The following is a 60948-nucleotide window of genomic DNA, read 5'->3' as shown; positions in this document are numbered from 1 at the left end:
GTTGGTGCCATGAATCTCTCTTGTTTTAAAAATGAATTTATGGCAGAATTTTCCCACCCTGCTCAGGATGGTTGAACTGGAAGATGCCTATTAGGAAGGGTGGGAAGGGGTCTGATGCAGGAGGAGAGTCTCCCTTCTCCTCATGCTGGTCTTCTGGCAGCACATGTTTGTTTTTTGAGGGTGAGCCCTCTGACTGGTCCGTGTGTCCCCTGAATGATGGAAGAGACCTCGACTGTGCACTCAGCCTGGATGGATTTGCTTCTCCCCTTTCTCTTCTTCATCTCCTCAACCATGGTAGGCATTGGTTTGATGTCCTGGGTTTGGTTGGGATGACATTAATTTTATTAAATTAGTCAACCAAATCCAAGCCATTTAATAGAATAAAATTCCTGGAATGGTATTTCTAAATTTTTTTTTTCTTGCTAGAAGAACTTCATGAAGACATTGCTCCAGTAAAAACATGTTTTCTTTGATTATTTTTAATTGAAATTCCAGTTCCCCGAGTTATAACGAGTGTTTGAACTTGTTGCTATTGAAAAGGAAGGGAAAAGCAGTCAAAACACTCCTTAAGACTAAAAAGGAAATAAAAATAATAAAGTGAAAACAATCCCCAAGATTAAAACACAAAATAAATATTGGAAAGACAGGTAGCAATGCCTTGCCAGGAGAGAATTTTGAGCTTGTTTTACAGCTTTAATGAATGGTTTGAAAATCATTTGAGATAAACCTTTTCCCTTTGCTCCCGATATAAAACTTTTAAGAGCTATAGCCAGAGAGAGAAAAATAAATGCAGCCTTCATTTCCCTCTTTGGTTTGCTAATATAGCTCAGAATATTTGGGTGTTGGCTCCAGGAGGAGGAGGAGGAAAGGAGCTGCCCTTGTTTTGGATGAGGCAGGATCACCTCCCTTTCTTCTCTCTGTTATTCAGGCTAGTAAAAGTTAATTATTCCTCTGAAATTAGGCAGTCATCTCCCGCTTCCTCAGTCAGGAATGAGAAGAGTCACCCTTGGTAATGCTCCAAATATTTCAGGCTTCTGTCTGAGCTCAGCCCAAGGCCCCACAGGGACAGCCCAGGCTCGAGTCCTCTCTCACCTGGGGCTGCCTCGGTGTCTGACTTTAATGGTCGGGGGGGAAGCTCTGGAAATCCTGGGGCGTGCCAGGCCCCCACCCCTCTGAGCTGGGAATGCCTTGCAAAGCTGGTTCCTGTTTGTCCAGGCCATGAAGGCAGAGAAGGCAGGGGAAGAGCAATGGGTCAGGTCAACCAGGTGAGGACCAAAGCCCAGCTCCAAAGCAGGGCTTCCTCCCGCTCCTCTTCCTCAAGGACCCATCTTTTTAGCAAACCCAACAGAAAGGGACCTTGGCACAAAGCCAAGATGAATCATGCTGGGTATGGATTGTGAAGGAATGGCCAGGCCTCCTCACTGACACAAGACCCAGATTTGCAGCTGCAGAGTTTCCTGAACACTTGGCCGCGGCTGAGTGACATCTGGACACCACACCATGAATCCATGATGTTCACACAATTAATGGAAGCTGCCTGATGGGAGGGACTCCTATTTCCAAATTCCATTTGCAAGTGGTGAATGAAGCAAGCTCAAGTGCAGAATTCCCCACTGAGGTGGGCTCCATCCCATCTACTTGGAGCCAATTAAAATTGAAACTGCTGAACTGGGATTCCTCGTTGGAGAGAGGGCACAGGTGGAGGACAAGCGTCCACCTCACCATACCAGGGTCTGACACGCAGCTGGTCAGAGCTGGATGAAGCCTTTTCCACTCTCAGCACAGAAATTACATCCCCTGCCACTCGTCAAAGGTGCTGATCTTATTCCCCACCTCGCCCTTTAATTGTCCCCTTTCTTCAGGTTGCAATTAGAATGTTGTCCTGTGAGAGTGGAGAGATTACTGGGGCTGTGTGGCCTGTAATTCTTCCTGGGCTGGAGACAGGAAGAAATTCCCTGTGATAATAACGTCTGCAAGTCCGGCGGGAGAGGCAGGGAGGATTCCTGGGAATTTGCAGGCGCCTGGCATGGGACACCCATATTTGTGTTAATCCCCCTGCCCGGGGCTGCCTCCAGAGCCAGGACAGATCCCATTGGTGCAGACAGCCTCAAGCTCCATGCATTTCATGCTAAATTATGCACCTGTGTTTGGCTCGATGAATCACCCTGTGGAAATGTCATTTTTTCCAAGAAATTAATCCCCAGCAACCCTGCTGAGCTCAACATGGGAGACTCCAAAACCAAGGCAAAGTCAATCCCACCTCACTATGGCAAAGAGAACTCAGTGCTTTTTATGTCACACAGTTCAAATAACACTTTGGCATCACCAAAGCCACTAAAGCCAAGTTTTTGTGTCTGAAACACATCTCTGGTCTCACAGCCAGACCTATAAGCCCAGAAGGGCACTGCTGAATTCATCTTCATTCAACTGCTCGGACTTGAAAGGATCAAAGAAATACATTGTTTGGAGGTTGCAATAGGTTGGAAAATATTACCGTGTAGTGCTCAGGATTATTTTGGAGGTTTCTAAAAATCTTTGACATCAATTGTTAATTGGTCTATAAAATATCTTATGTGATATGAGGACATAAATAAACCACAGTTACCCCCAGTGACACCTGAGCCCCACAGTGTCCCAAACTGCCCACAGAGAATCCAAAGTCTCTTTGGTTCTTATTCTCCTCAGAGTATTTTTTCACCTATTTTGTAGTTTCTTTTAATACCATCTATGGAGAAATTGAGAGACAAAAGATGTCCTTTCAAAGCAGTTTATTGAGGACTCAGTGAGAAGCTGGGAAGTTTGAGCAGTCAGTGGGAACAGCTCCATTTGTCAACATGTCAACATGGACAATTTATGCACCAGTAACTTCCCTTGGCATTCTGGGGGAATGGAAAAGGAAAGGGGGTGATCTCTTCTAAAAATTAGCACTCCTTGAGCCAGCCACCCCAACATGCAGAAGCAAACAAAAGTACTATGTGTTCATCCACAAGCAAATTTCACACACAAAAAAAAAAAAAAAGCTGATGGCTGTGAAGTAACCAGCAGGTGCTTTGAAAATTGCTTTGTTTCAGATTTAAGCATAAATTTGCAGTGCAGGGTTTTCTTGGACCAAAAAAAGACAGGATAAAAATAGAGGGAGTCTGCTCTTTGCAGCATCTCCTGGGAAAGTTTAAGCAGTTAAATCCTCACTCACTTTTCTGAAATGCTTTGGGAGGAGCTGGAAGACAAAAGAGGGCTCTTGGAGGGGGGAATATTGTTAATTAATCTACTTGTTATGGGAAAAGACAGAGGGGGAAGCAGCGCAACAAACAAACCCTTAAAACTGTGATAACCTAAAGTGAGTATTCCGAAATCACACTGTGCTGAGCACCTGCAGAAGTTTCTAGAGGGATCTTTGGGCTTGGGCATTCTGAAAACACAGCTCGGGGGGATAAATCTGGGGCTAATAAATGTGGGAATGGGTTTGGTGACAAATGTTGCTGCTAAGGGGCAGAGGAATCACCCTGCATCGCACGGGGCTGGCGCATCTGAGCGCCGCTGTCCTATGGGACCACACAGGGGTCTCTGACAACCCCAAAATTCCCCACCACGCCGTTGTTGCACCCCACGACCTCAGGGCCGCTGGACACAACAACGGGGGGCCCCGCCAGCTGCCGGATGACGCAGCCCTGGTTCCCAAAGCTGAGCACTTGTCCAGCCTGGCAGGGCGTCATCCTGGCATTCATGCCCGGGTTCCCAGCGCTGACCATGGTGCGGGCTGGGTACCCCCCGCTGCGGGAGCTGAACCCCCCGGCTTTGCAGCTGACCCCTCCAGCCTGGCAAAACACCTCTGGGATGCACTGCTTGGCCACGGAGCTGAGGACTCTCTTGGGGTGGATGCCGGCACTGCGGGAGCTGAATCCGCCGGTCTGGGAGCTGTGGCGCCCGGCCCGCCTGCCCAGGGAGCCGTAGCCACACACGGCCCCGTTGGCCATCATCCCGCAGTCATCAGGGACGTTGTAGCCACTGCTGACCACAGCTGCAACAGAGCCCATGGGAGGCAGTTAGGGAGGAAAACTGGACGACTTCCACAAGGCACGTTGTTTCTTGACTGACAGAACCAACCAAACCCGATTTCCTCCGGATTTGTCCAATGTGTCTGAGCCCCTGCTCCTTCCTACTCCTCCCCCATGTCCCAACACATCCCCTCATGTATCCTCCCCCTTCCCATGTTGCTGGTGCTTCCCAGGTTCAGTACATATCCCGTGGTCCCCAGGACATCTCCCTGTTGCCTCCAAGGGTATAAAAGGGTCTTGAGTTTGACCTTCTCCCCTCACTCCAAAAGCTGGGTTTTTTTAATTCAAAGGTATTTGAGATTTCTGGGGCTAAACTTTCCAGAACTGGAAAAGGGAGGCAGAGGGACCTGGGGCAGACAGATAATGTTGCCCCCAAAGGTCTTAAAACAAGAAATCTTCATGGCCGAAAATGCAGTTACTTACACACGCTCACAGGGTTCCCCACACATATCCTGTGGGGAGAAAAGAGAAACACACATTACTCACAGCTTCCAGCCACAATCCAGACCACTTAGTCCCTTGTTGCAACACGCCTCACTATCCCTAGGACAGGAACTGTTTTTGCTGGCACCCATGTGGCCTTCATGGCCTCCAGGCACCTCTCCAGGTCCAGTTTCTGTGAGCCTGGGGAGACCTTGGAGGTAGAATTCACTTGGGAGCAGGAACTGCCATAGCCTCAGATACACAGGAGGGAAAAGTGTCACCAACCTGCTCTCTTCACCCTCCAGCAGAGTCTTGTAGGTGGCAATCTCAATGTCCAGGGCCAGCTTGACATTGAGCAGCTCCTGATAGTCCCGCAGCATGCAGGCCAGCTCGTCCTTGGCCTTCTGTAGAGCATTCTGCAGCTCAACGTGCTTTTCTCGAGCATCTTTGAGGGCACAATCCCCACGCTGCTCAACGTCACAAATGGAGGTTTGCAGGCAGGAGACCTGTCCGGGGAAGACAGCAGTGTAGGAGTCTGCAAAGCTTCTTATCCTGGTTTTTGGACGCTCTGCGTTTGGATAAATCTGCTCATCTAATTGCAAACAGGGAAAACCCACCAGCATCCCATCCCTCTCCACCCACTTTGCACTTTCCAGACAGGGCCTAGAGCAGATGTCAAGTCTTCTAAAGATCAATGAATCACCTTGCCCTGTGTCTGAGCTGTCCTACTTCTCTGAAAATATCTCCTACCTGCTTCTTGACGCTCTCCAGCTCACACTGCAGCTTCTGGATCATCCGTGTCAGCTCTGAAATCTCACACTTGTTGCTCTGCAGGTCATGGCAGAATTTCCCTCTCTTATCCTGCAGCTCCTGAAACTGGAACCAAGAAATAGGACAATTGTCACTCTTGGCCTGTGACACTGCCAGGCACAGACCCAGCTGGCCTCTTACTCACCCTGTTCTGATAGAAAGCATCGACTTCTTCTTTGCTCTTCTGGGCAATCTCCTGATACCAGCACTCGACGTTCTTGATGATGCTTTCCATGTCCAGGTCTCGGTTGTTGTCCATCTTGACGATGACCGAGGTGTCACAGAGCTGGCGATCGACCTGGGCCCTTTCCTGCGGGGTAGGAAGGGCTTTGTCAGCTCTTCTCACCTCTCAAGCTTTGCAGGGAGGGAAGGGCTGGGACATGGAGTGGCTGAGGGATAGAACAAGTCAAGAAATGTCCCTCGGGAGGGCTCAGCAGAAAATCCTGCGGCAGGATGAGTTGCCGCCTGTGACTGCTGACCTACGTGCTGACCTGCAGCAATTCTGTCCACATCAAGGGCAAGAAATTGGAGTGACTTAACCCTTGGTATCCTCTCATCTCCTGCTGCCTGAGTGATTTAATGACAGGACTGAGCTGGGAGTTGCTTCAGCTCTAATCAGGCAGCTGCAATCCGGAGGAACGAGACGGACTCATCTTTTCTCCAGGGTAGAGTTAGGACACAGTCAGTTCCTACCTGGAGCTGCATGAAGGAAGGGGGAACCACCCTATCTCCGGCATAATCATGTTAATTTTATATCAACCTTGTACTTCCATGCTTTTAGTTATTCAGGGCTTTGTATGAGACACATCCCAGAGGAGTTTCAAGCAGTAGAAATTTGGAGCACCTGAAGGATAAGACAGGACCACCGAAGTCCCAGGATGTACCAGAGGTACTCACCTCCTCAAACACACATTTCAGCAGCTCCAGCTGCCTCCTTAACAGATCCACCTTCACCTCCAGCTCCTCCTTGTTTAAGAAGATGCAGTCTGCATCCTGCAAGAGGAGAGACACACACATTCCAGCCCAAACCTAGCTGTAAATGTTGGAGAAACACACAGAGGCAACACCAACAAGACAGAAACGTGCCTCAACAAGATTTCAAGAGAAAAAAGGTATGAGAGGGTGAGTCAGGATATCCTGGTGCCTCCTGAAGGAAAACGAAACCATTCCAACATGACTTACAGGAATTAGTTGATTTATCACTTAGGACGCAGCTACAAACCCACAACTGTCTAATGAGTATTTAAACACAATTTTTAATATTCTTCAAATGATTCCTGCTTTTCTGATGTCCAAGAATAAAGGATGTGGAGAGACAGACAGAAATAACCTGGTGTTCTGGTGTGACCTGTCCTTCTCTGTCCCCCTCCCACACTTCAGGAATGTTTTTGAGGCAACAAAACTGGTGCTGTAGTGCTGATGATGTAAACTTTGGGGAGACATTATTTTTACTTTCTACTTGCCTCTTTTCCCAACCCTGTGCCTCTTTCTAAGTCTTCCTCCAACTCATCATAACACTTTTGTGGTTTTTTTGTTAGTAATTAACTATTTCAGCCAAGTTTTGCCCCAAAAAAACTACTACAGGTAAAACTATTCATGTCATTTGAGCTTCTCACCTTTTTGAGTGCCACAAATTCATTCTCCACAGTTGTGCGCCTGTTGATTTCCTCTTCATACCTGTTGGAAAAGGAGGAAAAAAGGGCTGAGGAACAAAAAATGCTCAGACACTCAGACATCAACCATCAGGTATAAATTATAATGACTTCAGGTATAAATGACAAATAACCACCAGGTAAAAATGACAACTCTCTCTTGCTGGGACTGCCACCAGGCACTGCCAGATCAGTGTCTGGAGACCAACATTAAACCATCTCAAGATCAGAAGCTTCTTCATGAGCAACAACAACATTACCAATGCAAAGAGCTTCCCAGTGAGACAGAAGAATGTAGCACTCCCAGAGGGGACATGCCACAAGTCTAGGAGAAGTTGCCCAAGATGAACCAGAAAAGCAAAACGCCACCAGCTAGAGGAGCTCAGAAGGTCCTTACTTGCACTTGAACTCCTCCACCAGCTGGCTTGTGGCACATTCTTCACTGCCCAGTTTCTGCTTTTCACACAGCAAACAGTCCAGGCGCTTTCGCAGGTCACAGATGTAATTCTCGAAGTACAGTTCCAGATTTTTCCCTTTTTTTGGCAGCACGTATTGCTGCAGGAGGCCCCACTTGGTCTCCAGCACTTTGTTCTGCTGTTCCAGGAATCGAACCTGAAGGCAAAAGATAGCAATTCTTCAAGTAAAGAGGTGAAGGCAGGGACTCAACACCTGTTTAACTCTCTGGTCTTAATCACAGGTGCAGGAATGGGGTCTTCAGGAAGTGAGAGATGATACGGCACCATGATCTGAAAGTTATCTGCCCTTATTAAGAGATCTTTATGTCACAAGTGTGAATTATTTCAAAATCTAGAATTCAGACATGTAAATTATTTAGAAATCTAAATGTCATGTCTACATTATTTAGAAATCCAGGAGCCTGGTGTCTAAATCTGCATTTCTTAACAAGTATTAGGAACAAAACTCCAGGCAGTGCCTCTGATGTATTTTAGGATAAAATCAAGTCCCCATCTGATGTATTTTAGGATAAAATCAAGTCCCCAGATAGTGAAACTGCTTTGTCTCTGTTTTTTCTACAAAGAGATCCTTGGGTGACAGATCAGATTTCATCTCTAACCTTCACATGTCTGGATCAAGACTAACCACCTTTGCCTTTGGGAAAGTTTTTGGAACTGTCACTATATTTAAAGTCAAAGAGAGAAGGGAATTATTTGAATTATTTAACACAGGACAGAAAGATGAACCAGTCAGGGCTGTAACTTCCACCTAAGCTGCAGCAAGAAATCCAATTTGAACCGAGACTGTCCAAGAGGAAACACGGGCGAGAAAGTCCAGTGGCTATGGTTCAAAGGCCATGGAATGCCAGAGCAGGGACAGGGCTGAAATGAACCCCATTAAAAAGATCTCAATCTGGATCAACATGCTCTTAAAATTATTATTAGTTATTAAAAATTGTTAGAATTATCTTAAAATTTTCTGTGGAAAGCTGGACCCCTGCGTGGATCCAGCTCAGGGATTCATGGCAGAGCTGGACTGAGGCTTAGGAGGAGGTCAATGGACTCGTGGCACAAGGTGGGTTTGGGAGGGGTTCGGTCAGGTTTTGTTTTCCTCGAAGGAGGGCAATTCTGGAGCAGGACTGCACTCACCTTGTCGATGAAACAGGCAAACTGCGTATTGAGGGTCTTGATCTGCTCCTTCTCCTGGCAGCGTATCTCATGTTCCAGCGGGTCCACCCCGACGCAGAGGGGCTTCAGCAGCCGCTCATCGATGCAGATCCCTTGGATGCCATCGGCCTTGCGCTCGGGGTACCCCCGCACGATGCTGTATCCACGGGGGCCACACAGGCCAATCCTGCCTCCTGCAGCGTTCCCGTAGGCCATGCCTCCGAAGCCCATCTCCCCAAAGCAGGCGGTGCCGCAGCCCCCGTTGACATAGGAGATCCTCCTGCTGCCGCCCAGGTTGCAAACGCTCCTGCTGCTGTAGGCGCCGCAGCGCACCGGCTGGCTGGCCGACGCCGCGTAGCTGCGGCCGCAGATCTCCGAGGCTGAACTGAAGCCTCTTCGTCCCAGGACAGATCTCACCGTTGGTGCCTGCCTGCTCATTGTGGCTTATTTGAAGGTAGAATAGCAAAGTTATGGGGCTGCTCTGGTGCAGGATAGGAACAGGGATCCCACTGGAGAGATGCGGGGATGCTGTCCCTTATATATATTTTGGGAAGCTGGCCTTGATAGGATCAGGACGGTAATTAAAGTACTTAAGGGTTTGGTTTGCCTGGCAGCAATAAATGCTCCTCAAAATGCAAACCAGCCCAGCAAATAGTAACTACTGAGGAAATAAAAAGGAATCTAAAAGTGCTCTGTTTGCAAGTTGCCTTCGAATACATTATGGTTTGAAGTGCTCCCCTAACTTAGTGCTAATTATAGTTTAGGAACATTTTTGAAGAACTCTTTGTGATTTGTTTGCAGTGTGTCGTTTGGGGTTTTGTGTCTCATAGGGCTGTGTGTGATGGGATGTTTTGTGGACTTGCACTTTGTGGGGGTAATTTCACAATTTTGGGTGCGGAAAAGTAACTCAAAGGAAAAATAAAAGAAGAAAGTCAACTGTAGAAGAACAAACACTGTGGAAGTTGTGTCATAATGGATCATTTCTGTATCTGAAACACCAGTAAATTCACTGAGCTTAAGGTCTGGATTTGTATCCAAGGACTCAAAATATCTCCCAGTTACATGCACAGAATCACAGAATTCTGGGAATTCTGAGAATGTGCAGAAGCCTGCGAATGTGCAGCATTTCACGATGACCTTCCCTGAAACACCAGTGAAGCAGATCAGGTTTAATCCAGGATCTGTGACTTATTTCTGTTTGCTCACAGATGTATGTTCTGTGCCATCAGTGACCATTTTTTCTAGAATTGTGCTGGAAGTTCTTACTTGTGACAGTTAATTCTTTGTCTTTCACTATTCTGGAGCTTCTTCCAAGGCTGGGTGTCAGAGTCCTTTCAGACTCGCCTCCTGGAACTCTCTATGGGGAACAAAAAAGGAACAATAGTCTGTTCCAGCTTGGCAAGATCCGCCCCATTCACCAAGTGACGGCTGATTTTGGGTGACTTTGCCAGACGTGTCCTTGAGACTTGGGGAGACAGCTCCAAGGCAAGGAGTCCCTGGGGCTGTGCTCAGGGGAATGGGGGCAATTTGCTCTCCACAGGGGCTGGGCTTTCTGCACCAACAGAGGAAGTCTTAATGAGTAGATTAGGCTGGACAACAAGGAAGGCTCTGACTCACGCTGGGGAGATGAATCCCTCTCTCTCCTAATCACTAGCCCAAGGAGGTGAGGCAGGAAACCTCTCCAGGCCTTCTCCAAACTGGCAGTTGGAAAGTCAAAACAAAAGGGCTCTTTCAGCTCTTTGCAGAAGAAGTGTTTGGGAGAAAAAAAGGACACTATAGTTCAAACAACTGAACACCCTCAGTCCTTCCTCTCGAAGGGAGCAATGCTTGGAGGAATCTCCATATTATATAATGGGGTGGCAGCTGGAGACCCAGGTTCCATGTTCCTTCATCCTCATTTACCTTCTCCAAAAACATTTTCCAAGAGTCAAGATGACAAAAATTATGCCAAACCTCCTCCAAACACGCAACTTTCTAATATCAAGTGGTTGAAAAGAAGATGCACAATGAAACTGTGGGATGTGACAGCAGCTCCAGGATCCCCAAAGCCATTAATTGAACCTGTAATTGCAACTTCTGTGAGTTTGAGGGGCTGGTGGTATAAATTAGTTGTGTAAACTGCTACTTTTGCTGTATCCAAAAGGGATAATTCCAGATATTTACAACATTCAGATGACACCTTTGTTTGTAGTAGTTCAGGCTTACAGTGTAAACTCGGCTGCCAGCACAGTTGGAGATATCAGATTAAACAAATATGAGAGGCTTCAAATGCTGCAGTTTGGAACTTCCACAGTCCTTGAAGTTCTAAACAGATTTATCAGAAGCAAAATACAGATTTGACTCCAAAGAAGAGCACACGTTCGGAACCCTGTGGAGGAAACCAGCCTCATCGTCAGACTGAAGATGTGCCCCGTTCCCACTCTGCACCCCATTATCCCAGTCGGATTTGTGGGAGACACTTGGAATGCAGCATAGGCTGCAATTAAACATCCTGTGAAACAGCTGTGCTGGAGCAGCCCCAGTGCCCAAACTCATGAGAGCCACTGGGTTCCTGAGAGGGAAAAGATTTTGGGTAAAGTTGCTCAACATTGGGTTAAATGTGAGTGTTGGCCAAATTCCTGTTGTTTCTTCTGGATCCCAGTGGGGAGGCAGCTTCATTTAATGTCTTTTAGGTCCTTCCAAGGAATAATAAGTGGTGCATAAGACCTCAAGAATAACCAATTTGTTTTTGTGAATATGGATGTGGGAAAGGGGAGAGCACTCCGAAGAAAAACCTGCAGCTTTTTGACTCAAAAGAAAAAAAGAAAAAAGAAAAAAAAAAAAAAAAAGAAAAAAAAAGGAACAGATGGGAATAAGTGAGGAAATCAAAAAGGAAAATATTTTGATGAGGGATTGGATGAGTCATTTTGACAACTTGCAATCGCTTCCTTTGTCAGCGTTTCACTCCCTTGAATGCGCTGCCAAAAAGGGAATTCATTAGAGGAACAGTGGCGTTCACTAATTTGTTTGTTGCCTCTGGAAATGAATCCGGATGAGCTCTCAGAAGGTGTTTTATGCGATAGTCTCAAAGGGCTCTGTTATTATCCTTAGCCATTGAGAGCTCCTCACAGTCAGGCTGGACAATGGCAGGAATCTGCCTGTGTCACAGTCATTTGATCCATGTAAGACTGGGTTGGAACATGGACTTTTACAGTTTCTTGGACTGGGCAGATTCTTGTCCAAGTTATTAATGGCATGTTGGAGGATTGATTTGATTAGTGCAGTGTCTTGTATCCTAAAGCCAAAGTTATCCAAGGCAATTCAGTCTGGTCACATGTTTTTGCCTCTCATTAAGAATCCACGTGAGGAGTCAAAGCTGGGATTTTTCAAGGGATATTCCTCATAAAACTCATCAAACACTGGGCTTGGGTGCACTTTCCTCCTTCCTTCAGCCATCAACCTGGCCACAGATTCTAATTTCCTCTTTGAGACTCCGTCTCTGGCTCATGGAAAGAGATCTGGCATCTCCAGACAGTGATTCATCACCTCCCAAAATAGGCAGTGGAAGCAGGTGGGAGGAATCCACCTCTGCAGCTCCTTCCCTCTGTTCTTCCTGGAGACCAGAGGCCGTCTAGACAACCAGACACCGGCCCCAGCGCCTGCTTGGGGAGGTTGAGGGAGGTGAAATGAGTCCCACCCTTTGGGCACTAAATTTCTTCAGCACCTTTGAAGTCCTAATGAGAGCCCCAGCATCCCACGCTCCTGGATCCACTCGTCTCGTGGTGCCACGTCGCCCGATCCTGTGATTGGAGGCATCAGAGTTCAGGTTTCCAACAAAGCAAAAGCTTGGTTTGATCTTCCTCCTATTGTGATCTTCCTGCAGTTGTTTTCTTTCTCCTGCAGTGGAAATGATTGTGGGATGTATGGGAACCCTGGGTCAGGATGGTGTCCCACTGCCTGGCAAAGCAAAAGTGTTAGAAAAGGTGAGAAAAGTACCTCAGTTGTTAAAAGGTTACAGAAATGTCCCTGTAAATCCACAAGATTGCTGATCCCTTCCAGCTGAAGGGGTTTTCCAGTTGGAGAGATTCCCTGAGCCATCCTAGGAAGGAACTGCTTGTGGAAAGTGGCAAGCATACTCAGCCAGGAGAAAAGCTCTTCCTATGCCAAAAGTCCAATGCCCAAATAAAGGATAGGATTGGATTGGATTGGATTGGATTGGATTGGATTGGATTGGATTGGATTGGTGCAGCTTTGGGAGGTGCTGCAGAATGTCTGATGTTCAGAGAGGCCAGGTTTAAGTTCAACACTAGCCAAGTTAGCTTATCACATCTTGAAATTGTGATAAGGGAGTTTGGAGGCAAAGAAATAACCCTAATTCCATGTCATTGCACTGATTTATTCTCCTCTTGTATAAAAAGTGAGAGGATGGTCTGTTTCTAGTGGGAAACCTTTGGCAATCAGAGCCCTCCTAATGAATATTTATACCTGTTTGATTGCTCTTTTCTTGTCAAATCTTTCTTGTGGTTTCCTTCATTAATGATTAAGCCTGATGTATTCTGTGCTTCTCATATTTGATTGGGAAATAACTTCTTATCACATGAGAGTGTGGGGGGAGAGGAACCTCTTGCAGTTCTGAATCCTGATAATTTTGGTGAGGAAAGACCTTTATTCTCAATTTTGCCTTCGGTAAAATGTATCTGCCCAACCTCAGGTTCATTTCTTTGTTGTGCTCTTTCATCAGTCTAATCACAGAACATTTTAATACTTTTTTTTATTATTGATTTTATGTTGATTTATGTTACTCATTTCTAGTTTCTTTTTTAATCTGCTCAACTGTACAATGAAACAAAAAGATCCCCATTTGATCTTTTTGAAAACCTGGATCATATTCATAGGACCTCGAAAACAATGTTGAAAAACCAACCAAGCACATTACAAGGCTTTTCCCCCCATAATAACCTCTTCCAGCAGATTTTGAAGAGCTATGAAAAAATGTGTTTTGTCATCACATGTCTGCAACAGACACGACATAAAAACACAGAGGCTGACATGATTTCATTCTGAATTTTAGAACACCCATTTGAATCCAGGTAGGAGTCAAATTTGGTGCAAATCATCTTAAAAGACCTTAAATTTACACCAACCAAAGACTGGATCTACATTATTGGATCCCCATTGCTGCAGCCCTGGAAGTCTCCAAGGCCAGGCTGAAAGGGGCTTGGAGCCACCTGGTCCAGTGACAGTTGTCCCTTCCCATGGCAGGGTGTGGAACTGGGTGGGCTTTAAGGTTCCTCCCATCCCAAACCGTTCCATGATTCCATGGCCCTCTCCAGACTGCTCTGCCTCCTCTGTTTAATTAAGACTTCTAATCATTAGATATGTCTTGTGCAATTAAGGAATGGCCATTTGTGTACTTTTGGTAAACACCTAAAAGCAAACAGTAACATGTTGGCTCTCCATTAATTTTACTGGAAAAGGAGTAAAAGGTTTAAAGCCACCCAGGAGAAATGAGAGTGGTGTAATTTATGTGTGTCCAAGGAGCACCGGTGGAGTAATTAATCTTTGTTGACTCCAGCAGGTGGAATTCTGAATTAAGATTTTCTTTATGGCTTCCCTGCCTGCACATGCATGACCAATCATTCCCAGGACATCACTAAAATCCTTCCTTCCTCTCCGTGACTCTGCGTGTCCCACCACAAAACTCCACTAAGTCTCCTAAAGCTACATTGGAGAGACTTTGATGAGCTCCTTTTCCAGAAACACTTCCCAGAACACCTTAGGGAAAAGATTCTGGATTAAATCACACTGTTTGGCACAGAGATAGCAAAGTTTTAATGAGGAAAAATAAAAGGGAAACAGGAATTGAGTGATAAGTGCTCCTATCACTCAAAATCACACAACCAACAACCCTTTAAAGAAAGACTGGAAATCAAAAGGATTTGGGGGATTTTAATGTTCCGAGTGTCCCTTTTTGATGTGATCCCAGTGGAGGAGATTTTCTGATGTGGTTTCCTGATGCTCCACTGTTCTCACACCCAGTCTGCCTCTCCCTTGTGTTGAGGTGGAGTTGAGGTTACTTTTAGCACTAAAAGTGGAGCAGGACTTTGATTCTTCTGCTTTAGCCCTTAAATCCTGCTTGTCACCACCCTCACAGCTGAAGTTCAGATCTGGCTGTTCCTGGGACAAGGAGGTCCAGTTGAAATCCTCACTCCTGGTCCACACATCCCTCACGGTTAAGCAGAGCTACCCATGCTCTTGGCAGCCCTGCAGCTCTTCCCACACCTCCCAAGTTCCCCATTGTCTGGAAAGGCTGAGCCCCCAGCTCTAGCCCTAAATTCCTCTCTCCTGGGGATGCAGCCAGGAGCACCAGGGATAAATTTCCTCACTTTGGAGCCAGCCACACTTCTGGAGGTGAATCCTCCATGAGGGGCACAAATGTTGTGGGGTGGGGATGCAGCACTGCAGGAGGACTGGAATCTTCTGGGCTGTCCAGGCCGACATCCCAGGTCAGTCCCAGAGGTGATGGAAATCACTGTTGAAAGAAAACACAACAGGAATCACTCATGGGGAGGACACAGACTTCGTTCTCCTCCTCCTCCTTCTTTTCCTCCCCCTCCAAGCCACAGTGAGATGATTTAATTTTGTAAGGAAATTTGAAAACCTTTATCTTACTCACATTCTCCAACAGGGTTCCCAAGGCAGATCCCAGAGGAGAAGGAAGTCACAAGGTTATCCATGATGCAATGAGCATTTCTAGCACTTTTCACCTTCCTGGGGCTTTGGAGGAGGAGCCCCAGGACTGAGCACTGCCCACACACGGCTGTGGTGGAACCCACCTGCCTCTTCACCCTCCAGCAGAGTCTTGTAGGTTGTAATCTCAATATCCAGGGCCATCTTGGCATTCCACAGCTCCTGGGAATCCTGCAGCATCCATGCCAGCTCATCCTTGGCCTTCTGGAGCTCATCTTGCAGCTCACTGAGCCTCCCCCAGGCATCTCTGAGAGCATAACCCCTGTGCTGCTCAATGTCACCAGGTGATGTTTGCAAAAATGACACCTTCTGGGGGGACGAGACATCCTGCCTTTTTGTGTCTTCTTTCTCATCATTCCCAACTTTAAAAGAAAAAATCCTGCTTATTTTGAGAGTCTCAAACTGAGGGGGTATCAGGGCTTTTTTTTAGATAAGCAAAATGTTTCCAAAATCAATAATCAATTATAAAATACTCCAGGAAGTCTGAACATTTCCCTGTACTGCCAGACAGGTTTGAGTTTAGTTTGGAGGATACCAGTACTCTGCCCTAACTGGAACTAATAATTAAGGTTTCCCATTGCTTCCCGTTATAAACTATATAATGAATTAGATGGTCTGGAAATTATACCAGTTTCTACAGGTGCTGAATTACTGGTGAGTCATAATTCTACCCATTTGCTGAGTGCTTTGAATCCATGTCAGAATCCAGAATTCCTGTTGAAGCAATTTCAGCAATTTTCTGAGAGCTGTAGCTAATCCCATGATCTAATTTGGTGCACTTAGCTCTTTGCAATAATCAAAAGGATCCAGTAGAAAATAGGCTGGGAGATAATCCTTCTTCCCTGCTTAGCTCTGGGAAGAGCTTCCTTAGACCAATGGAGCCAGTGTGAGGCAACTCACTTTGATAAAGATGAAAGTAATTGTGGGATCATGGAATTGTTTGGGTGGGAAAGGGCAGTAAAGCTCATCCAGTCCCACCCCTGCCATGGGCAGGGACACCTCCCACTATCCCAGGTTGCTCCAAGCCCCATCCTACCTGGCCTTGGACACTTCCAGGGGTGGGGCAGCCACAGCTGCTCTGGCATATCCATTCCAAGACCTCATCACCCTCACAGGGAAGAATTTCTTCCTCAAGTCTAATCTAAATCCACCCTTCTCCAGTTTAAAACGATCACCCCTTGTCCTATTGCCACAGGCCCTACTAAGAAATTTATCCCCATTTTTTTATAGATGCCACAAAGGTGTAGAAAACACAACTTGCAATGTGACACAGAGGATCCAGATGTTAAATCCCACCCTTCCCACCTGATCCTTCACATTTTCCAGGTCACACTGCCTCCTCTAGATCACAAAGCTCAGCTCTTTCATCTCTCGCTGGTGGGACTTCAGCTTCTTGAAGTGCCTCCGCTTTTCCTCCTCAAGCTCTTGGAACTGTTAGTAAGGAAGGAGAGAGCTGGGAGTTGATACTTGTGGCTTACATAGGAGCCTTGAGTCTCTTTCCAGAGTGAATTAAACTCAGTTTAGAGAATAAGATTTGTGGATCCTGAGAGTGCTAGCAGAAAATAGTCAATTCTCCTACAACTCCCCATTCCCAGCACATGCCATCACCTCTCTTCCAGGGGTGTTCTCCCAGCTTTGAGACTCACAGAGTTTATCAGAAGGGGAAATTAGATCCAGAAATCATTTATTGAAGACAGGAACCAAATCCCACCACTTTTGCACTGTTATTTCTGACAGTAAGAATGTTAAGAAGCTGTCACCAGACCTACCCTGTTTCAGTACAATGCTTCCAACTGGGATTTGCTTTTCCAAGCTATACCCTCATGCCAGTGCTCCATGCTCCTGAGGATGACCCCCTATCCAGGGCTCAGCTGTTGTCCATTTTCATGGTGACAGAGGCATCACAGGGACTTCTCTCCAGCTCACTTTTCCTAGAAGCTGTGCCAGGCAGCCCTAGGTCACCAGAGCATCCCTGTCCCGGGATTTCTTATCTCACACCCCAGTGGAATTAACGCCACCATGTAGAATCTGACCTGAGACACAGCCCAGGAGTTGAAACTGGGTTTGGTTTATTTTTTTCAGATCTCAAAATCTTCCTGACTGGGATTCCCAAAAAGAGCCTGATTGGTTAATCTGGCCTAAATTCATATAGACAATGAGTGGATGGGAGGAAGAGCTGCCATGAGGAACAGCTGGGACAGGAGCGTCCCTACCTGAGCAGAAATACATTTCAGGAACTCCATCTCCAGTTTTAGGGTTTCCACCTTTGCTTCCAGCTCTGCCTTGGTCAGACAGACACACTCCACATCCTGAAAGAGTTTCCAGACATTTAGGAGTCAAAATTATGCCTACACAAGGATCTAAGGTAATTCCATTATATTTTTGGAGTAAGAAATTTTGTTTGAGAAACTCAGTTATCTCCTGACCAGCAACAGCTAAGGGGTTCCCAAGAATCCCAATATCCAGCATTGAAGAGTTCTTGCTGAAAAACCATCATCATTCAAGCATGAGTAGCAAAAAACCACCAGTTTAGAATGAAGTATTCTCTCGGTGACATGTTTTTCCACACCCCACACCTGTCCAAGGACTTCTAAGATTCTCTAGACCTGCCCCTTGCCTTGCAAGGAGTGGATCAGAGGAAACCCCTTGGATCTCTGCACCCAAACCTTCCATTGATCCCAATTCCTTACCTTCTCCAGCAACACCCAGTCGCTCTCAGCAGTAGCGCATCTGTGCACTTCCTGCTCCTATCTGGTGGGGAAGAGAGAAGACCAGTGAAGGGGTCATTCCAAGAATGGAATGACCACACTCTTTTGAGTGGATATTGAGGGGACAGAGTGCTTTGGATCTCATCCTTTTGGATCTCAACCTTTTGATCTCAAACTTTTGGATCAGGCTCTTGTATCTCACCATTTCAGGTGTCAGGTTTTTGGATCTCAGGTTTTTGGGTGTCATCTTTTGGATCTCAGCCTTTTGGATCCCAGATTTTTGCACATCACCCTTTTGGATTTCAGCTGTTTGAGTCTTAGCCCTTTGAATCACAGCTTTTGCTATCTCAGTTTTTTGGAAGTCTATTTGTGCAGCCCAAGCCAAGAGTCCCCTTAGTGCAGCTGTTGGATCTCCTGCCCCAAGGGTAGTTTCTCCTCACTCACTGGCACCTGAACTCCTGCACGAACTCCTCAGAGTGGCTCAGCTTGGGCTGCACCTGGTCCTATTCCCACTGCAGTGAGTCCAGCCACGGCCACCAGCAGCAGGCAATGCTGCCCAAGACAGCCTTGATGTCCCTCTGGGCTGGCAGCAGCTGCTTCCACAGGACATCCCATTAGGCAGCCAATGCCCTGTTCTGATGCTCTGGAAGTTTCCCCTGCACTCAGAGAGCAAAGCCACCTGTTCAGGTAGGCGTGTTGGGATGACTCCTACTGGGACCACAGGAGTAGAGGGGGGGGGGACACAAGGAATCTGCTCTTCTGGGTCAGAATCGCCAGGCTCATTGAGGAGGATGAGAGGAAAAAGAGGGTCAATGTGACTTTCCTAAACCTACAATCAAGTGGGAGGTGTCCCTGCCATGGAAAGGGATTGGAACTGGATGATCCTTGGGGTCCATCTCAACCCAAGCCATATATGGTGGGATTGTTGGGGTGTGGTGCATGGGGCCAGGAGCTGGACTCAATGATCCTCATGGGTTGAGCCTTCCAGCTTAGCATATTCAGTAGTTCCGTGATTCCATGAATCCTAGAGCAAGGGGAGCCTGCTGCTCATCCCTTCTCCAAGGAAGCCCTGGACAGCACAGCCTTTGTGGTAGCTAACAAAACCCAAAGTTTTAAATAAATCTGCATCAATGGGCTGAAAGTGGAAACCCTCATTCATGAACAGGAGACCATGGAAGAAGCCAACAGTGCCAAAGCCCCGCTGGACACTTTGGAGGAACAGCCCCCTCCCACTATTAATAATAAAACCACATGCAGTTCATCAAAGTATTTTAAAGTATAAATCAGATTAAAAAAAACATAACATTCTCTACCTGTGGTCATGGCACTGGGGTCATACATACCAAAACCAGCTCAAGACTCGTGAACTGCAGTGGAGAGGAAGAGATACCAAAGTCTGGAATGCCAAAGTCTTCTCTCAACTCTCACTTTGTCAATCAGAGGCAAATTGGCTGTGGAGGCCCTTCAGCTGCTCCCTCTCCTGCTTTCAGATCCACTGGATTTCAGGGTTGGCCTTCACATCCAGAGGCTGCAGGAGGTCCCTGTTGACCTGCACGAGGTGAGCACCTCCACATTTGCACACCAACCCACAGGTGCCCCAGCACCCCTGACCTCCCCAGAGCCCAGAACAAACCCATTTCCATCCCTTTTTGTTTTGGAGTCTCTGGCCGTGGCTCCAGGTTCCATAGCCTCTCCCAAAGAATGCCAGGAGGAAGAAGTGCTGCTTCAGCCAAGGGTCAACCCACTAGAAGCAGAGGATGGTGAAAAGAATATTCTCCCATGGGAAGCTCACCCAGCTGACAGCTGCTGGCTCATGCTGGAAGGATGTCCTCACCATGGAGGAGAGGACACAACCCAGAAGGATCCCTTTGCCCGGACATGTCTGTGCTCCTCCTTTACACACATATCAGGAGTGGAGCTTGCTTGATGAAAAGGAATAATTTGGGGTTTTCCTGGGGTTTGCAGTACCTGGTAGAAATTAGGAAGTTTCAATATACAATACAAGTGAACATTTGAGAAATCCAGTGGAATTTCTCTAGGTGTAAATGCAGTCAGCTCGGATTCTTTTATTGAGTTAGTTTGTTCTCCTTCCTTACAGTGAATACAAGCTAGGAAATGGCCTGGAGAGTGTTTCTTTCTTCCAAGGACAGTTTCCTCTGCCATGAAGATAAGGTAGGAGAGCTGAGGGTGTTAGCCTGGGGAACAGAAGGCCCCAGGGAGGCCCTAGAGCCCCTTCCAGTGCCTAAAGGGGCTACAGGAGAGCTGAAGAGGGACTGGAGACAAGGGATGGAGGGACAGGACACAGGGAATGGCTTCTCACTGCCAGGGGGCAGGGATAGGTGGGATATTGGGAAGGAATTCCTCCCTGTGAGGATGGGGAGGCCCTGGAATGGATTTCCCAGAGTAGCTGTGGCTGCCCCCTCCCTGGCAGTACCCAAGGCCAAATTGGATGGGGCTTGGAGCACCCTGGAAGTAAAAAGATGTCCCTGCCCATGGCAGGGGTGGAACTCGACAAGTTTTAAGTTCCCTTCCAACCCAATCCATGATTCTGTGATTCTTGTTAAGTCTTTGGCTTTGATTGTGTAGAACAGCTGGAGAACAAGACTCACATGGAGAAGACAATAAAAAGCTTTGAAACTAGGAGGCTCTATCCCAAGTCTGTTATTTGGATGCTGGTTAATTATTTAATTGAGAGCAGTGTTAAGCTGGTTGTGGTGCGTTATTTTGCAGGATACAGGTTAAAGCAACCTGTATCCTGCAAAATTCCTAATTAATCCATCTGCTACTCCTTGTCACTCTCCTTTATATGGGAGCTTGTAATTAAAACCCTCGGGATAGCTCAAGGCAAATAAAAAGGGATTTATTGGAGTGTCTTGACAAGTGGAGAAGAAAAGGCTGAGAAGTTTCACAGAGTTGCTGAGAGCCCGAGAGGTGGAGCCAAGATTCCATCTTTCTGCTCGTGCCTTCCTGCCAAAGTCTCTTTCAAAACACAAAGTGGTGAAGGTTTCATTTCAGATCACCAAGAAGAAATCACTTTCCTCTGCTACTTCACCAGTTCAATCCTGAACTTTTTCAATAGGCTCAAACCTTGGTCAGTGTTTTTGTGGCCATTAAACTTTTAAACATTTCAAATCACCAAGAAATGGGATAATATTTCCCCTGCTAATTTCTCGCCTTGGTTTTTCAGGAATTTTAAAATTTTTTAATTATTTTTTTAGTTCCTGGGCTTGTCAAAGAGGTTTTCACAAGAAAGCTGATGAAAAACCAATCTGGTTACCAGGAACCTTGCTGGAATTCTGTTTCCGAGAGCAGCTGATGCCGAAGGTTTCCCTGTACCTCATTATTTGCAAATGTTCTGTTCTGGAACACTTTGCCCTCAGCCCAGCAAGGGAGATAATTGATAGGCTGAGGCAGCTGGAAAGACAAGCAGCTTAATTAGGGGTTCTTGACAGCGCTATCAATTACACCCACACAGGGCAGCAATTGAAGTCTGGATGTTTAATTTAAACAGAGGCAGCGTCCATGGCATTCCCTGCTGGAAGAGCAGGATTGGAGCCCAGGGGAGGACTTTTGGCCTGGAGCTGCTCTGATTCAGCTTCATTTTGTGCTTCCAGCTTGTCTCTCCTTGGGCTCTGCTGAATCCCCCTCCTGGTACTCCTGAGGTACCCCAAGGGCCCTGAGCAGGGTTCTCACAGCACCTGCCTTGAAAATGTGGAGCTTTTCAAACAAAGAAAGAGTTCACATAGAGTCTTTATTTCCTTCCTGTGGCCAGAGCCAACAGGTTCATGGCTGGGTCCAGGCTGTCCTCCAAGAATAAATTGCAAGAGGTCGTGGATGGTTTAATTGAGTTTTCTTCTACTTTTCTAAGCCAAACTTTTGAATTTGAGTTTTCACAGCCCTGGATGTCACAAAAGATTCATCCATTGGATCACCCTCTCTTCTGGCTCCCAGCCCACTTGACCCCTAATGACCCCGAGTCCCCAAAAGGTACCTGGGGCCACCTGATGCCACCCTTGGGCTGTAGCTTACAGGGCCACAACATCAACTCTGCCTCCCTCTCCCAGTTCTACCCCATCCCACACAAATTGCTGTAGGAGACAAAATATTTATGCCTCATTTGACAGCCGAAGGTCCCCAGATTTGAGGCACACCAGGCCTTATCCACTTCTCCCACCCAACTGGTGGAACTCGGTGTATCTGTGCCAGAGCAGTCACCTTTCTGCAGCTCCCTCCCATGACAGGGAGGGTTGGATGTGGCCTGTGTACCAGGGTAATCACAGCTCACCGGTGCTCTTCTAATCACCAGGAATTTTGGAAAGAGGCCCAGCAATGAGCCCCACAATTTTGATGGTGCTACAATACAGCCATGACTAATTTCACGGCTTTTTGCCAAAGTAAATCAGGAGGGAACGTCTTGTTCTGGTCACATCTGCACAGCAAAGATGTAAAAAACTTCACCAGTCAGACTGGGAGAACTGGGGCAAAGACCAGCTCCATTTTAGCACAGCACAACCTTTTCCTCCCACTAGATGGTGGTATCTCGTGCATTTGGGCCCCTGCTCGGGTCCCTGCGGGTGCCAGGAGTATCCTGGAGAATCCTGGAGCACCCAGAGTGCTGTGAGGATGGGGAAGGGTCTGGAGAGGCCACACAAGGAGCAGCTGAGGGTTGATTTGTCTGGCTGGAGGAGTCTGGGGGGAGACTCACTGGGGGCTGCAGCTTCATCCCGAGGGACAGCTCCAATCTCTGCTCTGGGGACCAGGAACAGGACCCAGGGAATGGCTGGAGCTGTGCCAGGGGAGCTTTAGGTTGGATATCAGGAAAAGGTTCTTCCCCAGGGAATGGTAGAACACTGCCCAGGCGCCCCAGGGAATGGACATGGCCCAGAGGCTGCCAGAGCTTCAGGAACATTTGGACAATGCTCTCAGGAGGTGGGATTTTGTAATTAGTGGGACTTTTGGGATGTTGGTGCAGGGCCAGGAGTTGGACTCAAAGGTCCTTGTGGGTCCCTTCCAGCTCAGGATATTCCACAGTTCTGTGATTCCATGGGATGAGCCAGTTCCCTGGAAACAGTCAGGAACCTCCCAGGACGCCACAAGCAAGAGGCTGTTACAGCAGTGGGGGATAATATTTAGGACAGCACTTGGACAACGAGGTCCTCAATCCATGGAAGCTGACATTGCCCATGGACTCATGCTCTGAGGCTGACTCAGCCTGGGATGTTCTGTACAACACGTGTGAGCCTCTGGCATAAAACCAGCAACGAGACAGAGTCACCACCAGCTCCAAAGAGAACTGACCTTCCTCCAACGCCTCCCTTCTCCCTGTCCTCCCCCCATTCCCGAGATCCTGCTCATCCACCAGCACTCCCAGAGGCTCCTGCTCTGCCTGGGCACAGGGTGTCAGCAAACTCCTTCTCTCAGCATTGACAGCTCCGTGGTGATGGAAAACACACACCAAGACATCAGCCAGGGCCCCCTTTTCTTCTCATGGCTTCAGCTCAGCCCCTGAACGCCAAAACTCGAGATGTCTGCAGCCTTATGGAGTAAATCTCGTGACATTTTCACGGATGATCTCAAATTGGCATTTGAAACAGAGGCTGGACTTGGATGATCCTTGTGGGTCCCACCCAGCTCAGGATATATTCTGCTGTTCTATGAACTTCGGGATGAGCTAATGAGGAGCCAGCAGTTGAAAACATCAACGTTGCATCTTTTTTTGATGCCTTCCACACATTTTTTGATGCTTTCCACACATTTGAGTACGCTTTGGCACTGGAAAGAAAATAATCTGGTTGATCACCGCTGCTCAAATCTGAATGGTCCAAAGAACTGAATCTCAGCCTTCGTCTTAAATTTCTGTGGTCCATAGACCTAAATGCTGGTGTTGGTCTTAAATTTGTCTGGTCTGAAAACCTGGAATTTGTGCTTGGCCTTAGATCTCTGTGGTCCAAACCCCTGGGATTTAGCCTTGGTCTTAAATTTTTGTGGTCCAAACACCTTAAATTTGACCTTGATCTCAAACTTGTGTGGTCCAAAGACCTGAATGTTGGTGTTGGTCTTAAGTTTTTGTGGTCCCAAGACCTAAAACTTGATCTTGAATTTAAACTTGTGTCTAAACCCCAGAAATTTGGTCTTATTATTAAATTCATGTGGTCCAAAGACCTAAAATTTGGTGTTGGTCTTAAATCCGTGTGGTCCAAAGTCCTAAAGTGGGCCAGACGCTTTCTTTGCAGAACCAGCAGGAGGAAAAGCTCACGGAGGAAAGGAACCACCATAAATATTAAAAAATATGGTATTTTTAGGCAACTCAAACGCCAGATGAGATTTTGCCCTCTGACTCCAACAGGTATAATTGGATATGGAAGGAGGTGCTGGAACACGTCTCCAGAAACTAGGCAGCCCTTGATGGCTCCGCTGATGAGCAGAACAGGCTTGGATATTCCCTCCCAAGCCTCCCCTGCAGTACCTGGGACACTCCCAGCGTGTAAACAGCACAGAACCCCCTCGGGGGTTCCCAGCTGCTGCTCTCAGTTCTCCTCGGAACCTCAAAAGTCTGGCGGCACCTGGAGCAGAGGCTGTGTCTGATCCCCAGCAGGTGACTCATCCCCTCCAAGGCAAAGGCATGAATAGGATGCTGCAATTCCTCCAGAAGTGCTCATTTCTTACCCATTTTCTTCCTTTTTGTCCTTTCACACTAAAAAAGGGATCAGTAAAAAACACTCAGGCCTGATCACAGCACTCATATTTTTATTATTAATAAAATATTTTTACTATTAATCAGATATTTCCATCATAATTCCAATTTTTTTTTACTAAGCAGATTTTTTTTGTTGGCAATCCAATATTCTAATTATTAATCTGATGCATTTATTATTAGTCTAATATTAATCAAATATTTAATCCATAATCTAATATTTACATTATTAATCAGATAATTATATTATTGATAGGATAATTATATTAGTCCATTATTTTTACATTCAATACTTTTATTATATATTATATTATATTATATTATATTATATTATATTATATTATATTCAATATTTTTATTATCATACATCTTTATTATCAATAAAATTTTTTCAATACTCATTTTCATTGTCAATATAATATTGTATTATTAATCAGATAATTTTAAATTAATTATATACTTGTATCATCAATCCTTTTTAATAATAATCCGATAGTTTTATTAGTTATGAATTTTTATTTCTTCTGATTAGAGATGAGAAACACCCTAGCTGCACAATTAATTTATCCATAAAACTAAAGCCCTATAACCATCCAGACTGTGTGGAATTAGTCCATTTTTTATCCTAAAAGATGAAGTTTTGCCTGAATTAAAGCCTAATCCCTTGGATTAAAAACAGAATTGTGATGATGCAGAGTGGCCTTTCATTTAGATCCTGAGGTTTTACCTGGATCATGAAGCCTCTTGAGAGCCATGAAAGTGAGGCCAGGTGAGAGCCAGGTGAGACCCAGTTTTGAACTACAACATCTGGGGGCTCCCTCATGCAGATTCCAAAGTGCCTCCAGACTTTGCTGCGAGCTTGGTTTAGCCCTTTGTGGCTCCACATGGAATCATGGAATGCATTGGTGTTGGGGGTTGGGTTTTTTCTTGTTCTTTCCTTACCACCTGTGGAATTTCTTCCCATTAAGCTGCTAAGAAGCACCGATGGCTGGGCTCTTGAGACGGGGAGAAGGAACTCCCCTGGTTTTTGGGAGTTTGTCTGGGGCGAAGGGAGCAGAGATACCATGAGAATGGGGGCAGGTAAAAAAAGACAGGTTTGGGGCAGCCACTCTCTCGCTGCTGGTCTTCGTGGGAGGATGGTTGGACCTGCAGCTTGAGGAAGGGAGTTCACTGCCACCACCATAACCCAGCGGGGAACCCTTCTCCTGCTGCTCGCCCCTGTGGCATTCACATTCTCTGAACACGATTCCTTCGCCCAGGGCTTTTTCTCTTGGTAAGCTGAAAGGCTGCAAGAGGCCTCAGAGAAAAGAAAACCAATTCTTATCTCATTTGCTTCTCCTGTACTGTGCTCATATGGAATGTGTTTGGAAATTGTTTATCCAAGGTGATTGCTTGATTGGATGCCAGTGTGAGTTATTTTGACTCATTGGCCAATCAGAGCCAAGCTGTGTCAAGACTCTGGAAAGAGTCACAAGTTTTCATTATTATCTTTTTAGCATTCAGTAAGTATTTTTTCTGTATTCTTTAGTATAGTATTCTTTAATATAAATAGTAATATTACAATAAAGTAATAAATTAGCCTTCTGATAAGATGGAGTCCTCCTCCTCATTCCTTCCTTCGTCAGTTGAAAAGGGCAGGAGATCTTTCTCCTTTTTAATGCCTTTATTAAAAATCAGCTCGGGTGGGGAGAACCAACGGGTCGGGCTCACAACCCTGCCGCTCCCAGGAGTGGCATGGAGGGAGAGGAAGAGTGCAGCTGTGTCCGCTGGTATGCAGGCAGAGCTGGGGGTTCCATCCTCACGAGAGCACCAGGAGATTCCTCGGTTTTTCAGTTTGACATTCGAGGTCCTCTTTCCAGCCGACATCTTTTTAGGTTAGGGTGAGGGGTAAAAAGGGTCTTAGCGAACACGTTCCTCATGTCTAAACATCACTCTGATCTCTTAATTCTGTGGTGGCTCGTTGTTTTTAGGGGTTTTTCCTGCTAGATTTGGTGAGGGGTTTCCTCATTTGCATGCCAACCCTGATGTCACCTCCTCCTCACAGTCCCGAGTGCCATCGTCCAGGAAGCAGCAGGGTGATACTCGACAAAGGGGGATTTCTAATCATCAAGAACAGGTAATTAAAGGAAAACTATTAACAACAGGGGATTACAACATGAAATTATTAACAACAAATAGTTACAACTCCAACTTGGCAGCAATTGGTTTAACTTGTGAACTCTGCAACCTTTAAAAAATTGACAACTTTTCTACTCATAACATCAGTGGCCCTGCATTCACAACAGGCCCTGTATGCCCCTGCCTTGCCAGGGCATCCCAGAGGTTACAGCTATTGTTGTGGAGTTTTGATACATCTCATCCACTGCACTGGGATTTCTGCTCATCCCTGCCGTTGCATCCTGCTGCTCCTGAGTCCTGCTGGGGCACAGGGATCGGCTGCCCCGGGGTTTGTGGATCAAAGCCTCCGTCTAGGCCCAGCCGCCATTGCCGCGTGCTCCCCGCGCCGCCCCACAGCGCCCCCTGCAGCCATGGAGGGATCACTGCACCTGCCCCGCCCACCGGGAGCCAGCAGCACCCCTGCTGGCTGTGCCCAGAACTGCACCAAACGGAAAGTGCCTGTCCTGGTTTAGGGCAAATTTGGGAGAAAACCTCCAAAGGGGCCCCTCCAAAAAGCAAACCCACACAGCCCCTCCCCGCAACCAGGTCAGGAAAGATTCCTCAGAGAGAAGTGGAAAGAACCTGTTTATTTAACAGGCAAAACAACCCCAACACACAAAATTAACAATACCGGATGACACCACTCTTTCACCATTCTGAAAAAGATTACAAATTCAGAAAGTCTCTCTTGGGGGTGGTCGCTCTGTTCTCAGTCCCTCTGACACTGGGGGTAGCTGCTGCAGGCCACAAGGTGCAAACTCTCGGTGTTTCCCAGGTCCCAGTCCGGAGCAGGTTTGAGTGGGTCCAAAAAAGGGAAAGGAGAAACAGTCCAGGGAAAATTTGGACTGCTTAGCTAAACTAACTAATGAGCAGAAGCAAAAAGCAAGAGCAAAGCAGGAGCAAAGCAGAAGCAAGAGCAAAGCGAAAAGCAAAGCAAAAAGCAAAAGCAGCACCATGCACTGCCCTGTCTGTGTGTCCCACCAGCCATGGGGGAGCGGCTGATAGCAAAACCAAAACAAAACATTCGCTCTTCAGAGCCAGTCTGGAAGGCACAGAACATGATATCCAGCATAAACAGAACACAGGAGTGGGGATACAAGCATCAGAATGTCATGACAGGACAGTGCCACAGCCCAAAGGCTGGGACTGGGTTTGGGTTCTGTTTGGTGTTGGTGCCGGAGTGGTTTTCATTTGTTTGCTTTATTATACACACCCGTATAATAAAGAACTGTAGCATCTCATGAACTCTCTCCTTTTGGTCAATCCCCAAGCACTCAGCCCTGGAAACATTAACTATTTACCATAGTTAGCCCTCCCAAAGGGAAAAACAGACTCCCCCATGGAGTTGGTGTGGCAACTTCCTCTGGTTTCTCCCTCCTTTGTCACTGGCTTGGCGTCCCTGGTGGCCACCTCCCTTCCCCTGGAGGCCAGTCCCCTCTGACCAGCCCTTAGCTCTGCCCCCTACCCCTTCCTCTTTATAAGATGACTGCTCCACGTGGTTCATCCTCCTTTCCCGGGTTTGTCCTTCAGCGGCTGTGTTGCCCTGCTGGAATAAAACCTTGCAAAAGAGCCTTTCTTGCCTCTATCACTGAGCCAGCTGCAGTGAGTGTTGAATGGAGGTTTGACTGCATTGCCTGAATGTTCACTCAGCTTGCTTTTTGATAGGAGAGGCTTGCTGGGGACAGGGGATAGGCAGCAGCACCTACCATTCTAACACCCACATTTTTAAAGAATTGTTATTCCTATTCTCTTATCTTTGCCTGAGAGCCCCCTAATTTCAAAATTATAATAATTCAGAGGGAGGGGGTTTACATTCTCCATTCCAAGGGAGGCTTTTCTGCCTTCCCTTGCAGACACTTGTCTTGTAAATCAAGACAATTGGGATGGGAGGGACCTTAAAGCTCATCGTGTTCCATTCCCTGCCATGGGCAAGGACATCTTCCACTATCCCAGGCTGCTCCAAGCCCCATCCAACCTGGCTCTGGACACTTCCAAGGATGGGGAATCCTTCGGTAAATCCATTCCAGGGCCTCACCACCCTCACAGGGAAGATCTTCTTCCCAATGTCCCACCTAACCCTCCCCTCTTCTGTCCTCTAACCCACCCCTTGTCCCATCACTTCTTTCCAAGTCCCTCTCCAGCTCTCTTGGAGCCCCCAGTGAAGGAAAATGACCATTAAAGATCACTTCCTATCAAAATAGTTCCATAATTCCATTGCATGCTGTGGTTGTTTCTGTGGCTCTGCAGCCCTTTGCAAAAGGGTCTCCACAGTATTTCCCAGAAATCTGGGTCTCTCCTCATCACCCTCCTGCCCCTCCCAGGACTCTTCACAGTTGGAATTCTCTCCAAAAGAGAGGATCCTCCTTCCCTCCAGATGGGGAAAGGACATGATGTATTCCCAATGGGATTGGGACACTCCAGTAGTCTTAGTGGAGTGTTGCTAAACAAGGGTGACATTATTAAATTGAGCTTCTTGAACAAACTTTTGACATAAGATCAGCTGCTCTGTGCTTTGTCAGAACTTTTGATTGGACTTTAAGGAGGTTCTGGGAGAAATTTAGGGAATATCTTGCTTCCTGTTATAAAAACCACCACTGAATAAGATCACATATCCTGTCTTGGAAGTGGCACACAACAATCATCAAGACCCTGCACAGGACAGCCCCAAAATCAGATCTGGCCAAGAAATGTTTCCTCAGGTACACCCCATCTCACTTTAACTCGGGACTTGTTGTAGTGCGTTCTTATATTTTGTAATACTTTGAAGTAGTTGGTTTTGTATCCCCATGTTTTTCCCAAATGGTTTATCCCAGACTGTACCCCCCCCCCTCCTCTTCCCTCTACTTGTGTTATCCCTTTCCTGGGATAAGATCTCCAAAACCCCCACCCTGGCTCTCTGTCAGTCACCTCGACATCCCAGCCCCCTACCTAGAAGTTTCGGTCCAAGTTGTCGAGTGATTAGTCAGGGGCCAAGGGTCAACCCCCCAAGTCCTGCCCCATACGCTGTTTTGTATGTCTGTCCCCCCAGCACCCATCCCCCAGAGATACCTATTGGTCAGTAGGATTTTATCTATGTTAGTTTCCTCCCCCCTTTAAATGTAAGCTTCGAACATCCCCCAGTGCTCTCGGCAGGAGGAACCCCCTGAGGTATAGGAGCTCCCTCGGGACTCCTTAATAAAACCTTGGAATACCCCCTGCTGGGAGACGGCCCCTTTCCTCTTCCACCGACGTCTCGGTCGTCTCTGCTGCAGCGAAGGCAGCCAGCCTGAGTGCCCTCAGCACCCTCGGGGCACAGAGAGTGTCTCCCCGCAGTCGGCCGTGGTGGGGCCACCCCCCCCACTCTCTGCCGACCCGGGTAAGGCCCAGGGACTTGAGAGGCTTGCAGAGAGACTGGGACAGGGACTACAGGGGAAAACTGAACCAAAAGTGAGATGAGACTTTGTTATTCCCAGACTTTCTGCTCCTTTCTTCATCTGTAGCTGCAGTGACAAAAAAAGCTATGCAGAGGATCTGCCCCCAAGTTATTTAATGAGTGACTCCTGGAGGGAATGATGGATCTGAGGTGTAGCCATGAGTCCTGGCTGACTGGCCAGACCAGACACAAAGGACTTGGCCCTAAACCCTATTTTTACAGCAGACAATCTGCATTTGTCATTCTTTTCCAGCCACTTTCTTCCACTTTTTAACTTTTTCCAGAAGCTTTTTTCTGTGGTTGGATCAGATTTCCATTAGTTTATTTATATAGAAAGTTCTATCAAATGTCTCATCAGAGACATCAGAGTCCTGCCCTCCCCAAGACCAAAACAAACACATCAGACAGGGTTTCAAGCTTTTAGTTGCCAAAGATAAAAGTTCCACACAGCCTGAGATTAAAAGCCCTGAGAAAGCCCAAGGAAGGGACACCATCACAATATCAGCATCCAGCAGAGGAGTGGGATCCCTAGAAAGTCCAGGGATGGTTGTGCAGGGAAAGCTCAGGATGATGCACAGCACGTCCAGACCAGTGGTGACAGCAGGAAAGTCCCATTGCCCCCGACAATGAGGGGGGACAACTTCATCCTGTTCCACTGGTGAGATTTTCCATCCAAGTTTTACTTGTGGGCAGCATCTCCAGGGGAACCTGAGCTGCTTCCATAGCCAGACCAGTAACCTGGGCTTGGAGAAGACCACTCTGCTCCTGACAGGCATTCCTCAGTCTTATCTCTGCAGCTGGGTGTCCCATATTCACAGGTCCCTCCCCCATAATAACTGTCCCCTCCAGAGCAATCCCAACCTCCTTCCCCCCCACTGCCAGGGCTGCAAGTGCCAGCAGAGCTCGATCCCCAAACTCCAGAGGAGCTTCCACCTCCAGAGATTGATGCTCTCCTGCCTGAGCTTCCTCCTCCATACCCTGAAACTCCACCAAACCCAGATACTCCCCCATATCCTGACCCTCCTCCGTACCCTGAACCCCCTTCTCCTCCACCAGTGCAGCCGCCACTGCCATAACTGGATCCACCATAGCCTGAGCTTCCTCCTCCTTCCCCACCACCAGACATGGAGCCTCTCCTAACAGAGCTTCCTCCTCCATACCCTGAGCCTCCTTCACCCCCACAGATGGACCCACCACTGCCATAGCTGGATCCACCATGACCTGAACTTCCTCCGCCTCCAGACATGGAGCCTCTCCTGCCAGAGCCACTCCAGCTTCCAGAGCTCATTCCCCCACTATGGGGGCTGCAGCTGCCAGAGCCTGATCCATATCCACCAGAGCTGTGACCACCTCCAGACATGGAGCCTCTCCTGCCTGACCCTCCTCCGTACCCTGAGCCCCCTTCTCCTCCACCAATGCACCCAGAGCTTGATCCTCCACTGCCTGAGCTTCCTCCATACCCAGAGCTAATTCCTCCTCCAGAACTGTTCCCACCGCTGCCAGAGCCTGATCCCAACCCACCAGAGCTGTGACCACCTCCAGACATGGAGCCTCTCCTGCCAGAACTGCTCCAACCTCCAGAGCTCATTCCCCCACTGTGAGGGCTGCAGCTGCCACTGCCAGAGCCCGATCCCAACCCACCAGAGCTGTGACCACCTCCAGACATGGAGCCTCTCCTGCCAGAGCCTCCATATCCTGAGCTCCCTCCATAGCCTGAACCCCCTTCTCCTCCACCAATGCACCCACCACTGCCATAACTGGATCCTCCATGACTTGAGCTTCCTCCTTCTCCAGACATGGAGCCTCTCCTGCCAGAACTGCTCCAACCTCCAGAGCTCATTCCCCCACTGTGGGGGCTGCAGCTGCCAGAGCCTGATCCATATCCACCAGAGCGGTGACCACCTCCAGACATGGAGCCTCTCCTGCCTGAGCTTCCTCCATACCCTGAGCTCCCTCCGTACCCTGAACCCCCTTCTCCTCCACCAGTGCAGCCGCCACTGCCATAACTGGATCCACCATAGCCTGAGCTTCCTCCTCCTTCCCCACCACCAGACATGGAGCCTCTCCTAACAGAGCTTCCTCCTCCATACCCTGAGCCTCCTTCTCCCCCACCAATGCACCCACCACTGCCATAGCTGGATCCACCATGACCTGAACTTCCTCCGCCTCCAGACATGGAGCCTCTCCTGCCTGAGCTACCTCCATACCCTGAGCCTCCTTCTCCTCCACCAATGCACCCAGAGCTTGATCCTCCACTGCCTGAGCTTCCTCCATACCCAGAGCTAATTCCTCCTCCAGAACTGCTCCCACTGCTGCCAGAGCCCGATCCCAACCCACCAGAGCTGTGACCACCTCCAGACATGGAGCCTCTCCTGCCAGAGCCACTCCAGCTTCCAGAGCTCATTCCCCCACTGTGGGGGCTGTAGCTGCCAGAGCCTGATCCATATCCACCAGAGCTGTGACCACCTCCAGACATGGAGCTTCCCCTGCCAGAGCCACCTCCATATCCTGAGCTCCCTCCATAGCCTGAACCCCCTTCTCCTCCACTAATGCACCCACCACTGCCATAACTGGATCCTCCATGACTTGAGCTTCCTCCTTCTCCAGACATGGAGCCTCTCCTGCCAGAACTGCTCCAACCTCCAGAGCTCATTCCCCCACTGTGGGGGCTGCAGCTGCCAGAGCCTGATCCATATCCACCAGAGCTGTGACCACCTCCAGACATGGAGCCTCTCCTGCCTGAGCTCCCTCCATAGCCTGAACCCCCTTCTCCTCCACCAATGCACCCACCACTGCCATAACTGGATCCTCCATGACCTGAGCTTCCTCCTTCTCCAGACATGGAGCCTCTCCTGCCAGAACTGCTCCAACCTCCAGAGCTCATTCCCCCACTGTGGGGGCTGCAGCTGCCACTGCCAGAGCCCGATCCCAACCCACCAGAGCTGTGACCACCTCCAGACATGGAGCCTCTCCTGCCAGAGCCTCCATATCCTGAGCTTCCTCCATACCCTGAGCCCCCTTCTCCTCCACCAATGCACCCACCGCTGCCATAACTGGATCCTCCATGACTTGAGCTTCCTCCTTCTCCAGACATGGAGCCTCTCCTGCCAGAACTGCTCCAACCTCCAGAGCTCATTCCCCCACTGTGGGGGCTGCAGCTGCCAGAGCCTGATCCATATCCACCAGAGCTGTGACCACCTCCAGATATGGAGCCTCTCCTGCCTGACCCTCCTCCGTACCCTGAACCCCCTTCTCCTCCACCAGTGCAGCCGCCACTGCCATAACTGGATCCACCATAGCCTGAGCTTCCTCCTCCTTCCCCACCACCAGACATGGAGCCTCTCCTAACAGAGCTTCCTCCTCCATACCCTGAGCCTCCTTCTCCCCCACCAATGCACCCACCACTGCCATAGCTGGATCCACCATGACCTGAACTTCCTCCGCCTCCAGACATGGAGCCTCTCCTGCCAGAGCCACTCCAGCTTCCAGAGCTCATTCCCCCACTATGGGGGCTGCAGCTGCCAGAGCCTGATCCATATCCACCAGAGCTGTGACCACCTCCAGACGTGGATGGTCCCCTGCCAGAGCTTCCTTGTCCTCCACCTCCAGACATGGACCCTCCCCTGCCACAGCTGCTCCCACCTCCAGAGCTCATCCCCCCACTTTGGGGGCTGCATCTGCCACTGCCAGAGCCAGATCCCTGACCACCAGAGCTCTGGCCACCTCCAGACATGGAGCCTCTCCTGCTAGAACTGCTCCCACCTCCAGAGATCATGCCCCCACTTTGGGGGCTGCATCTGCCACTGCCAGAGCCAGATCCATGACCACCAGAGCTCTGGCCACCTCCAGACATGGAGCCTCTCCTGCTAGAACTGCTCCCACCTCCAGAGCTCATCCCCCCACTTTGGGGGCTGCATCTGCCACTGCCAGAGCCAGATCCATGACCACCGGAGCTCTGGCCACCTCCAGACATGGAGCCTCTCCTGCTAGAACTGCTCCCACCTCCAGAGCTCATCCCCCCACTTTGGGGGCTGCATCTGCCACTGCCAGAGCCAGATCCGTGACCACCAGAGCTCTGCCCACCTCCAGACATGGATGGTCTCCTGCCACAGCTGCTCCCACCTCCAGAGCTCATGCCTCCACTTTGGGGGCTGCAGCTGCCAGAGCTGGACCCCCATCCTCCAGCAGTCTGGCCACCTCCAGACATGGAACCTTCATGACATGAACTTCCCTGTCGTCCACCTCCAGACATGGAGCCTCCCCTCCCAGAGCTATTCCCTCCTCCAGAACTCATCCCCCCACTTTGGGGGCTGCATCTGCCACTGCCAGAGCCAGATCCGTGACCACCAGAGCTCTGGCCACCTCCAGACATAGAACCTCTCCTGCTAGAACTGCTCCCACCTCCAGAGCTCATGCCTCCACTTTGGGGGCTGCATCTGCTGCTACTGGAGCCAGATCCGTGACCACCGGAGCTCTGCCCACCTCCGGACATGGAACCTCCACTGCCTGAGCTTCCTCCTCCAGATCCTGAGCCTTTTCCTCCTCCAGACATGGAACCAGAGCTGGATCCCCACCCTCCAGAGCTGCTGCCTCCCTTGGACATGGAGCCTCCTCCACCTGAACTTCCTCCTCCTCCACAGATGGAGCCTCCACTGCCTGAGCTTCCTCCTCCTCCAGATCCTGAGCCTTTTCCTCCTCCAGACATGGAACCAGAGCTGGATCCCCACCCTCCAGAGCTGCTGCCTCCCTTGGACATGGAACCTCCACCACCTGAACTTCCTCCTCCTCCACAGATGGAGCCTCCACTGCCTGAGCTTCCTCCTCCAGATCCTGAGCCTTTTCCGCCTCCAGACATGGAACCAGAGCTGGATCCCCACCCTCCAGAGCTGCTGCCTCCCTTGGACATGGAGCCTCCTCCACCTGAACTTCCTCCTCCTCCACAGATGGAGCCTCCACTGCCTGAGCTTCCTCCTCCTCCAGATCCTGAGCCTTTTCCTCCTCCAGACATGGAACCAGAGCTGGATCCCCACCCTCCAGAGCTGCTGCCTCCCTTGGACATGGAGCCTCCTCCACCTGAACTTCCTCCTCCTCCACAGATGGAGCCTCCACTGCCTGAGCTTCCTCCTCCTCCAGATCCTGAGCCTTTTCCGCCTCCAGACATGGAACCAGAGCTGGATCCCCACCCTCCAGAGCTGCTGCCTCCCTTGGACATGGAACCTCCACCACCTGAACTTCCTCCTCCTCCACAGATGGAGCCTCCACTGCCTGAGCTTCCTCCTCCAGATCCTGAGCCTTTTCCTCCTCCAGACATGGAACCACCACCACCAGAGCTGGATCCCCACCCTCCAGAACTGCTGCCACCCTTGGACATGGAGCCTCCACTGCCAGAGCTTCCTCCTCCTCCACAAATGGAGCCTCCACTGCCTGAGCTTCCTCCTCCTCCAGATCCTGAGCCTTTTCCTCCTCCAGACATGGAACCACCACCACCAGAGCTAGACCCCCACCCTCCAGAGCTGCTGCCTCCCTTGGACATGGAACCTCCACTGCCAGAGCTTCCTCCTCCTCCACAAATGGAGCCTCCACTGCCTGAGCTTCCTCCTCCTCCAGATCCTGAGCCTTTTCCGCATCCAGACATGGAACCAGAGCTGGATCCCCACCCTCCAGAGCTGCTGCCTCCCTTGGACATGGAGCCTCCACCGCCTGAACTCCCTCCTCCTCCACAGATGGAGCCTCCACTGCCTGAGCTTCCTCCTCCAGATCCTGAGCCTTTTCCTCCTCCAGACATGGAACCACCACCACCAGAGCTGGATCCCCACCCTCCAGAACTGCTGCCACCCTTGGACATGGAGCCTCCACTGCCAGAGCTTCCTCCTCCTCCACAAATGGAGCCTCCACTGCCTGAGCTTCCTCCTCCTCCAGATCCTGAGCCTTTTCCTCCTCCAGACATGGAACCACCACCACCAGAGCTAGACCCCCACCCTCCAGAGCTGCTGCCTCCCTTGGACATGGAACCTCCACTGCCAGAGCTTCCTCCTCCTCCACAAATGGAGCCTCCACTGCCTGAGCTTCCTCCTCCTCCAGATCCTGAGCCTTTTCCGCATCCAGACATGGAACCAGAGCTGGACCCCCACCCTCCAGAGCTGCTGCCTCCCTTGGACATGGAACCTCCACCACCTGAACTCCCTCCTCCTCCACAGATGGAGCCTCCACTGCCTGAGCTTCCTCCTCCTCCAGATCCTGAGCCTTTTCCGCCTCCAGACATGGAACCACCACCACCAGAACTAGACCCCCACCCTCCAGAGCTGCTGCCACCCTTGGACATGGAGCCTCCACTGCCTGAGCTTCCTCCTCCTCCAGATCCTGAGCCTTTTCCTCCTCCAGACATGGAACCAGAGCTGGATCCCCACCCTCCAGAGCTGCTGCCTCCCTTGGACATGGAGCCTCCACCGCCTGAACTCCCTCCTCCTCCACAGATGGAGCCTCCACTGCCTGAGCTTCCTCCTCCAGATCCTGAGCCTTTTCCTCCTCCAGACATGGAACCACCACCACCAGAGCTAGACCCCCACCCTCCAGAGCTGCTGCCTCCCTTGGACATGGAACCTCCACCACCTGAACTTCCTCCTCCTCCACAAATGGAGCCTCCACTGCCTGAGCTTCCTCCTCCTCCAGATCCTGAGCCTTTTCCGCCTCCAGACATGGAACCAGAGCTGGATCCCCACCCTCCAGAGCTGCTGCCTCCCTTGGACATGGAGCCTCCACTGCCTGAACTCCCTCCTCCTCCACAGATGGAGCCTCCACTGCCTGAGCTTCCTCCTCCTCCAGATCCTGAGCCTTTTCCTCCTCCAGACATGGAACCACCACCACCAGAGCTGGATCCCCACCCTCCAGAGCTGCTGCCTCCCTTGGACATGGAGCCTCCACCACCTGAACTACCTCCTCCTCCACAGATGGAGCCTCCACTGCCTGAGCTTCCTCCTCCTCCAGATCCTGAGCCTTTTCCTCCTCCAGAGATGGAACCACCACCACCAGAGATGGATCCCCACCCTCCAGAGCTTCCACCTTTTCCGCCTCCAGAGATGGAACCACCACCACCAGAGCTGGATCCCCACCCACCAGAGCTTCCACCTTTTCCCCCTCCAGTGACTGGCCCCTTCGTTCTGCTCCCACTGCTACCACTGGAACTCATTACACCCTTCCCACTTTTTATGCCTCCAAAGACTCCAGAAACTCTGGCACTGTGGTCAATGACACCTGGAAGAAATGGAAATTACATTTAATTTATTCGTTTTTACCCCAAAAAATTCTGAGCGGGGCTGATTTAAGCATCATCCTTCCTACCCTGGTGGTCATGGACTTATCTTTGAAGGGGCCAACAAGAATCTCCCTGAGTAGACATCAACGTATGGAATATTTTCTCAATTTTCTGTGATTTTTAGATTTTTTTTAAACATCATTTATCTCTTATTTCACCCATGAACACTCAGTGCAGCCTATTCTTTACAAAGGCCAAAACTGTTTTTCTCTCTCCTTCAGCTTCCTCAATTTTCCCACGAATTTTAGGACTAGTTTTTATTTCCTTCCCTTCTGCCCTGCATCAAAAAGACCTATGGGTTAAAGGCGGTATTTCCCATTTCCTCCAAATTTATTAGGAATTAGCCAATAATTCTAAAGCCACTTGTTACATTAATGTGTGTTCACAAACTCCCCTTTGCATCCTTTCCTAAATTAAGATGGGAACTGGGATAGTTTGTTCCAATGGTGTCAAGACCACAAAGTAGGAAGAGTTTCCTGTGAAAAACCCTGAGAAAATCCTTGGGATACTCACAGATCGTGGCTGGTGATCCTTCCTGGATCCTGTGGAGGAAAAGTGACATTGAGGTAAGGCAGCCAATAAAACCAGAATTAAAATTCAGGTTAGGCTTTATCAGTGATCTGCAGAAAGGCAACTCCTCCCAGGGCCAGTGCATCCCAGAGATCCCAGTGACAGATCCATGGACATGCTGCTTTGTCTGGGTGTTTCACCCAGGATGGATTTTGCCCCAACCTGTTCTCCTCCTCCTCGAGGAGTGAGCGATACATGGCGATCTCAATGTCCAGGCCCAGCTTCACATTCAGGAGCTCCTGGTAATCACGGACAAGCTGAGAAAGGTCATCCTTGGCCTGTTGGAGGGCATTTTCCAGCTCCTCTAGCTTTTCCTGGCCATCCCTGACGGCCGAGCTCCCACGGTGCTCAGCATCTTTAATGGAGTCCTGGAGGCTGGAATTCTGCAGAAGGAACAAAGGGAACGTGACCATGTCCCATCTGTGGGGAGGATTTTATAACAGAATCATGGAATATCCATTATCAGGAGGGAACCACAGGAATCATCAAGTCCAACTCCTATCCCAGCACAGGAAAACCCCCAAGTCCCATAATTTTCACACCCTCCTGCCATTCCTTGGAAATCAAAAGGCTTTTCTCAGTGACAGAACAGCAAAAACACAGTTGACTGGGTAAATAAATGCAATTAAACCCCAATATAGGTCCCAAAAATCTAAATCTGCTTCAATTGGAAGAGAAAACTCCATCCCTACATTTGCCTCCAAACAACTGGCTGCTACATACTGCACTGAGATCCCATTGAAAAGGGGCTTAAGCCATTTAGTCAGGCTGGAAAGTATCAGCTTTACCCTTTTCCTTGCGATTTCAATTTCTGGTTGGAGTCGTTGGATGTGCCTGGCAAGTTCCTGGATTTCCTGGTGACTGTTCTTCAGCTGCTCTTGTTGACTCACCCACATGTTCTGCAGGTCCTGGTACTGATGGGAAGAGGACACAACACATTTTTGGCTTCTTTTCCAATGAGGAGATTTGTATTCCTGTTTCCCTGGTGTGCACTCACCCTGCCCCGGTACATGGCATCCACTTCAGCTGTGCTCCTGTGGGCTATCCCCTCGTATTCCCGCCTGACCTCCTCGATGATCCCATCCATGTTCAAGTCCCTGTGGTTGTCCATGGACAGAACAACGTCAACGTTCTCAACAACCGTTTGCAGCTGGGACAGCTCCTGCAGGGAAAACCAGATTAGGGATTTTAACAGTCCTTGTGGTCAGTCCAGGTCTTTATGAGGAAAAAATGGGACCTTGTGGCAAATTTCCCACTGGAATTTCTCCACCTGCAGCCCCCAGGTACCACTGTACCCCCAGCACTTGTAATTTGCAAGGTCTTCTAGCCTTTGGGACACACCAGACCCTTTTTCACTCACAAAAGGCCAAGGATAATTAATTCTCCAAGCCAAAAAATCCCACCCAAACAAAATTTCTGAGAATCTCCAGAAGGTGTGCCCTTCAAGACCTGAGGGTAAGATTTGAATCACTCACAGCTTCGTATAAACACCGGAGGAACTCCAGCTCCTGCCTCAGGATATCCACTCGGACATCAAACTCCATTTTTCCCATGTAGGCACTATCCAGTTCCTGTAAAAAAACCCAAAAAATATTGTAATATATTTGCATGTTGTTGACCCAAATGCTCCACTGAAGTGCAATTCTTGGGATATTTCCATAAAGCCTTCATTCCTGGGATCAAATAGTGGCCTAGAGATCTCAGATTTCATTTGAAAAGCAAGAGGAACAAAGGGAAAGCATTTAAGATTAAAAAATTGGCTGGGAAATGAGTACCACAGCTGCAGCAATAAATCCATTTCTGGGGAACATGAGAAATGGCTAAACACAATTTTTATTCATACTTCGAGTAAAAAGTTGCCTAAATTTTCTTTTCACAGATAGTTTTATTTTTCTAAGCCATCTACAGATATTATTTAACTTAATGACAATATTCCACCTGGACTGGGATTGAGTGAATAGGGAAAAACCAGCACTTTTTAGATATTTGTCCTACAAAGGACTGATTCATTCTCTAGAGGAAATAATCCATCCTCAGTCTTGTTCTGGTTTTCATTTACTTTGGTTAAAATTAAACAAAGCTCAATAAAAACTTAAGCTTTTGAGAACCTTGGCAACCATCCAGATATGCTTTTATTTCTAAGGCTTTGATTTGCTCAGGATCTCAGGTTAATTCACCTTTTTAAGCTCCACAAACTCCTCCTCCTTGGATGTGCGTTTGTCGATCTCATCCTCGAATCTGGGGGACAGAAGGAGTTAGATTATTATCTATTATCTATTATTAATTAATCTATTTAATTAATCTATCCATTACCTTTAATTATTGATATTAATTGTTAAGTCAGGTGGACCAGTAAACAATAGAATCAACCAAAGACTGAATGTGCTGAGTTTTCATTTTACTTTAATTACAATTTCTGGCAAGTGCCAGTAATTTTCTCCTCTGCAAAAAGAGGCACTAAAACAGCCCAAAAAATGGGGTCAATACAGATCACTTCTAAATTTAGTAATTCTGAACTAAACTTTCCATTTTTCAGATCTGTGGGTGGACATAAATTATCTAAGCCAGAAAAGGTGACAACTCTTCCCAGCTTGACTCCAAGCTCAGCTCTGTCCCTTCCCACCAGGGCCCCGCGAGTGGAATCTTGGGTCACTCACTGCTAGGGGGAAGAAAGAAAAGGAAGAGTCTGGGAAGGAAAAAGCATGGGAGAGATCATCACAAACTTTGGTTTTCCTCTCATTTTTGGGAGTTCAACCCTTACCAAACTCCTCCAGCAGTAAAGTCAAGCCCCATAATGCACCTGAAGCGGAGCAGGGCTAAGAAACTCCAAAGTCCTGTAGATGCAAAGTTGAGCTTTGCCATCCAAGGGCACAATGAGCATCACCTAGGAAAATCCTAGCACCTGTTTTCCCAGATTTGTGACTATTCACCTGTTTTTATAATCCTCAACAAGCCGGAGCATGTTGTAGGCCTCAGGATCCAGCTGCTCCTTCTGGCTCTGGAGTGTCTCGAGCTGCCGCTGCAGGTTGGTGATGTAGGCCTGGAAGAAGTTGTTGATGTTCCTGCTCTCCTCAGGGCCAGAGCTTTGCTGCTGCAGAAGTTCCCACTTGGCCAAGAGTGCCTGATTCTGCCGCTCCAGACATTGAACCTGGAAGATGAAGCAGATCCAGAGAGGCTGCATGTCTCCAGTGGGCATCTCTGCCATGGAGCCAGGCTGGGAGAGCTGGAGGTTCTCACCTGGAGAGGAGAAGGGAAAGGAGACCCTGGAGCCCCTTCCAGTGCCTAAAGGGGCTCCAGGAGAGCTGGAGAGAGACTGGGGACAAGAGCCTGGAGAGAAAAGACAAGAGGGAATGGCTTCCCACTGCCAGAGGGCAGGGATAGATGCAATATTGGGAAGAAATTCCTCCCAGAGGGGGTGGTGAGGCCCTGGAATGGATTTCCCAGAGGATGCTCCTTTCCTGGATGTGTCCAAGGCCAGGTTGGATGGGGCATGGAGCAGAGTGGTCTAGTAGAATGTGTTCCTGCCCATGGCAGAACTGGATGAGCTTTAAGGTCGCTCTCAACCCAAATCACTCCACGATTTCTATAATATTGACCAGGTGATAACCTGGACACCCAAAAGTTTAGGAGGGAAAGAAGAGTCACAGACATGCTAATTTTTCAGGACTATGGAATCTTAAACCTCCTCAGTTTAACCAACACATCCTGTCCAGTGAAATAGGAAACCCTGAAGTCCCCACATGTAAAAGAGAGAAGCAGAGACAGAGACACCTCCCAGATACCAGCGGGATGGAAGAGCTTTTGTGGCTGGTTTGAGTAGATGCAGAAGAGAAGACAAAACTGGAGAGATAGAAAGTAATGAAAAAGCTGAAGATTGACCACCTAGTAGAGGGCAGGGCTTCCAAACCAAGAAGTGATTTGTTTAATAATTCAGAGAAATTGAATTCACTTGCAATTTCTGGTAAGTACAAACCCCTGCAAGAAAGGCACTAAAACAGCCTGTTCTTGCAAGGTTTGGCTTTGCTTGAGAAAAAAAATACTAACTCATCAAGATTCTGTCCCTCACCCACTTTTTCTGCTGGCATCAGCAACCTCCAGGCACCAGAATATAGGAATATATATTCCCAGAAACCCCTTTCCTCAAAAGAAGAGTGAGTCTATGTGCTGGTGACATCTCGGCAGTTTACTGTCCTGCCACAAAAGACAACTCTGAGATCTTTACCCCAAGGCAAAAAGTGATTCACAGAGCAACGTTTACAGGGACCCATTGTGAGCTTCACAGCACCATTGGGAATTCAGCCAGTGCTGGGATTTTTTGGGGGGAGAAGATGGAACATGAAGGTGTCCCCATGACTCACTCCTACCTTTCACCTCCCCCTTTCCAGATAACAGTACAGAGACCAGGACTCACCTTCTCGATGAATGAAGCAAATTTGTTGTTGAGAGCTTTGATCTGCTCCCTCTCATCTGAGCGCACTCGCTGGAACTCAGGGTCCACCTGGAGCCGTATTGGCCTCAGCAGGTTGGTGTCCACATGGACTTCCCCAATGCCTCGGAGAACTCCAGCCTGTCCCAATTCCTGCCCAGCCCCTTGCACCCCTGCGCCAAGGCCTCCTCTGAGTACCTCCCTGCCTGGACCTCCTCTGTAGGTGCCACCAACTTGAAAACCTCCCACGAAACATCCTCTTCCACCAAAGCCCCTCTCAGCCTGTCTCCAGCCACCAAACCCAAGGCATCTCGCATATCTTACTCCTTCTCCTCCGAAGCTTCCACCAGTATAGACATTCCTGAACCCTCCAAGGTTGTGGAGGCTCCTGCTGCCATACCCATGCCCAAAACCTCCGAATCTCCCATCTCCACCACCCAAGGTCCCACAATGAGCAGAAGAAGAACTGAAACTCCCATCCCCATATCCGGAGAAATATCGTCTCATGGCAGCACTTCCAGGTGGGAGAGCTGATGTAGAAGTTGGTAAAACAGGAGGAGAAATGAGAATGAAGGATCCTCAGCTACTCCAGAGGAGTATGGAAGTTCTCCTTTATACGTTCTGGAGGAGCTCATCTCCATTCCGTAGTAATTAGCAGGTCTCTAATGTTGTTATTGGGTTTGGTTCATCAGGCAGCAATTAATGGCTGCCCAGAGAGGTCAGATAAACACCAGCACCAGTGGGGCAGTTATGAAATTCCCCAAATCCTGCCTGACTCATGAGCTTTGCTGACGGATGTCCTTATCTCATTAACCTCCATCCGTAATTACAGTTACCCCTGCTCATCCCCACAGCTCATTCTCCCCCATATTTCCCCACCTCTTTTGGAATTTTAAGGGGCACAGGACTTTGATGGTCCTTGGGGGTGTCTGACCCTTCACTACATCACCAGGAGCACCTGCTGCACCCTTTGTTTCCCATTCCTGTCCTTCTCTCTTTCTCAGAATATCCCAGGAGCAACTTTTGCTTCTCACAGGGAGGATCCATCCCTCTCCCCATCTCTGTGCCAGACTCCACCTCTCCAGCATTTAGTAGCTATGGACTAAATGCTGGAAAAGGGAAAAGCATTTGGGAGCCAAATCCCACTGCTGGCAGCACCACTTGGAGGCTCCAGCCTGGGTTAATTTCTTGAAAAATAACCAAGATGTAGTTCCTCCAAAACCACCTCTGGAACCACATCCCCACGGGTAGAACCTCCTCTCTGACCCTTACATGACTTTAGGAGGACCTGGACTTCACCTGGCAGGATTCTCTTCCTCCCAAAGGAGCTGGACGAAACCAGGCTGAGAATCCACTACACATAGAGGTTCTGTGGTCAGGGCTGTGCAATCCTGGCTCCATTTGGAAAGTGCCTCATAAACTCCCTAAATTAGGGGGTTGTAGCTGGAGGTTATTAAAACAGCTGGATTATCTCAAGATGGACAAGACTTTGGATGCTCAGACACTTTTCTCACCTGGAAACACAGTGTTTTCCAGGAAAACAGCTGAGAAATCCACTTTTCCCTACCAAAATCCCCTACCTCACCTTACACCAGGAAAAGCCAAACTGGTATCTCAGATCTCCCTTTTGTGCTAGTTTTGTAATTAAATTTTACTCATTATCAACATTTCCTGAAGAAATTCAACCATATTTCCAGCTGATTTCCCCCTTTTTATAAACCTGTAAAAAATTCTGACTTGGATTGAGAATTCTGTCTCCTGCAGGAATTAATTACAATGAACATTTAAAAATGGTGCAATTACCAGTATTTTAAGAGAAGGGGAGAGGGGAGGGAATTCCCAAAGGAGACTGGAAAGGTTGGAGCCAGGTGGGGTCTGACTCTTCTCCCAGGTTACGAGTGACAGAATGAGATGATATGGCCTCAAATGGTGCCAGGTTTAGGTTGGAAATAGGGGGAAATTACTTCCTGGAAAAGGTTGTCTAGCCCCAGCACAGCTACCCAGGACAGGGGTGGAGTCCTCATCCCTGGAAGTGTCCAAGAAATGTGCAAATGTGGCACTTGGGGACACAGTCCATGGTGGCCTAGGCAGTGCCAAGGAAATCATTGGACCTGATGATCCCAACCTAAATGATTCTGTGATTCAGAAGGGCTGGTGCTGGCTCCAGTGCGATTCCCCTCTCCACCCCTCCTCTTCTCACTTTGCAAGTGCCTCATCCCAGAGCTGCACTGGGCAACACTCCAGGTAATCCCCATGGATCATGGAAGGAAGTGATGTGACCCCAGAGAGTGGAACACCTGTGAGAGACAGCCCATCCCAAAATCCTGCCCTGTGCAGCAGCTGAAGTGAACCAGGTGTGAATTCTGAGCTTTCTGTAGCAGCTGGAGCCCAGAGCCCAAGCAAAGAGAGCAGCCATCCCACCCCACGTGCCGTAACCCAGAGTGTGGGCAGCTGTTGTGATCGCAGCTGACACCGGATCAGCCTTGGCAGCACATCCCAACCACACCTGGACCTGTCAAGCTGGCTCCAGAAACAGGGATGCATCCCAAGAGATGTCTACGCATCCTGTGGAAGAAAGGGGAGCTTCCTGTCATTCCCTCTTCTTTCTGACACAGCTGGGACAAAGGGATCACAGGTTCATCCATCATCCGTCCCAGGGAGATGGATTTTCATCGGGCCAGGGTGTTACAACCACAGGGTCAACCTGGCTCTTTGTCTTGGGATTTTAAGGATAAGTTTAAATTGCATCCCAAAACTTGATCCATTAAAATTGCCTGCCTGGGCACCTTGTGCAGCTGTTGGAGCAGGGGCTGAGGGCCCTGTGTTGTCCTGCCCATCCAAAGCAGTACCTGGGGCAGGTGGGAAAGGTAGGAAAGTTCCTCCCACCTGGAAAAGACTCTGAGACAGTGACATGGGTGTGACTTTTTGTGGACAATGAGGGAACCAGAAGAGCACCAGGATGGACATGTTGGAAACTTCCAGAAATTTAAAGACAGACCCAAACTGGAGATTTTTGAGCACAACCTGCCAAACTCCATCACCCTCATCCACTTCTGTCCACCTTCAACTCAAACCCTAAAATGGACTAATAAATCCCAGTTCTCAGTCTGATGCTCAAGGAGATGCCTCAACATTCCCACTGGATCATCTAAATCAGCTCAAAATAAGATCATGGAATGGTTGGGAGGGACCTTAAAGCTCATCCAGTTCTGCCATGGGCAGGGACACCTTCCATTATCCCAGGGAGCTCCAAGCCCTGTCCAACTTGGCCTTGGACACTTCCAGGAATGGAGCATCCTCTGGGAAATCCATTCCAGGGCCTCACCACCCCCTCTGGGAGGAATTTCTTCCCAATATTGCATCTATCCCTGTCCCCTGGCAGTGGGAAGCCATTCCCCCTTGTCTTTTCTCTCCAGGCTCTTGTCCCCAGTCCCTCTCCAGCTCTCCTGGAGCCCCTTAAGGCACTGGAAGGGGCTCCAGGGTCTCCCTTCCACCAGACCAAATCGCTCCAAGCCCCATCCAACCTGTTCTTGAGCACCTCCAGATGAGGCAGCCATAAACTCTTCAGAAAATAGAAAGAACTAAAAGAAAAGGGGGGAAAAAAGAACTATGGAAAACACAAAACCTAAAATTACTGAAATCCTGAGAGTGTCTTGGAAAACCAGATCCTAAATACAAATGAAGGATCTTTGCAAGCCCCACTGGCAGAAAAGAGTGCATAAATAAGGATATCAACACACTTCTGACTATTCAAGAAGTATGCCAGAGCCATACAGTAGCACATGAAGAAATACAGTATTTAAATTTAATAACTGCCCGAATGAAGAAGATAAGTGAGCACGAGAGAGATCTTGATCTCCAGCTGCCAAAGTTCCTGCATAATAGGGCCCTCAGTCACTTGGAACTGGGGCTGGGATGACACAGACACACTCATAAAAATGCCTGTAGCCCGCAGACTTTCCTTTTCTCCCCCTCTCCCTCCCTGGAATAACCACAAACTCTCCCTGTGGTCAGCGAAGGCAGCAAGGACTTGGAGAAGGAAAAAAAAAAGGAGAGAAATGTCAAAAAACTTTGTGTTTTTTGCAGAACAAGAGGTGAAATGTTGATACTCTCCCAAAGTCTATCCTATTTTCAGCCTGAGGTTTCCCAGCTGCAAGAATATATATTTGTCCTAATGATACAGATAATCCAAAGTGGATCCCACATTCATCCTTTAGGGGACAGGGAGACCAGATGGAGTTTCCCTCACACAGACCTAGAGGTGGGTGAGACTGGAAGTTGCTATTAAACCACAGGAAAAAACCCCTCTATCAGGAAATTTTTAGAATTCTATGAATTCTCAACACTTTGTGATAAATAGTGAAGTTTTCTGGTGAGAAAACTAACTGGAGGGTGTCTGGAAGGCTCTAAATGGGAGGGATTTGTCCTGTGCGGACAGGCAGAGCTCAAGTGGTTGGGAATGACTTTGGTGGGGGATATCTTCCTTTGCCTTTGTTGAACAGCGGTGTTTGATGGAAACGCTGTTGGAATTGTGGGATCCAGGGCAGGGAGTGCAGGGAGGGAAAGGAGCAGTGCTGGGTGCTCCAGACAGGACAGGTAAGGAGGAACAGGACCCATCACTGGGCTACTCCATCAGGAGCTGCTCCCAAACACGAATGGAAGGAAGCAGCTGGGGGATCACAGAATTCCAGAGCAGGAGGAACGACTCTGCTACCACAGAGGAATTTTATTTGGAGGGGAAGGAGGACACGAGAAGATGAAGTGGAGATCAAGATCTCTGGGGCAGCAGGGAATAACCTGGTAGAGGTTGGAATCGAGTCCAAGATCCAATGAGAGCAAGGGAAGCAAAGGAGATCAGTGTGGGAAGGGCTGGAAAGCCCTCAAAGAGCAGGAAGAGCTTCCCTAGAGCCAGAAACATTTGTGCAGGGACTGGCCACAACCTCTCCCCGTGCTCAGCAAAGGCAGGAAGGGAAATGCCAAAAACATGGTAATTTTTGCAGAAAAAAAAGGTGAAATGCCCTGGTGAGAACTTTGAACTGGAATTTTGACTTTGAGAAGGCTAGAGGGAGCTTCCAGAGTGGATTCCACCAAGAGAGGGAAGGGAGGTCATCACCTCCAGGGTCGGACAGTCCTGGCGTTGTCCCTGAGGGAGGGGGTCTCTGGTGAGGCTCATTTAGGGACCAACGACCCAAAACCTGACTTTAATTTGTGATCCTCTTAACAAGGGCCTGATGGCTCTTTTAATCTCTTTTAATAAATGGTTCGTGACTTGTGGTTGACAGGAAGGTAAGACAATAATGTCCTCAATAACACCCTTGATATTAAATCACCAATTCAGAAAATAACAACATAATTATGATATCATTTTTATTATATCAGTTAATCTCCTCTTTCCTCTTTCCTCCTGACAATAATGTGAAAGTTTATTAATTAAATTTAATATGATTTGTGAATACACTGAAGTAATTTTTCTATTGCTCTTATTATTAACAATAGTGGCGAGTGGACGAAGGACAAGCTCATTAATTTTTTTGCTTAATTGGCGAATGCCAAGTATCAGCCTCTGATCCCTGAGATCTCCAACAGGCTGAGCGTGTCCGGGTGCCTCCACACACAGATGATGCCCTCGGGCTCGGGCGGGAGGTGCTGGAACAAGGCAGAGATAAAATCTCCAAAGGGTTTCAGAAGGAGGAGGTGGAGGAGGAAAGTACAACCTGCAGAGAAAAAAAAGATTAAAATAAGAAAAAAAAAAAAAAAAGAAGAAGAGGAGGAGGAGGAAACTGGGTTGAACTCCAGGTCAAAAACACAGGGAGACATGAGATTTTTTTTCTATGTGCACATGTTTTTCAGCAGAAAAATGGTCCATGGGCATGGCGGTCATGATATAAATTTATTTTCATTTCTATTAGGGCAGGATATTGATGAGGATCTCCAGGTGACCCAACAATCAGAGGTCTCAGGAATGGCCTCTCCAGGTGTTTGAAACCTCGGGAACCTCTTCACTTGGTCCCCAAGGTAAAGAAGAGTCTGAGAGTGTTCAGCAGCTTCAGAAGCTGCTGTGTGAGTTGAGGATGATTTTAATCACATCCTGTCCCACAGGAAGTTGAAGCAGCTGGAGTTAATTCTGGCAGATGTTCCAAATCCGGTAAACAAGGTGATTACCAGCAGTGGGTCTGGTGCTGCTCTCCCATCAGCAGCAGGAGGGTGACTACACCCAGCTCTACCTGGGCTGGACTCCAAGCTCATAATTAGCCCAATCAAGGTCAGACTTTGCGATCAATTGAGTAAATCCCTCTCTTGATGGATCAAAATGGCTGTGATTGCCTCTGCAGCAGCAGAAGGAGCGGCCACAGGACAACAAGGCAGGTGCAGAAAAGGTAAAGCTGCACAAAAAGCACCAAAACCATGATGGTTCCAGAGGAAATCTCCTGCCTGGGGAGGGAAAGGCCTGAGGGTGGGGTGGGGAAGGCCAGTTTAAGGCTTCAACAGGTATAGAATCCCAAAATATCTAGAGTTCTGGAAGGGACAGACAGGGATCATCAAGTCCAACTCCTGGCCTTGATCAGGAGAATCCTAACAATTCCACCATGAACCTGAGACTGTTGCTCAACACAGGGAGGATGAGGAGATGCTGGAGTGAGTCCATAGGAGGCCACAAAGCTGCTCCAAAGGCTGGAGGCCCTCTGGAGCCAGGCTGGGAGAGCTGGGGGTTCTCACCTGGAGAGGAGAAGGGAAAGGAGACCTTGGAGCCCCTTCCAGTGCCTCAAGGGGCTCCAGGAGAGCTGCAGAGGGACTGGGGACAAGGCCTGGAGTACCAGAACAAGGGGGAATGGCTTCCCACTGCCAGAGGGCAGGGTTAGGTGGGATAGTGGGAAGAAATTCCTCCCTGTAAGTGTGGTTAGGCGCTGGAATGGATTTCCCAGAGGATGCCCCATGGAAAGCAATGCAGGTGAAGGGCTGAACTCCTTGGCTGCCAGCCCAACCTTTACTCCAGGGGGTCACAAACACCTGCAGAGCCTGCCCAAAAATGGAAGAATTTATTCAGTAAGAAGTTTTGTGGGGGTGGAGGGAGGGAGGCAGCTCCAAGGCCCCCCAGGGCCAGCAGGAGGTCCTTGTCCAAGGCTGACACACAGAGCACTTCCCATTTCAGCTGATTCTGGTCCCAAATCAAATCCTGAATGGATCATACTCAGCAGAGACACCCCCCCCCCCCCCCCCCCCCCAGCCCAGAGACACCCATCACAAAAATGGGCACAACCCACCTCTTCTCCTGTCACCTTCCTCCTGATTGTCTGCTGGAGTCATGACCTGGAGTGGTGGTGGGTTTGGGCCCAACCCAAAATTCCTGTCTCAGCCTGACCCATAACTTATGGGAAAGTAAATTTGTCATCGACCTGGAGGACAGGGACAGGTTCTGGTGTCAGAGCAGCACCTGGAGGTCACTGTCAGGTTCAGTTGTCAGAGCAGGATGGAGGACAGCAACAGATTCAGGTATGTCAGAAGGTCTGGAGGACAATGACAGATTCAGATGTTTCACAGCAGGACTTGGAGGACAGTGACAGGTTCAGGTGTGTGAGAGGGGTCTGGAGGTCAATGACAGGTTCAGATGTTTCACAGCAGGACTTGGAGGACAGTGACAGGTTCAGGTGTGTGAGAGGGGTCTGGAGGTCAATGACAGGTTCAGGGGTCACAGCAGCACCTGGAGGCCACCATCAGATTCAACTGTGTCAGAGAACTTTCCCTTGCACAGGCTCCAAAGCTTCCAGTGACATTTTGTGACATTTTGTGGCTGTGTCCACCCCCACCCACCAGCTGAGTCCCCAGGACACGGGAGAGGTAGAATTGATTCAACCCATGCTCCAAGAGAATTGGTCATATAATGTGTGTGTTGGGGTCCTGCCTGTAGACCTTGTGGAATATCATTCCACTCCAAGGACAGAACTAGGGAGTGTGGAAGGAAGATGAAGCTCAGGAAGCACCACCATCCCAATGGGTGGGAGGAGGAAGAGGAGGAATGGTCTCTGTCAGCAGCAGGTGTGGATGATGCAGTTGCCATAAGTTGTGCAAATCTGGCTCTACCTGTCCCAGATGGAGCTGAGGCAGCCCTGGATGGAACAGGGAGTGGGAGGCACCACATTCCCAGGCAGCTCATCCAGGTCATGGGGCTGGGTGGCAGCAGCTGTTTTATTCAGAGGAGCAGGGTCAACATCCAATAGGGGCCAAGTCCAGCAGGAAAAGTGCTCAGATGTCAGCTCAACCTGTCCAAGCAAAGCTGGGGTGAATATTAATTAGATGAAAGGCCTAAATTTTTCTGCACAGCCATAGATGGTGTTCTGGGACACAGATTCCTCTGGATCCCAGCACAAGTCACCCCTGGAGCCTGGCAGTGGATTCACTCACAAGGAATCCAAGGCAGGGTCCAAAGAACAGGAAAGGAAGTGATGGAGTATTCAGGATTAAACATCAGGAGCCTAGTGTGGAAAGCAAAGGGAAGAGTTTCCCTTAGCTAAATTTCTTTGGAAGTTGCACAGCTTTAGGTACCTTTGTCAATGTATGAGCCCACAGGAGTTTTAGACCTCCTCCCAAGCCCAGATACTCCGTCGCTGTCACTGTTTCCATAAGCTGCTGATTTTGGTCTCTCTTGAGGAGGTCAGAGGGTTTTCTAGTGCACATCTGAGCTGGTTTTTAGGCCAGTCGAGTTGAAGGTGACAGAACTGGGGGTGTTGCTGTTTGAAGTGCAGAGAGGGGACCAAAGGATGCTGATCCCCAATTTTAACCTCCTTTAAACTCTCTGCTCCTTAATTCCTTCCCATGTCCCATCCTCAAGATCCCAAAGGACTCCAGCTGCTCAGGAGAAGTGTGCCAGGTAAACCCCAGTCTAGAGGATGCAGAGGGTGGTCTCCTCCCAGGTAATAAACCAGTACTTTTCACAAAAGCAAATATTTCCTGCTCCCCAGCAAGCCCAAACTGGGGGAGTGTCCTCCATGTTTGCACAATGACCCACCCAGGGGAAAAAACATGGTGGCTCACGAGGCCCTCCCACCATAAATGTGATTAGTAACAATTAAAAACTCATTCCAGCTCTAATTACAGCCAATAAAATCCCACTTGGGCTAACTTCCTAAGGAGCTCATAAAACACGACACCAATTCAGTTTCTTCCCATGTTCTAATGCAAAAGATCCTGCACGGCCCTGACCCCAGAGGAGCAGTAACTTTTCCCTGCCCTCCAACCCCAACCTGGCTCCCTCTTTTCAGGGAGTTCTGGAGAGTGAGAAGGTCTCCACAAAGCCTCATTTTTTCCAGGCCTCCACATCTCCTTCAGCTGCTCCTCAGGAGCTCTCCAGACCCTTCTCCTTGTGCTCCAGCCCTTCCCCAGCTCTGTTCCTGTCTCTGGACATGCTCCAGCCCCTCAGTGTCTTTTGTGGCATCCCTGGATGGGATCCAGCAGCTCTCACAGTGCCCCACTGAGCGGGCAAAGGCCATCCCAACCCTTTCATCCCAGCACGATGCACTAGAGCAATTTCCTTCAACTCCCTTTTTCATGAGTGCAGCAGATGGGAATGATAAACCCCGGCATCTCTTGGCTCCTCTCCAGGAAAAACTCAGGGAACTCAGAAAAATCCCGTGTTTTTTGGCAGGATGGCATCAGCACCTTTGGCTCCCAGGGCTTCAACAGGCTGGAGATCTCTGTCCTCTCTGCCACTTTCCCAAGGGTGTTCTCAGGACATTCCTGGGCTTTGAACCACCTGGGTACATTTCTGTCCCTGAACTCTTCCCTGGGATGAGGAAGAAGGAGATGATTTCAGACTCTTCCCTGGGATAAAGAAGAGGGCTATGACTTTTTGGTCTTTCCCATCCCAACTTATGAATTTTAGAATCAGAAATGTTATTTTTGACTCAAACAGCAGGATAAGACACATTGCAGCCTGGTGTAAACATCCTTCAGAAGTCAGGAGGGTGAACTGGAAGGAAATTTGGGGGTAAATAAGAAAAACAGCAGGAAAGTAACACTAGTTCAAATGAAAACAATCATTTCTTCCTTATTTTGCTCATTTAGATGATAAGGACTTGACAATACTGATCTCCATTTCCATATTTTTTTCTGTGCCAGATCAATCATAGAATCATGGAATGGCTGAAGTAGGACAGGACCTTAAATCCCATCTGGTCCCACCCCCCGTAACACACACACTGCTGAGGAGTCAGGGCTGATTCATCTCTTGCTCCTCCCAGAGCTACAGAAGAATCCAGTCAAGCATTAATCAAATTAATTTGGTTGCAGTGGGATGTAATTTGGAGAGGGCTAATGACTAAGCTGGCTAGGCAACCTGGAGCTCTGATGGCAGTTTCTGGGCTCTGGCTTATTCTTTCATGCTGTTGGGTTTTTTTTTTTTTCTTTGTGAGTAATTTGTGTCCACTCAGAGTTGTCAGACCTTCCCACCACTCACAGGAGCTGGTGTAAGAGCCCAGCCAGACAGGCAGAGGGTGCTGCTCATCCTTGTGCCAGCCCTGGGGAGGATTTATCCTCCTCACCCTGGCTCCAACCCCCCACTGGAGACTCCTCCATGGCAGGAGTTGGAATGAGATGATCACATGAAGCCCATGCAGTTCCACCCCTGCCATGGGCTGGTGCAGTGTGCCAGGGTGGTAGAAATGCTGCAACCTTCTTTGAGGCCTCTCCTTCAGGAGCTGCTCAGAGAAAGGCCCCAAGAACAGCCATTTCCAGTCCATGCACACACACACACACCTCACAGATAGCTCAGGAGAGGAAAGACAGGAAGGGCCTTTGCATGATGTATTCCAGACAAGGTTTATTACATCCACCACGCCAAAGGGATCAGAGATGAAGACAAAATAGTGTCAGTGACCAATGTGGGGTCAGTGACCAATGACCTGAGGGCACAGGAGTGGGCAAAGGGCAGGGTCAAGGGCAGCAACCTGTAGGGCCAATGAGGAATGAATAATTGGAGTGGGCAGTGTCAACTGGCCAATGGGAGAGGCAATCTGATGTAGATTGGCAGTAGTGCTGCAGAGCACCATGGGCTGAGTCCTCTCTTTCAGCCTAAGTGGGGAAAATTCTGTGATCTATTCTTCCAAGGCAAGGCCCTGGGGATTTCCCTGAGTGGGAGGATTCAGAGGATTCCACAATGGGCAGGGACACCTTCCATTAGACCAGGTTGCTCAAAGCTCCCACCCACCTCCAGCCCAAGCCCAAGCCCTAAATGGGAATAATGAATCCTAGTTCTCAGGGTGATGCCCAAGGAAACACCTTGACATTGCCGCAAGATCATCTAAATCAGCTCAGAATAGGATCATGTAAGGGTTTGGGTTGGACAGGATCTTAAAGCTCATGCTGTTCCACCTTCTGCTACGGGCAGTAACACATTCCACTATCCCAGATTGCTCCAAGCCCCATCCAGCCTGGCCTTGGACACTTCCAGGGTTGGGGCAATCTCATGGAAGTCCATTCCAGTGCCTCACTGCTCTCACAGGGAGGAATTCCTTCCCAACATCTCATCTAACTCTCCTCTTTTCCATTTTGAAGCCATGACCTCTTGTCCCATCACCCCCTTTCCAAGTCCCTCTCCAGCTCTCCTGGAGCCCCTTGGAAGGGGCTCAAAGGTCTCCTTTCTCTTCTCTGCAGGTGAGCACCCCCAGATCTTCCAGCCTGGCCCCAGAGGAGCTCCAGCCCTCGGAGCAGCTCCATGGCCTCCTCTGGACTCTCTCCAGTAGCTCCACATCCTTCCCCAAGGCTGGAGCAGCTCTGCAGGTGGGGTCTCACCTGAGCAGAGCAGAACAGCCCCCCCCCCTGCTGCTCATGTTGGGGCTTCAGCCCAGGCTCGTGGGTCTCTGGGCTGCGGCAGGTCCAGCTCTCACCCACCAGCACCCCCAAGTCCTTCTCTAAGGCCTGCTCTCAATTCTTTCTCAGTTCAGTTTGTGTTTGCCCTGCAATCACTCTGGCCCAGGGCAAACCCGTGTTTCTCCTCTGCTGGGGAGCATCAAGTGATGAGACAACACAAAAATATCTTCATATCTCTGCATTTTATTGGTACTGAATGACCCTGGGCCAGGGCACCAGCAGGAAGCAGCTGATTCACACGACAGAGGGGGGCAACAGGGCCACACACTCCAGGCAGGAAGGAGAGGAGGGAAAAGGATCCATAAAACATTAAAGCTGTCAAATTACTCCACCTGGGGAAGATGGACAACTCCAGACACCTGTTTCTCACTCCTAAATCTGACTATGGGGCATCATCTCCTTCCTTCTGTTCATGTGGGCTCCTGACACAGCTGGAGCAGGATGAGGGGGACCCATGAGGGGTGCAAGGGAAACACAGGCCTTAAAAAGTGACAGGAAAGAGCGGTTTTCCACAGGCTACTCCCCAGCTGGTGCAGCAGCGCTGGGAGCTCTGCAGGGCTGGGGACCCACAAGGGAGATGATTCACCCCAGTGAGGCTCAGTGAGAGCCAGGCTGGGCCAGAGGGATGTGTCTTGATTTCAATCTCACTTTAGGGAGATTTCCCCCAGAAACAGTTTCTTTCCTCCTGAATACCGATGGGGATGGAAGGGGCTGTGCTGCTGGCGGGAGGAAGAGGAAGGTGCTGCTTTCCCTGGGAGGATGGAGATGAGGGCTCAGTATTTGACCCCGGAGGATTTGACCGTCGTGGTGGTGACGCATCTCCGCACAGAGGAGGAGCCTCCCCCGGCCATGAAGCTGCCACCTGCAGTGCTGCACATCCTCCCGCTCCCGGAGGAGAAGCCTCCACTGAGGATCCCTCCTCCCACACCACAACTGCCGCCAATGATGTTCCCGCCACCAACCGTGCACACTCCTCCTGCACTCAGGCCATTGCTGGCTCCAAAGCTGCCAGATCTGCCTCCGCACACGGTGGTTCTGCCCACCACAGCTGGAAGAGAGGGAGAGGCTCACTGAACACCAGGCAACATCCTGGGAATCTTTACAAAACCAAGGACAAAGGTAATTCGGCAGAGAAAACAATGTGAGAATACTTACAGACATTCACGTTGGAGGGGTTCTCTAAGCAGAGCCTGTGTTGGGAGAGGAACATCAGTTGTAAATCTGTATACAGTCAGAAGCAAAACTCTTCCCCAAATATTCCAATTATATCGTGTTTCATATAAGATCAATCAAGCCCCCTGAGAAGTATTCCCCATGGGAACCATGTTTCTGTTTTGGCGTTAAAATTGGGAGGAAAAAAGGAAAGTAACCAAGTTTTAATATTAAATGTGTTGTGAGGGATGGGTAAAGATGAATTTGACCCAAGGGGAGACAGAACCCTGGCCCAGCCAATGGTAGGAGGTCTCACCTGTTCTCCTCTCCCTCCAGCAGCTTCCTGTACATGGCAATCTCAACATCCAGTGCGATCTTGATGTTCAGCAGCTCCTGGTACTCCTTCAGCAGGCGAGCCAGCTCCTCCTTGTCCTTGCTCAGAGCACATTCCAGCTCTTCCAGCTTCCTCCTGGCATCCTTGGTGGCCATCTCCCCCCTCTCTTCAGCCTCAGCAATGGCTGACTGCAGATGATGGTTCTGGGGAGAAGAAAGTAAATTTCCTAATTCCCTCTTCCCATCCTCTACTGGAGCATCCTCATGGCACAAAGAGGAGGGAAAACAGAAAGAACCCGTGAGACACTGGCCAACCCCCACCTGTTTCTTCACATTCTCAATCTCTGTCCGCAGCCTCTGGACATTCCTGGACAGCTCCTGGATCTCAATCTTGGTGTTGCGGAGGTTGTCCCCATGCCGGCCGGCCGTGCTCTGGAGCTCTTCATACTGGAGAAGTGGGGACAAAGACACCCATCAGGACCAAAGCTGACCAAAAGCTCAGGTGGTTCAGACAGTGGGGACTGTCCCAGGAGCCTCAAGCCCTTCCCAACTCACCCGGCTCTGGTACCAGGCCTCGGCCTCAGCCCGGCTGTTCTGAGCGATCTGCTCGTACTGGCGCCGGACCTCCTCGATGATGCTGTCCAGGTCCAGGTGCCGGTTGTTGTCCATGGACACCACCACGGACAGATCCCGGCTGATCGTCTGCATCTGAGCCAGCTCCTGCAACCAAGAGGTTGCAAGTCAGAGGCACCATCCACCATCTGGAGGCCTAAATCCACCCAGACACCCCATCCAACCTCAATGTTTGGCCTCCTCATTGCAACACCAATCCCCCAGGAGAAGAGAGAGCTCCTACCTCCTCGTAGATGCACCTCAGGAAGTTGATTTCGTCTGTCAGAGCTCCCACCTTGGCTTCCAGCTCAACTTTGGTCATGTAGGCACAGTCCACATCCTAAAGGAAAGATCTCAGAATTAGACCACGGCTTCCGTTCATCGCACAAGAGCTGTTGGCTCTTCCTGTTGGGATCTGCCCATCTTGGAGCTGAGTCCTTCCCATGTCTTTACCTCCTGTCCCCCCTCACCCTATCCCTGCTGGTGTCTTCCAGACTCACCTTCTTCAGCACCACAAACTCGTTCTCAGCAGCCGTGCGACGGTTGATCTCCTCCTCATACCTGTGGCGGGGCAGGACAAAGTGAGACTCTGAGGCCCCCTCAGAGACCCCTGGGGGTGCTCACCTGCAGTGGTCACTCCACTCACGGGGTCTCCTCATCAGCTCCGCTCTCCCCGCTCATCCCTCCCCGTCTGTCCCCGCACTCACTTGGTTTTGAACTCCTCCACGTACTGCCTCATGTTCTGCAGCTCCGATTCCAGCTGGCCCCGCTGCCCCAGCAGAGATTCCAGCCTCCTCCGCAGGTTCTGGATGTAGTTCTCAAAGATCACATCCAGGTTCTTCCTGGGCCCTGACGGCCCTTGCTGCTGGAGCAGCTCCCACTTGGTGGAGAGCACCTTGTTCTGCTGCTCCAGGAATCGGACCTACGGCCAACAAAGGGTGTGTGAGACATTCACCAGAGAGACATCCCACTGCTCGAAGCTCCAGGGAGCTTTGAAAGGCCATGGGAATCAATCCCCAAAACCCTTCCCACTTCTTCCAAGGGGAAAATTCCTCCCTTTTTTCTCCTTTTTTTTCCCAATTATTGTTAAATTCCTCTTTCCTCCTCCTGTATTTCTGCTCTCTTTTTTTTTTTTTTTTTTTCTGGGGGCAGCTATTGAAATGCTTCCATTCCAATCCTACAACTTATTTCCAATACCAGTCAGGATTTTTTGACATTAATTTTCAGGAGCATCAGATCCTTTTTGACCTACCAGTGAATGACATCCCAGTGGTCTCCATATTCAAGAACATTCCTCTTATCAGACAGAAATTATTCCATATACACATCATATATTTAAAAGACAAAAGAGCACGCTTATAACTAACATTCTCCCAGTTCAGATTATTTAAAGGGAGCTCATCTGCACTTAAACTGAAAGAAGAAATGGTTGGGAATTTTTTTTTAATTTCATTCCTAGATTTTAAGTTCCTTGAGAAAAAAATTATCCCAGAGAAAGGACAGACTTAAATAAACACTTTGGTCACTGAGTATATCCCCATCCCTTTGGCCTGTCTACACTGGAGTGAAAACCAGTGTGCATCCACCAAACCTGGAGAAAGTTGTTCAGTTTCTCTGTGCATGCTAAATTTTGACACTTCCTCAGGAGGAAACCAGGTGGAACAGAATGGAAACAATTACAGCCCAACACTGAGCTGAGAAGGATGTTATTTCCTTCTCCAGAGCACAAGGAATTTCTGCAGTTTTCCCATTCCCAAGCAAATCCAGCTCCAACCTCTCACCTTGTCAATGAAGGAGGCAAACTGGTTGTTCAGAGTCTTGATCTGCTCCTTCTCCTGGCACTTCACTTGCTGGATCTGAGGGTCAATGTCAACGTGGACCGGCCGCAGGAGGGTTGGGTCCACCTGCACTGGCTGGATGCCTCCAGGGAACCCGGGGCCACCTCTGATGGGGCCACAAAAGCCACCCATTCCTCCACCAATGACACCTCCTCCAATGCCACCGAATCCTCCTGGAAATCCTCCACCAAAGCCACCAATTCTACATCCGTAGCCACTGCCGTAAGAGCTGCCCATGGAAATCCTTGTGCTGCCACCCAAGTTGTGGAGGCTCCGGCTGCTGAATCCTGCACAGCGTCCGCTGCCACCTCCAATCCCCCTGGATGTGGAGAACGAGCTGTAGCTGATCCTGCTCCGGCCGCCACCTCCAAAGCCACCACCAACAGCAGAGCAGGAGCTGAATCCCCTTTTGCTCCCAACTCCGAAGCTTCTGCAGACAGATTGACGAGACATGACTGCTTCTCCTCAAAAGAGCCCAAACTGGGGAAGGTGAGGAGATCCACAGAGCTGAGCTGGTGCTGAGGGCAGAGAGAAGTGCTCAGAGTCTTCTCTGGCTCCACAGCTCCAGGCATTCCCTTTTATCTGCTCCTGGAGGTGGGCTGGGACAACTTGGGCGTGAAGAGGAAACAAATTTACTGTCTTCATCAGCTTGGTGCGGTTAACAGATTTTTTGCCAAATTGGTGACTCCACCCAGAAATCCGCTTCACCATGCAGAGGGAAAAGCAGGAGCACCGAGGCAGGTCTCTGTGAGTAAGTGGACTCCTATATCTTTATGTCATCTGGAAAAATATATTTTACAGTGATGTTGTCATGTTCTTCCCTCCTCCCACTTCCCTGCCTGCTCCTAACGACTCCACAGGTTGTCTGACTCCAGAGTTTTTGCCTGACACTCCACACCAGGCAAGGATTTTGGTGAAACCCAGGTAGAATGAGTCTTTCACAATTCCCCCAAGCACACATCGCATCTCCTTGTTAAGCAGAAAATTCCCAATGGCTTTCCAAGTAGAGAAATGCTGCATCATTAACATTTAATGGGTCAGCATTTCTGTTTTAACCAGAAAGGAGCTGCTTAGTTCCTTCCTAAGAGCATCAGGTGGAATTTTTCCCTCCAAAATGTGTCCCACAAAGTCTGAGACAATCAGGTCCTGGGATTCTGAGCACCAGAGCAAGAGGACAAGGATGTCCAACTCTTTGCTTGTGTTTTTCCAATGGCCACAGGGATTGTCAAGCCACAGAGGATGGAAAGGACGCTCCAGGCAGTAGATGTTGTAATGATGACTGACAATAATGTTTCATTTCATGTACCAGCTCCCCAGCAATGGGTTTGGACACTCACGTGAAGGACATCTTGTAATGTACCTTCTGAGCCTCACTAATCAAATAAATATTTTTGTTACATTTATTGATTTTATTGGTAAAAAACACTAACATTTCCTTCATTCTTATTTCCTTAAAATCATGAATAAAAGTCAAGGGAAATACATATCTTGAAGCACTTCAGCACTCAAAAAATACCCTGTTTTTAAGCTTCCCAGCTGCATGTGTTGAGTTTTCATCATCATACCAGAGAGATTTGGGCAGGTAAATGTGGTTTGAAAGCATCCCTAGAATCAGCTGGTGGCCATGGACACAGCCAACACTTTGGAAAACCAGCCCAGGAAAACACTTCCAAAAGCCACTGGAGGAATCAGAAACATGAATTGTATTGATTGTCACTGGGATGATGCTTCTGGAACCACAGACTGTGTGGAACGGGAGGAAGGAGAGGACATTACCCTTGTCGTGGATTCAAATGTTGGCCAAGATTATCCCACCCTTAGGGACTCAACTGTTGCCAGCAGTTATTCAGCAATTGAAGTACACAACAGGTCACCAAGGATTATCCCTCTTTAATGGACTAAACAGTTGGCAAAGGATTGTCCCACCCTTGAGGGACACAAGTCATGGTTGGCCAAAGGTTGCCCAGGTGTGTGTTCCCGCAGCTGGAGAATGGACAGCGCTTCCAAAGCACAGAGGGGACACCCTCCTTTCCAAAAGCAGGTGCAGTCAAGACGGGCTGGTTTCTCCATGGTCATCTCCCAGATGGACATTTAAGCTCTCCAGACCATCCTGCAGCCCAGCTCACTTGCTCATGACGAACAGCCTAGGACAGCTGCAGAGTGGCTCGGGTTTAGGTGGAGAAAGCAGGTTGTCCCTTCTCCTGGCCTCCCTCCCAGCTGCCAAACCCATGGTATGAAGGCACCAGCACTTCACTGGAATATCCCACGAGGAGGTTCCACAGCAAGGAGGAAGATCTGCAAAGTCAGCCAGATGCCTGGGTGCTGACCACACTCAGCTCCTGCAGATAAGACGCCCAGATTGAGTCACTCTGACGTCTTCAGACAAGATGTGCAGATTATTCCAAACCTGGAGTCACCCGAGTCTCCTCCAGGTAAAACTCGCCAGGCAGCTGGGCTCCAGCCATGCTCTCAGATCTCTTGCGCAAGGAGCTGTGCACAGCAGAATCATCAACACCAGAGAAAATGTGAACTCGGCAGAAAACATGGATGAAGACTGAGCCACACTCCAGCTTCGCATCTA

General features: G+C 49.1%; 3 protein-coding genes and 1 pseudogene across 3 annotated transcripts; all 4 read right to left on the bottom strand.

Annotated features, from left to right (window-relative positions):
* Positions 1 to 3252: 3252 nt before the first annotated feature.
* LOC139604762 (keratin, type II cytoskeletal 4-like) lies at positions 3253 to 9000 on the bottom strand. The gene is made up of 9 exons (XM_071455996.1): positions 8545 to 9000; positions 7338 to 7552; positions 6905 to 6965; positions 6186 to 6281; positions 5434 to 5598; positions 5229 to 5354; positions 4764 to 4984; positions 4479 to 4507; positions 3253 to 4018 (listed from the first exon to the last, which is right to left on the bottom strand). The coding sequence occupies exons 1-9, from the start codon at positions 8998 to 9000 to the stop codon at positions 3543 to 3545; spliced, it is 1845 nt and encodes a 614-aa protein (XP_071312097.1). The 3' UTR covers positions 3253 to 3542.
* A 4546-nt stretch (positions 9001 to 13546) lies between these two features.
* On the bottom strand, positions 13547 to 32536 carry LOC139604722 (keratin, type II cytoskeletal 74-like; annotated as a pseudogene).
* Positions 32537 to 34672: 2136 nt separating this feature from the next.
* LOC139604721 (uncharacterized) lies at positions 34673 to 43077 on the bottom strand. The gene is made up of 9 exons (XM_071455944.1): positions 42895 to 43077; positions 42556 to 42846; positions 41075 to 41292; positions 40322 to 40382; positions 39620 to 39715; positions 39142 to 39306; positions 38933 to 39058; positions 38285 to 38527; positions 34673 to 37330 (listed from the first exon to the last, which is right to left on the bottom strand). The coding sequence occupies exons 1-9, from the start codon at positions 43075 to 43077 to the stop codon at positions 34673 to 34675; spliced, it is 4041 nt and encodes a 1346-aa protein (XP_071312045.1).
* Positions 43078 to 55205: 12128 nt separating this feature from the next.
* Positions 55206 to 58964, bottom strand: LOC139604772 (keratin, type II cytoskeletal 6B-like). Its single transcript, XM_071456005.1, has 9 exons — positions 58311 to 58964; positions 57237 to 57451; positions 57030 to 57090; positions 56774 to 56869; positions 56473 to 56637; positions 56239 to 56364; positions 55901 to 56121; positions 55588 to 55622; positions 55206 to 55480 (listed from the first exon to the last, which is right to left on the bottom strand). Exons 1-9 carry the CDS (start codon positions 58818 to 58820, stop codon positions 55206 to 55208), a joined length of 1704 nt encoding a protein of 567 aa, XP_071312106.1. The 5' UTR covers positions 58821 to 58964.
* Positions 58965 to 60948: the final 1984 nt, after the last annotated feature.

Source organism: Agelaius tricolor, unplaced genomic scaffold, assembly GCF_023055355.1.
Source record: "Agelaius tricolor isolate 1412-34295 unplaced genomic scaffold, bAgeTri1.0.p SCAF_55, whole genome shotgun sequence".
Taxonomy (NCBI): Eukaryota; Metazoa; Chordata; class Aves; order Passeriformes; family Icteridae; genus Agelaius; species Agelaius tricolor.
This window is presented reverse-complemented; position numbering and strand designations above follow the sequence as displayed.

Excerpts from the sequence above, each read along its gene's own strand:
- LOC139604762 (XM_071455996.1), bottom strand. The coding sequence starts at position 9,000 with ATGAGCAGGCAGGCACCAACGGTGAGATCTGTCCTGGGACGAAGAGGC. Across the intron at positions 7,553-8,544 it reads TTGCCTGTTTCATCGACAAG|GTTCGATTCCTGGAACAGCA; the intron begins GTGAGTGCAGTC and ends TTTTGCCTTCAG. Across the intron at positions 5,599-6,185 it reads TGAAATGTGTGTTTGAGGAG|GAAAGGGCCCAGGTCGATCG; the intron begins GTGAGTACCTCT and ends CCTACCCCGCAG.
- LOC139604721 (XM_071455944.1), bottom strand. The coding sequence starts at position 43,077 with ATGAGACGATATTTCTCCGGATATGGGGATGGGAGTTTCAGTTCTTCT. Across the intron at positions 38,528-38,932 it reads TTGAAATCGCAAGGAAAAGG|AATTCCAGCCTCCAGGACTC; the intron begins GTAAAGCTGATA and ends TTCCTTCTGCAG. Across the intron at positions 37,331-38,284 it reads TGGGGCAAAATCCATCCTGG|GCGGAAAAGGTGGAAGCTCT; the intron begins GTGAAACACCCA and ends CCATCTCTGGAG.
- LOC139604772 (XM_071456005.1), bottom strand. The coding sequence starts at position 58,820 with ATGTCTCGTCAATCTGTCTGCAGAAGCTTCGGAGTTGGGAGCAAAAGG. Across the intron at positions 57,091-57,236 it reads GTGGAGGAGTTCAAAACCAA|GTATGAGGAGGAGATCAACC; the intron begins GTGAGTGCGGGG and ends GCCCCGCCACAG. Across the intron at positions 56,122-56,238 it reads TTGAGAATGTGAAGAAACAG|AACCATCATCTGCAGTCAGC; the intron begins GTGGGGGTTGGC and ends TCTTCTCCCCAG.